The sequence below is a fragment of the Drosophila melanogaster genome, chromosome 2R (genome assembly GCF_000001215.4).
Source record: "Drosophila melanogaster chromosome 2R".
Taxonomy (NCBI): domain Eukaryota; kingdom Metazoa; phylum Arthropoda; class Insecta; order Diptera; family Drosophilidae; genus Drosophila; species Drosophila melanogaster.
Genome location: NT_033778.4, coordinates 1,253,992 through 1,326,080, shown reverse-complemented (window position 1 = coordinate 1,326,080; position 72,089 = coordinate 1,253,992). Strand labels below are relative to the sequence as shown.

The window sequence follows — 72,089 nt, the reverse complement described above, 5'->3', positions numbered from 1 at the left end:
ATTCCTTCTAACCTAGTTTCCACCATCTGTAATTTATTTTTCAGTGATCTAACTATAAATCTATAAATAAATCTATAAATCTATCTAACTATAAATATTGTGTTCCTTGGCTGGAATAGTTACTCCCCATGCATATCTCCAAAATTTGTCGATATTGTCTCGTCGTCAAAGTTATTTTCTGTCCAAGTTATCCGCATTTTGTTCCTAAATGGAACTTGCTTCTCTACATTAGCCGTTCTCCCGTTCTCTATAACCACCTGAATGTTATATTCGTTCAGTGGTTTTTCGGAAATTGAAAATCCCAACTGTAAGTCTTCCCCCGCGGAATGTATCGTCTCTCCGTTTGTTGCCACTTCCGAGGCGTTTTCCAATACGTTGAGCTTTGGTTGGATTCTGCTCAGTGCGTCCGCCATCACGTTCAAGGAGCCCTTCTTGTATACTATTTCATAGTCATATTCCAACATCTGGAGTCTCTATCTTACAAGTTTAGAGCCGGGTTCCCTAATGCTCATTGGGCAGGGTAATGGCATATGATCTGTCACTATTTTCAACTTCGTGCCGAATAAGTAGTGTCTGAAAAGCCTTATTGACCAAATAATGGCAAGCATTTCTTTCTCTATCGCAGCATAGTTTATTTCTGATGTTGACAGGGTTTTACTTGCGTATGCTATTGGTCTGTCCGTTCCCAAGTTTTCTTGTGATAGGACCGCCCCAATCGCATAATTGCTTGAATCCGTGGTCAGGATGAATGTTTTTTCGAAGTCGGGGAATTGTAAGATCGGGTCATTGCATAAGAGGGTTTTGCACACTTCAAATGCTTCTGTGTATTCCTCTTCTATTTGTACTGCCTTCTTCCCTTTAAGTTAATTCGTCAGCGGCTTTGTTATAACCCTAGGAGGGATTTTATCTGCTTCCTGGTCTTTGGGACGGTGAATTTCTTAATCGATTAAATTTTTCCCGGATTCGGTTTGATTCCTTGTGGGGTCACTACATGTCCTAAGTATTCCACCTCTGTCCTCAGAAATTCCGTCTTATCCAACTGCAGTTTAAAATTAGCTTCCATGAGTTTTTTAAAGACTTTTCCCAAATTTGTAATATGTTCCTGCAAGGACGTTAGGAACACCATGATGTCGTCCATATAAATGAGAAAACATTTGCGGGTTGCGGGAGCGTTGTTCAAGTCGAACGGCATCCGGACATACTCGAAATGACATCCCTCTGCGGAGAAAGCAGTTTTCGGAATGTCCTCCTCCTGAACCTCAATCTGATGATAACCACTTGCTAAGTCTAACTTCGAGAGGTACTTCGCTCTACCTAGGTTTTCTAATACATCGTTTATTATAGGTAGGGGTATCCATCCTTTATCACATTCTAATTCAATTTTCTATAATCAACCAGCATTCGCCATTTTATTTCTCCTGAGGCATCCTTCTTATTAGGCACCAGCCAAACCGGAGCACTCCACTGCGAATGGCTATGTCTAATAATCTTTTGGTCTAACAGTTTCTCCAGCTGTCTTCTCACCCTTGTCTTTCTTTAAACGCATATCTATAAGGCTTGGCAAAAATGAGAATGCCATCTTTTGTTCTAATTTTATGTTTGACTGCTTGTTTCCTTCCTTGTGGAAGACTCCCGGATACTTCCTAAAAATTTTGCGAAGTTCTCCGAGTTCTTCTTTGTTCAAATGGTCTGTTCTGATCTTGTCAAACAGAATGCTACTATTACCGTTCCTTTCCTCTTCTATAATGTTTAGTTCAAAATGTTTTGTGGACTTAAATTCAACGACATTTATTGGTTCCTCTAAAAATATCTCCTGATCTGACTCCGCGTAGTTAATCACCTCTATCAGGCTTTGTCCTGACACTGCCCTTTAGATACCTATTGAAATCTCCATGTCTTCTTTTAATATGGTTCTGTTTATTAGGAAATCCCCATCTCTTAGCCGCACCGGAAGAGATATAACTCTTTTCGATTCGGCTCCTATTGTATACAATTCTGATGGTCTATAGTCCTCAGATTGAATCTTCTGTTTCATGTTTGCTAACTCAAACCATCCGTTCTATCAATAACAGGCTTCAACTGCTGCAGCACATCCATTCCGATCAACCCCTCGAAGAACTGATGAAATTAAAAGAGAAGCATTCTTATTTTACCAACTCCTCCTAACTCTGCGAACATTGGTATAAATGCTTCTCTCTGAACCTCATGCGACTGTGTGATGGTTTTAATGGCTATTGTGTCTTTTAGTTTCCTTATAAATTGTGGTTGTACTAACTCTGGTCGAATAAATGAAAACGTGGATCCTGTGTCGATTAATAATTTTATTGATCTTCCCGGCGTCATCTTTACTAACAAATAGGGCAATGTCGAATGACTTTTCCTTGTTCATAAATATCCTGTGGGTTGTTCGCGGCTGACTGTGGAATGTTATGCAGCTGACCCCTGACCGAGGTTCTACTGTCGTTTTTATCTGCAGTGCCGCTTGAATTAAACGATCCTTTAGAATTGTTCGAATTGGTTGAATTCTTGGACATCCTGGACTGGCCGCTGCCTTCTGTGTTTGTTGGTGGTTCGATCGGTAGCTGTCCGCTGCCATTGCTTCTATAACCGTTGTTGTTATACCGGTTATTATAAGTGTTGTTGTTAAAATTGTTACTATTATAACTGTTCCACTGCCTATCTCGGTTCGTTTGATTCTGATTCCATCTGGAGTTCCTGTTCTGATAATTGCGATATGGTCTTTGATAGCCTGTAGCGTCTCCCTGATTGAAATTACCTGCCCTGAATGGGCTGCCCATCATCGGGTATGGAATTCCGAAATCTGGCTATTCATTCATACCCGGCATGGCAAACGGCATCGGAAACGGAGGAGGATTATTTCCTCCCCACTGGTACTGCGACCAAATTCCCGTCTCCAACACCTGGGGCTCCTCCTTCTCATGCTCCTGTTTCTGAGTTTCGTCAGTGCTCTTGTCTCGCGACTCCGACCTCTGCGTTCTCGAATCTGGGTCGACACTTTCCAAGGCAACTAACCTTTCCTCCCTACAAGCTATCTCAAAAGCCTTGGCTATATTCAGGACCCCCAGGTTCCTTATGGTTACTCCTATCGGACCCTTTAAGGCCGAAATAAAGGCATTCAGCGCCATCTTCTCATACCATTTAATTTTCCTCCTCAACAGTATGCTTGTGTTTAAGCAGTGTACTTGTTCAAGTGATTTAGTTTATAAGATATGTGTTGAATTGCCAAACATATATCTAATTTGTGTAGTGGAGTGTCTCTGTGTAAAATGGAGTTCTGTAATTAATTATTATGAGTAAAATTCTAAAATGCAAATATTACTTAACAAAATGGGGTTTAATAATTTTGTTTATTTATTTATATATATTTTTTGTAATACACTGTGTTGGGTCATGCAGCCGCCAAAACTGTGCAGTAGACTAATCTCATACTCTTTAATATTGTAAGCCGAAGTAGTCAGTGGTAGCAGTTGCGATGCCCATAGTGCAAACCGGTGTTCTCGCACGCATTTATCTGTACGGTGCTCATTCCTTGTTCCTTTTGTTATCTACCTACGTTAAGCTTGGGCGCTGCATTTCGGCTGTCTGTCCCGCCAATTACCACTTCTTCGTCTGTCGGAAGAGACTAAACTTGTGCATTCGATATAGCTCGTTGTCGGCCCTAGCTGCTGTAAACAATTCGCGAAATAAACAGTATCGTAAAATAAACAAACTTTCTTCGGCTATTTATTATTCGCAACAGCTATTGAAAAAGCTCAATAGCTAAACATTGGTGACCCCGACGTGATCGCGTTAATTTGCATGCATTAATTAGTGCACTCATCCCGTTTATAAATAAATATAAATACATTAAATCGCAATCGGTTGGACAAGTGAATGGTGATTTCGGTGATAGTGGCTGTGTTTAAGCGAGCTAGCATTACATACATATATACACACATACATTGCTACATATATCGTTACGTGCATTGACTCCGCATGCATTTTCGGCATTTCTTTTGTGCTCATCTTCCCGCTGAACCGAATTAAAGGCGATTTGTTGCCATGCCCGCTGAAGGTGAAAAAAACAGGGTGACCTTTTTAAAGCGCAAAGCCAATGCGCTGCTCAGCAGGTTGCAGATGCTACAAACGTCGCTGTCTAATGAGACGCTAAGCGGATACGACGAACCCACTCTTACGGTGAGGCTGGAGCAGATTGATGAGCTGCAAAGTGCCTTCAATGTTCTGCATACAGAGCTGGAGGAATTGGATTTCGACGAAATTGGCAGTGAAATGAGCGTACGAAAATAGCCAAACGCAATGTGCATTTCGCGACGCATTCAACGCTCGCGGAAGGTGTTGTGCCCCACCAGTGTAGTGGTCCTCAAACGCAGCCGCGGCCGAGGCCGATGCCGTTGCCGCCTGTGCAGGTGCCAACGTTTGGCGGAGGCTACGCAAACTGGGCGGATTTTTTTTACTCCGTGTTCACGAGCATAATCGACAGCCATCCGGACCTCTCCAACATTGAGAAATTTCAACATCTGCGGTCATGTTTGAGGGATTCAGCGCTGGAAACTATCCGATCATTGGAGATTTCAAACAGCAATTACGAAGCGGCTTTAGAGTTGTTTCAAAAAAGGTTTGATAATCGGCGCCTCGTTTTTCAGGCGCACATCACCGAGATTCTGGGTTTAATGGTACTACGGAATGGTTCAGTGGCATTGCTTCGGGAATTGTCGGACAAGTTTAACGCTCACATTCGTGCGTTGAAAGGTTTCGGCACCACTGAGCAAATTGCTGGCTGCATCATAGTGCAAGTGCTGCTGCAAAAGCTGGATGCGGCGAGCCAAGCTAAGTGGAAGGAGCGCTTGGAGGATCCGGTCTTTGCCAACCTTATTCCGTCGTGGGAATCGATGGCTGCATTCTGGAGTAATAATGCGGTCAGTGAACAAACTGTGTCTGCTTCCCCTTGAGGACTCTGTTGGAAGCCAAGCTTCCAACGGGGGGAGGATGTTGGGTCATGCAGCCGCCAAAACTGTGCAGTAGACTAATCTCATACTCTTTAATATTGTAAGCCGAAGTAGTCAGTGGTAGCAGTTGCGATGCCCATAGTGCAAACCGGTGTTCTCGCACGCATTTATCTGTACGGCGCTCATTCCTTGTTCCTTTTGTTATCTACCTACGTTAAGCTTGGGCGCTGCATTTCGGCTGTCTGTCCCGCCAATTACCACTTCTTCGTCTGTCGGAAGAGACTAAACTTGTGCATTCGATATAGCTCGTTGTCGGCCCTAGCCGTATACAGTATCTTAAAATAAACAAACTTTCTTCGGCTATTTATTATTCGCAACAGCTGAAGCTGGTTGTTCTGTGCCCTGCCTAACACATGAGAAGGAACAGAATTTTTCTAATTTCTAATCGACAATAGAGCCGTTCGGCTCGACCATTCCCTTTTTTCCTACACTCGAACTTGTTGGCACTTCCACTGCCGCCGACCGGCGGCATGACATCGTTCGACCGGCGAGACCCCTAGTCGCATAGAACTTTCAGCAACCGCCACCGTTCTCTGACGGTCGTTCGCTTGCTCTAGCCGTTCTCTGCGACTTTGAGCCACGATATCTACCTCCGATCGTTTGCTTGTTCGAACCCATTTTCTTGCACTTCTTAAATAAATACTTTTCTTTTTACCAACCTTCGGCCTTGCCTCTACTTCTTCTGTTCACACACGAAGGTCAGTTCTTTGATTTTCGCATTTTACTTATGTAGCATTATTCTTTTGATTTGTCTTATTTCGACTTTTTCCTCTTTGTTTTATTCCTTTGTTTTTATTATTATTTATATTTGTTCTTTATTTATTATTATAATGTTTTTTGTTTTTTGTTTTATATTCTTTGCACTTACTAATTGTTAACTCGCGGTTTATTATTTCCGCCTCCATTTTACACACTTCACTCTACTCACTGTTTTTCCTTATATCGATATTATTAGTACTATCCTCGTGTCCTGGTCGTCACGAATCCTGTTGAATCGTCCTTAGACCTGGAACTACCGACTGCGCCAGCTATCTCCCAATGTAGGTCCGGGAGTTTGAGTAGTGAAGATTTGGTGGTATTGATCCCAAGAGAAACGTCCGTTGGAGCTGAGTTTGAAATTCTGAATGAATGGTTTTTTCTTTCTCCTCATTTTTATAGTTTTGGTTTGGTACATTTATGCTTATTCTAATATGCTGATTGACCGAAAAGTAGAAGTGGAGCGGATGCGGTTCTGTGTTGTCAAGTGGCCCGTTGTTTGGATCGATTCAGCGTTTCCAATGGTAATCGATCCAAGACTCAGCGTTTCAAGTGGTCGCCGATGCAGCATTTCGAATGTTTAGTTGATACTATGTCTCAGCGTTTTAAGTGAGCCGCAACAAAGTACAACAAAGTATTTCTTGGTGCCCTCTTAGACCTCTGGTTGTCGAGGCGGCTTTGGTGGGGGACCGCCGAGGGTGAATGCTCGCTCTTCACGGCCGCTTCACAGACCGCGTCAATGTGTACAACTCTTGGAGAAATAAAATGGAACCTTGCAATGTCAGTAGCGAAATAAGTCGATATAGTGTCTTCAGTGGAATTGTCGTACAAAAACTTCCTTAGATTCTGAGGATGATTGGTAGCTCCAACGAAATCGGTTCATTTGGTGCAGAAGATGACTGTAGACATGGAACGTCAAGAAACAATTCTCTTTAAAGCTGCGAGAAATAAATGGTTTGCTTGACAGATCAGAAATTACTTCGATGATAAGTGCTTTGGTTGCCAAACAAATAAAGAAAGCTAAATACGATTTTGTTGGACCATTTCCTCAGATGCGTAAACATGTGTTAATAGGTCCACAAGAATCAACACCGCATTTCTGGAATGCTTTTTGTGGTAGTAGTCGTTCGAGCGGTAATGATCCTATTCGACGAGCTAAATCTCTGGCATTTACGGATCAGTATTCCAGGCGAATCAGGGAAACTAGTGCCTTGGCCCCTGCAGGACAATTTCGCAGATGCAAATGCCAAACATAGATCCAGGCCAAATGTGATTTACTGGGCAACAATATCGGATGCCTTTCGGATTCCGGAATGACGGCGTTGTGTAGTCGTCCTCCAAACTAATTGTCAAGAACTGAATTAAGGACTTCAAGTTACTTGTGAGTGGCTTTAATCGCTGGAGTAAACGAAAATCTTCCGGATACGATTGTTGCTGCACATTCAAAATAATGCAAAACGACGAAGTTTTGCAGGTGATAAAACATTGCCGAGGTCTTTGACTCCCTTCGTAAGTTGCGCAAGACGAAAGACTCTCTTTCCTTGTTCCGCTTTGATGGCCGAATCTAAGTCGACGATTTGCAGTGAAGTTGCCCAAGTTACAGATGAGTCAAGAAGGTATGAAGTTGAAGAGAAGCATGTCCGCTGGTTCCAGCTAATCTCAAGAGCGTGATTTTAGCGTGATTGGAATGCCATTTGGTCTGAAGCGTGTCCAAATCGTCAACGCCGGCGAGCAAGTCATGAACGTAAAATGACGACTTAATGATTGAAGAACCGAGTAAATAATTTATGCGATGCATCTCAGCGAGGTGGTAAGGGTCCGAAGCGGTACCGAAGGCCATCGTGTTCACCTGGTACGTGCAAAAAATGTCGTCTGGAAATGCTCTCCAAAGAATGTACTAGCATTTGCGGTCATTAAGGTCAATATTTCGGTCACGTCTGCGGTGACGGCGTACCGATAATTCCTAAATTTCAGCATCAGTAAATATACATCATCCTGAATCCCAACGAGTACTAAAACATTGAGGGGAATTTCATTTGTTTTCCGACAACTGATTCCGATAAACGAGGTTCGATATTTAGGAACCGGCGACGAGCGATATCGAATGGGCCCCACAATTGGCTTGGATTATCCTTGAACGGCAGTTTGATGGACTCTTTGGCCAGTGCTATCTAAATATGTAGTTTTCCTGTATTCCCAGAGTCGCTGAGTTCCCAGTCAATCAATTCCGGTGGAGCTGAGAGCCTAGCAGATTGATGATATTGCCGTGTCACTGGGCTGAAATCTGGCAGTCACAACCCATCCAAATAATACATTTTGAATGGTGCAATGAGACCCATCCTCGACAGAGGATCAAAAAATGATCCCGTTCCCAGTAACACGTCAATACAGCGCGATTGATAAAATTTATCGTCCGCTAGCGGAGTGTTATCTAGAAGATTCCACGTCTTGGTGCCGATGGTGGTGGTAGGTGATATGGGACGCAACGCAGATATCAGCAGACAATTTAAAGGATGGCATGCAAAATTTAATTTACCTGTGTAATAATCTGTTTGTGACTGACCAATGCTTCGGATAGCTTGTGTGAAGCCGAAAAGCAAAGTACACAAGAATTTTTGGTAAGTGCGAACAAGAAAATATGTGCTCTGTGAATGTTAATATTCGTCCCCAGTTGCCCTGATCTTTGCGTTTGAACAGGACCACTCGACAGAAAAAATTGGCATCGTACCGAGAGTTCAGTTTATACAATGCCAGTAGATGACTTTCTCAGGAAACTGGAAAGGCTCTTATGGCCTCCAATGCGGAGCCTGTTAGACATTTGCGGAGATTGTTACACTTATCTTTGTTCATAAAATTCAAGAATGGAGTAATAAAGTTTTTATACTCGGTCTGGTTTTCATTAAATGAAGTCAAAGCCAATCTTGGGAGTCGAGATGATGGTGGCCGGGAGACTGGTGTTGGAGAGAGGATTGTGTTGTTCAGCTCATTTCCAATAAGTCGTTGAATGGCAGTCTTTACATTGACATAGGTGTCCTCCAGATTCGCCCGTCCGGTGCCTGGAGGTCCGGGATTCAAAGTCCGATTCCATCTAGGCTTCCAAGGTTCTCAAACGACGTTAAAGTTTTATGCGTAAAATATTTCTTTTGAAATGGACAATGGCTTATTTAACGTCTTTGGCAGAATGAATGCATTAAAGTTCAGCTGTCGGTGGAGTCCGACTGAGTCTCGACCATTTATTTGATGCGTGAAATATTTCTTTTGAAATCGACAAAGGCTTATTTAAAGTCGTTGGTAGAATGACCGAGAATTAATGCGATTAGAAACGGGAGCTGCGACAACAACAACTGATGACACCATCAGTTATTGTAACAAAAGCGACGAAGCGAAAATGCGGCGAGGGCGAAAACTGTACCAAAAGTGCCGAAACTGCGACATTTGGTCGACCAAAACGAAATGATTGCAGCCTGTGATAGGCATGCGCATTGGTGTTACAAAGCTTAGCGACTTACTTCGGCGTCAGCAGCGGGTCTCTCAACAACACTCGAGATCACAGACACACGAGCAAATAGAGTGCGAAAGAAAGATGCGAATAGGCCCGTGGCCTTTATGCGAATGTGTGTCATTAGCCGTTAACAATGATTAATTTTCAAATCATTCACTGGTTGAGCAAGCAAATCGGGGATTGTCACGTCAAATTTTAGTTTTTGATATTATTTATTGTTACTAAATTGTTTATTTGTGTGACCGCATCCTATGACGTTTCGTGACATCACCACCCCCGTGGAGCAGATGCATTCACAACGTCCAGAACAGCAGACTTGGAGACGGGACGCTTGATTAATAAGGGTCGATCATGCTGGTAAGGCGCACCGCTGCTCGTCGTGGTACTCATTAGCTTCTGATTGCCCTTTCTCCACGACCCCCTTCCTCTAATCCCTACAAAGAATGGCCGTATCACAGATGTACGCCAGATTCCCCAGACGTATAGGCTCGACATGATCGTACAACTTATCCCTGTAGGCGCAGAGTGGCGCATCTCTCAGGCGTATGTCTGTTGTCGCCTGGAAGAGCGGAAACATTTGATATTCCTTTCCTATTCAGGTGGCTCCGCCACCTCCTAATCCACCGTAAGGGTAAGAGGACGAGAACCAAGTACATTCTCGGTTTCGATTAGTAAGCTCCCCAGCACGTGTTCCTTAGAGGCCAATTCCTTCTCGGTGTGCCCGAGCACCTTTTTTACGCATTGGACCATCTGCTCCCATACACTTCCTGTCAATTTGTCACTGCGATGATTCAAGAATATGTCGACAAATCGTGGGCCATCTCCAAGTGGATAGTGGTTAGACAAGTAAATTGATCGACCCATAATTTCTCCACTCGACGTCCGATCATCACTTACAACGTTCCACAGTATTCCATGCCAGTGACCTTAAATGGCCACACGTTGGTCTCAAGTCGGTCCTCTGGCAACGGACCCATTAGTGGTGGAATCGGTCGCGCTCTCTAGAGTTTGCATATATGACAGTTTGTCATAACTCTCCGTAAAAACATTCTTAAATTTGTTTTCCAGAACTTTCTTCGAATCTCGCTTATGGTCGCACTTAGATTCCGGTGCTTCATCTTTCCATGGTAGTGACCGGCAATCTGCTCCGTCAATATGTGTTTGAGTTCCCCCCCAAAAAATACCATTGTGTTCCTTAAGTTAACGTCCCCACACATCATTTAATTATTGGACAGATGCTATAATAGAGGTCCGCTATTGGATACCCATACTCAGTTAATGTAAATGCGAACGCGAAATTTCATAATTCTTCTGGGATATCGAAAGATATTGGGGAATAAAATTAGAAAAAAAAATAAAGAAATGGTTTAAAAGTGTGATCGTGACCGTTTTGGTCGTTTTGTAGGCGTGACCATTGTGTTTTTGGTATACAGATAAAATATGGCAAGACAAATAATTAATAGAAGAAAAATCTAAACATTTTTTAAAAGTGTGGGCGTGGCAATTTTGGGCGGCTTTAGGGCGTTAGAGTTGGCGTGCCAAAAAGTTTTTTTGCAAATCGATAGAAATTTACAAGACTAATATAAATATGAAAAAAATATCAACTAATTTTTCAAAAGTGTGGGCGTTATTGTGCGGTTTGTGGGCGTTGGAGTGGGGGTGGGTCAACAAACTATCTCTAGAATCCGTAGGCTGAATCTCAACCTTATAGCTTTTATAGTTCCTGAGACCTCAAAGTACGGAAAGACGGACATGGACAGCTTGACTCGGCTATTGATACTTTATATGGTGGGAAACGCTTCCTTCTGCCTGTTCAACGAATCTAGTATACCCTCTTACTCTACGAGTAACGCGTATAATAACTAACGTTTCTATCATATTTTAGAATTTTATCGGTTTTGGTCTTTTCTATCATACTTTTAGCCATTTTATAAGCTATTTCAAATCATATCTTTACTTCTTTATAGTAATTATCCGTGTTATATATAGGTTGTGTTTTGCCTTGGTAATCTCCCAAATACTAGTTCATATAGACAATATTCGTGTACTACTGTTGTTGAAGCAATATGTAAAATATTTAAATCAGTTCTACAGATATGTACGAGCGAACATACTCGTGAAATGTTCTGTGACTGCGTTCAATTGTACCTAACATCTGGTGGTGAGGTTCAACTGCAGTGCAACTGCAGGAATGTTTGTTTTTTCATATACTTGTACAAATCGTTTATTGTTGGATTTTTAGACTCGGTTCCCGGGCCGGAGTTACGTATACATTTTTCGAAAATAGATTTAGCAACTGATTTTGCACTCTTGTTCGGTATGGTACCGACCCAAATACTTAGTTAAATCGCAAATAATAGTGATAGCATATTCATTTCGATCTTCTGATCTAGAATCAATACGGATCAAAACTATTTCAAATGCTGTTGCTGGTGTTTCTGTAATAGTCATTCGCTCTTATATCTTAGCTTGTTGGCATTTCGGGCAGTAATAAAAGTGTTATTTTTATCGGGGTTTTAGAAATTCCTCGTTGGCCTTCTTCTGACGGATTATCATGATATTTAGACAGAATTGCATTAAATTGATACTCGTCATCGATCTTTGTAACCATATTTAATAGCGCTATTTTTCTGTTTTCCAGTATTTTATTGGCGTTTTCTTTAAAATTCCTAATAGTGACAAATTCGAAGATTTGTCACTCGGTGACCTTTGATTGAGTTCTTATGCATATGCCTTTCCGAACAACCGACTAAAACTAAATCAGCCATATACAGAAACACTTGCGAAGGCTGTAAGTCTGTGAATGCATGTGTCATCATTCTCTGGAATGAGTTGGCTATTTTAACCCAAATGGTAATCGCGCTTAGCGATACGAACCTGTCGAAGTTGAGAAATTTGTCGCATATATTTCCTTGAGGTTGCAGTTGATTCGGTCTTTGTCTTTTGGTTTTCTACTGTATTGGAATCTGGGATTATGTACTTGTATAACTTATCGAAAGTCGTTTTTAATTTTTTTTTAGTATATCTTGCCAGTCATTTATATAATATTATAAATGCATCTATGTAAAAGAACATTAAATATCAATGTTTCTCCTAGATATGTATTTTATTCAATTATTTGTTTTTTTCGCACGATTCGCGAGAAGAAAAGAGAACAGAACCGAGGAAATGAATATAATGTAAAATACCTCTATTAAGTATTAGTGTTAGTAGGATCTAATTATGTACCAAAAAAGTTAAAATTGATTGCTTTAAGAGCGGCAGAGAGTCAAGATTACGGATAATAGGATAAACTAATAACTCTGCAAGGGTCATGCAACTCATAGTTAGATCTACACTGATTTAAGATAAGGGGTATATAGTTTCTAGTGAACCTACTTGTAACCGAGAAGTTAAGCCGACTAATCAAGTCGGGACTCTCAACATCACCACGAATAAGCTTACAAATAAAAACTGTTCCAAGCATAGTTCTACGGTTAGCTAGGGAAAGTAAATTAATTAAAAGCAGTCTACTGGAATAAGGAGGTAATATACGGTTTGCATCCCATTTTAGACGCCGTAAGGCAAAAAGTAAGAAGTTTTTTTTTACCGATTCAATCCGGCCCGAGTGAATTACGTATTGTGGACTCCAAATAGGTGATCCGTACTCATGAATCGGACGGACTAACGAAATAAATAAGGTTTAAGTTATGTAAGGATCATCCTTAGACCACCTTTTTATAAAACCAAGCACACCCCCGGCCTTATTGACAATAGTCGAATTACGGCCAGAAAATTTTAATTTAGGGTCTAGAAGAACACTATGATAATCAACCAGTGTTATTCTGTCCAAAGGGCGGGCACCCACTTAGAGTGTAAGTACTGCGTATTGGGTTGACACGATAAATGGTCATAACTTTTCACTTGGAGCCATTCAAGTTTAATACGTTATTACGGCACCATATTTGAAAGCTGTCTATTTAACATAGTCTACGTACATATTACTAAGGGGAGGTCGTTAATAAATAAGGTAAAAAGAAGCGGACCAAGATGACTCCCTTGTTTAACACCGGATGTGACTCGGAGAATACAAGATAGAGAATTTTTAAGGAGGACTTGTAGCTTGAAATCCAATTTAGAAGATCAAAAGGGAAACCTAAAAGATCAAGTTTCCTTACTAGCAGGTAATGATTAACATAGTCAAATGCTTTACTGAAGTCAGTGTAGATGACATCTGTTTGAAGATTATTTTTGAAACCCTGTATTACGAAAGAAGTTAGCTCCAAGAGGTTAGTGGTTGTTGATCTGCGTTTCATAAAACCATGCTGACACGTTGATATGATTGATCTACAAAGGTGCTGCAAATGAGGAGTGATAACATTTTCAAAAAGTTTTGGGATAGCCGACAATTTAGAGATTCCTCTGCAATTGCTTGCATCCAGCTTGCGACCTTTTTTATGAAGAGGAATCACAAAGGACTCCTTCCATATATAAGGGAGCTGTGAAGATTCCAGAGATAAGGTAACCAGTTTTAGTAGAGGCTTGCACAAGGCTTCCGCACAGAATCTGAGCACACAGCCATCGGGAAAAGACCGGATTAACACGCTGAACATCGTGAAGCAGTGAGCATTCGTTTACAATGGGGAAAAATATTAGATTTGACTTAGATACCGCATAAGAGTATGGCTGTTCGGAATAAGGTAAAGTTGTATATGTAGTTTGAAAAAACTAGGCGAATAGATCGGCTATTGCCTGATCCGATGTTACCGTAGTGTTTTCGAAAGAACTTGTTTTTCGCATAGTGTTAACGAAATTATAAGACTGTTTCGGATCCTGTGCAAACTGGAACTTACAAGGGTTTAAATAATTATTTTTATAATTGTAATTCTTGGCTGAGCATTAAGCGCTTAAATATTTACAAAGGGTGTATTTTTAAATTTTTTATAAAGTCTGGACTTTACATTTCTAAGGTTTGTCAACTTTTTATTAAACCAATAAGGTTTAGAGATTGGCAGATAGTACATCGGAACAGAAATAAAACATATTAATGGCATCCGTCAGGAGTAAAGATCGGACCAATTAAAGCCAGCTATAAAATTGTTTAGCCTCCGACAATTTGCCTTGCGAAAACAGTGAATTTGCTTTGGTGACTTCTTTGAATTTACTTTTAATACCGTACAACCTCGTACCACCGATTGCCACCTGGAAAGTAGGATGATATGGATCTTCAGGTTGAGTAAGAGGTGCTACCCTGGACAGAAACACACTTTCAGGACTTGTTACAAGACATAGATCCAACAGTCGACCAAGAGAGTTTCGAATATAATTAACTTGCGACAACGATAAGTCCAGCAAGCCGTCAATAAAGTCATGTTGTGCTAAAGGGAGAAGGATATTCGATTGTGCTTCTGGGGACCACGTTATGTATACCTGTATATTAAAATCACCTACCAATTGGTCCCTGTCAGACAGTTTATTTGATGGACTGGATAGCGGACAGATGATTCTGATATTCTGGGAAATCAGAAGACAGCGGAATATACGAGCACGTAATATGACAGCTTTACGCATAAGAATTCAGAGTTACGGGACTCGTCAAAAAGTAACCCACCGACCCGTCTGTGGGTGTATTTCCGTCTTTAACCAAGTCTCTGTGAACACTATAAAAATTTCCCTGCAGATTGTATTTCTGAAGTGCCAACTTGTGCCGGTAGTCCGGACTCAATGTTCCCTTGTGGTGGTAAACTAATCGGGACAGGTGGAATCACTGGTTGAGAAATCAGTGATCTTAAGCAACCCCAGGGTGGGCTCCCTCCACAGCGGATTGATCGGATTGCTCAGGATTTTTTTTTAGCTGTCGATCTTAGCAACATTTGCGGATTTGCTGCGATTAACAGCTGATCAGTTGTGGAGTCCTGTTGATTATTTACCAGTGGTTGCGGGGCGTTCGCCTTAGGCAGCCTACCACCAGCGGCTTTTTCGCGCTTTGGAGATTCCTCTAATAGCTTAAGGCCATTAAACTGTGAATTTAGCACGGAAAGAAGATCATCGGCTCGACGAAAACTATCTCTAGCTACGACAAAACTGTTGATCAGTTCTTTCAAGCCACCTTTAGTTTGGCCCATAAACGATTTCATCTCGTTCGCAACCACAAGGCAAGGATCACAAGAGTAATTTAGATTTTTACCCTTTGCTAGGTCGTCACTTGTTCGGCCATTAAAACCAACGCACTTAGTATGCACCATTCTATCACATAGCCAACAAATCATTTTGGCTGCTCAGGTTTTATAACCTGGCAGCAAATTTTATAAAAGCAGACAACATTTACTGTTTCCATGTTTATCTAAAATCACAAGATCAAAATTTTCAAGCGAGCGGTTAAAAGAACCGCACGAGAGCAGCACGCTTAGATTTTAGATTTTAGATTACAATTTTAGATTTTGTGTGGGAGAGCGAAAGAGCGAGAGAGTGAGAGCGAGAGAATAGGTGCACAGTGCAGTTTATGTGCACGCAAAAAACACAAAATGATTTTAGTTTTTAAATTCTTATAAATTTTATTTGCAGAATGGTCTGCTTTCGATTAGAAATTGGTTGAAAACTGCTTTTACACATTTGAGTTTGTCCCTATGTGAGTGTGAATGAATGCTGTGTGAGGTAGCAGACAATCGGGCAGTGCAGTTGCAGAGGCAGTGCCGATGCCTCCGGTGGTGGGGACCGGCTTTTGGTGCAGTGGAGGGTTTTGCATTGCTTGCAATATTTTCCTGGAATCCAAAGAGCTGAGAATTTTGATAGCGAGCATTGTGAAAATGGTGCGAGCGTGGCGGAAGCCAAACAGACGCTCGATCAGCAGGTTTGTCTTGTTTCCAAAATGTTGTAAGTCAACATTGGAAATTTTGGGCGAGAGTGGCGGAAATCAAAGAGACGCTCGCTCGGCAGATTTGTCGTTATATGGTTTTGTTAGTTTGGTTTGTATAGAATTTATTCTTAACCTATATACAGCTGCGGTTAAAATAATAGCACTACTGCATGTGGAAAGTTGATTTCCAAAAAAAAAAATATTGAATGTTTATTTTTTTTAAAGTCAGATTGCATGAATAATAAATACCATATGTAGTGTCTCTGAGCAAGAAATTTTTACCCCCTTTCTTTCTTTTTGTTTTTGGGCACTTGCTGCAAAAGTGCGCGAAATGAGGCTGGCAGAAATCGATCCGAGTAATGAAATGGGCTGCTCAGTCACCCGACTTGAATCCAATCGGACGTGAATAAAAGGTTTCTAAAGTCAAACCCATTAATAACGAGGAACTTTGTGGTGTGGTCAAGGATTCATGGAGTAAAATTCCTCAAAAACGGTGCCAGGACTTGGTGGACGATGCGCAGCTGTCATTGCCCACAAAGGTCACGCAACCAAATAATAAGATTCTTTAAACATAGTTCTTAAGATATAATCCATTTGTTGAATTCTGTTTTTATTTTTTTTTTTACCCTTTGCTAGGTCGTCACTTGTTCGGCCATTAAAACCAACGCAATTAGTATGCACCATTCTATCACATAGCCAACAAATCATTTTGGCTGCTCAGGTTTTATAACCTGGCAGCAAATTTTATAAAAGCAGACAACATTTACTGTTTCCATGTTTATCTAAAATCACAAGATCAAAATTTTCAAGCGAGCGGTTAAAAGAACCGCACGAGAGCAGCACGCTTAGATTTTAGATTTTAGATTACAATTTTAGATTTTGTGTGGGAGAGCGAAAGAGCGAGAGAGTGAGAGCGAGAGAATAGGTGCACAGTGCAGTTTATGTGCCCGCAAAAAACACAAAATGATTTTAGTTTTTAAATTCTTATAAATTTTATTTGCAGAAAGGTCTGCTTTCGATTAGAAATTGGTTGAAAACTGCTTTTAGACATTTGAGTTTGTCCCTATGTGAGTGTGAATGAATGCTGTGTGAGGTAGCAGACAATCGGGCAGTGCAGTTGCAGAGGCAGTGCCGATGCCTCCGGTGGTGGGGACCGGCTTTTGGTGCAGTGGAGGGTTTTGCATTGCTTGCAATATTTTCCTGGAATCTAAAGAGCTGAGAATTTTGATAGCGAGCATTGTGAAAATGGTGCGAGCGTGGCGGAATCCAAACAGACGCTCGATCAGCAGGTTTGTCTTGTTTCCAAAATGTTGTAAGTCAACATTGGAAATTTTGGGCGAGAGTGGCGGAAATCAAAGAGACGCTCGCTCGGCAGATTTGTCGTTATATGGTTTTGTTAGTTTGTTTTGTATAGAATTTATTCTTAACCTATATACAGCTGCGGTTAAAATAATAGCACTACTGCATGTGGAAAGTTGATTTCCAAAAAAAAAAATATTGAATGTTTATTTTTTTTTAAGTCAGATTGCATGAATAATAAATACCATATGTAGTGTCTCTGAGCAAGAAATTCTTACCCCCTTTCTTTCTTTTTGTTTTTGGGCACTTGCTGCAAAAGTGCACGAAATGAGGCTGGCAGAAATCGATCCGAGTAATGAAATGGGCTGCTCAGTCACCCGACTTGAATCCAATCGGACGTGAATAAAAGGTTTCTAAAGTCAAACCCATTAATAACGAGGAACTTTGTGGTGTGGTCAAGGATTCATGGAGTAAAATTCCTCAAAAACGGTGCCAGGACTTGGTGGACGATGCGCAGCTGTCATTGCCCACAAAGGTCACGCAACCAAATAATAAGATTCTTTAAACATAGTTCTTAAGATATAATCCATTTGTTGAATTCTGTTTTTATTTTTTTTTTTTACCCTTTGCTAGGTCGTCACTTGTTCGGCCATTAAAACCAACGCAATTAGTATGCACCATTCTATCACATAGCCAACAAATCATTTTGGCTGCTCAGGTTTTATAACCTGGCAGCAAATTTTATAAAAGCAGACAACATTTACTGTTTCCATGTTTATCTAAAATCACAAGATCAAAATTTTCAAGCGAGCGGTTAAAAGAACCGCACGAGAGCAGCACGCTTAGATTTTAGATTTTAGATTACAATTTTAGATTTTGTGTGGGAGAGCGAAAGAGCGAGAGAGTGAAAGCGAGAGAATAGGTGCACAGTGCAGTTTATGTGCACGCAAAAAAAAAAAATGGTTTTAGTTTTTTAATTCTTATAAATTTTATTTGCAGAAAGGTCTGCTTTCGATTAGAAATTGGTTGAAAACTGCTTTTACACATTTGAGTTTGTCCCTATGTGAGTGTGAATGAATGCTGTGTGAGGTAGCAGACAATCGGGCAGTGCAGTTGCAGAGGCAGTGCCGATGCCTCCGGTGGTGGGGACCGGCTTTTGGTGCAGTGGAGGGTTTTGCATTGCTTGCAATATTTTCCTGGAATCCAAAGAGCTGAGAATTTTGATAACGAGCATTGTGAAAATGGTGCGAGCGTGGCGGAAGCCAAACAGACGCTCGATCAGCAGGTTTGTCTTGTTTCCAAAATGTTGTAAGTCAACATTGGAAATTTTGGGCGAGAGTGGCGGAAATCAAAGAGACGCTCGCTCGGCAGATTTGTCGTTATATGGTTTTGTTAGTTTGTTTTGTATAGAATTTATTCTTAACCTATATACAGCTGCGGTTAAAATAATAGCACTACTGCATGTGGAAAGTTGATTTCCAAAAAAAAAAATATTGAATGTTTATTTTTTTTAAAGTCAGATTGCATGAATAATAAATACCATATGTAGTGTCTCTGAGCAAGAAATTCTTACCCCCTTTCTTTCTTTTTGTTTTTGGGCACTTGCTGCAAAAGTGCACGAAATGAGGCTGGCAGAAATCGATCCGAGTAATGAAATGGGCTGCTCAGTCACCCGACTTGAATCCAATCGGACGTGAATAAAAGGTTTCTAAAGTCAAACCCATTAATAACGAGGAACTTTGTGGTGTGGTCAAGGATTCATGGAGTAAAATTCCTCAAAAACGGTGCCAGGACTTGGTGGACGATGCGCAGCTGTCATTGCCCACAAAGGTCACGCAACCAAATAATAAGATTCTTTAAACATAGTTTTTAAGATATAATCCATTTGTTGAATTCTGTTTTTATTTTTTTTTTTACCCTTTGCTAGGTCGTCACTTGTTCGGCCATTAAAACCAACGCAATTAGTATGCACCATTCTATCACATAGCCAACAAATCATTTTGGCTGCTCAGGTTTTATAACCTGGCAGCAAATTTTATAAAAGCAGACAACATTTACTGTTTCCATGTTTATCTAAAATCACAAGATCAAAATTTTCAAGCGAGCGGTTAAAAGAACCGCACGAGAGCAGCACGCTTAGATTTTAGATTTTAGATTACAATTTTAGATTTTGTGTGGGAGAGCGAAAGAGCGAGAGAGTGAGAGCGAGAGAATAGGTGCACAGTGCAGTTTATGTGCACGCAAAAAACACAAAATGATTTTAGTTTTTAAATTCTTATAAATTTTATTTGCAGAAAGGTCTGCTTTCGATTAGAAATTGGTTGAAAACTGCTTTTACACATTTGAGTTTGTCCCTATGTGAGTGTGAATGAATGCTGTGTGAGGTAGCAGACAATCGGGCAGTGCAGTTGCAGAGGCAGTGCCGATGCCTCCGGTGGTGGGGACCGGCTTTTGGTGCAGTGGAGGGTTTTGCATTGCTTGCAATATTTTCCTGGAATCCAAAGAGCTGAGAATTTTGATAGCGAGCATTGTGAAAATGGTGCGAGCGTGGCGGAAGCCAAACAGACGCTCGATCAGCAGGTTTGTCTTGTTTCCAAAATGTTGTAAGTCAACATTGGAAATTTTGGGCGAGAGTGGCGGAAATCAAAGAGACGCTCGCTCGGCAGATTTGTCGTTATATGGTTTTGTTAGTTTGTTTTGCATAGAATTTATTCTTAACCTATATACAGCTGCGGTTAAAATAATAGCACTACTGCATGTGGAAAGTTGATTTCCAAAAAAAAAAATATTGAATGTTTATTTTTTTTAAAGTCAGATTGCATGAATAATAAATACCATATGTAGTGTCTCTGAGCAAGAAATTCTTACCCCCTTTCTTTCTTTTTGTTTTTGGGCACTTGCTGCAAAAGTGCGCGAAATGAGGCTGGCAGAAATCGATCCGAGTAATGAAATGGGCTGCTCAGTCACCCGACTTGAACCCAATCGGACGTGAATAAAAGGTTTCTAAAGCCAAACCCATTAATAACGAGAAACTTTGGGGTGTTGTCAAGGATTCATGGAGTAAAATTCCTCAAAAACGGTGCCAGGACTTGGTGGACGATGCGCAGCTGTCATTGCCCACAAAGGTCACGCAACCAAATATTAAGATTCTTTAAAAATAGTTCTTAAGATATAATCCATTTGTTGAATTCTGTTTATATTTTTTTATTTAGTTTTAGCAAACTACGAGAAACAGTGCTATTTTTGTTACCGCCTAAATTTGAAGGTTTTTTTTTGTCTTACCAATTATTTTCAAAATATCCATTAGATCTGTTACTATTTTTGTTATTTCGATTGAAAATCATTGTAGTATTTAAGTTTAGTGAGTAAAATTATGAAAAAGTGTCAGAAAACACAGAAACGCTGGGACAAACACAAAATGTGCTTATGGTGATATTATTGTTACCGCAACTGTACGTGAGAAAACCTCAAGTGCGCTGGTTAACAAACTAGCTGCAATTATCGGAGAAAACAAGTTTCATGTTATACTTCTTACTAAGGGAACATACAAGAAACGAAATTATTCCTTTGCAAGTGTACTAAAATCAGGAATCCAAGTACCAACAGCAGTGACCTCCAGCGTCTAGCATAAAATTCACCAAATAAACACAAATAAACACACAGAACATGCAACAGCAGCCAATTGGCGTTGAAGAAGCGATTATGCTTTCGATGCAGCAAAGCATGCGCCACAGCTACATTCTGGAGGATAAAGCAGCGTATCTTGCCGTGCAGAAATTACGCTACTACCTGCTAGGCGTACATTTCAAGTTGGTGATAGATTGCGCTGTTTTTTCGCAAACAATAAGGAAAAAAGATGTGCCACGAGAAGTTGCACAGTGGATACTTGCTCTGCAGGACTTTAATTTCGAAGTCGAGCATCGCTCCGACAGCAGGATGAAGCACGTTGACAGTCTCAGCCGATATCCACAAGATGTTTTTGCCATAACTTCAGAAGTTGAAGCTAGAATAAAAGTTGCCCAGGAAAAGGATAACTACAATAAGGCTATAGCAGAAATATTAAAATTGCAGCCGTATGAAAATTTTAAGCTGAAAGGTGGAGTTGTATGCAAAACCATGAACGGCAGTGACTTGTTGGTCGTACCCAAAGCAATGGAGCATGAAGTTATAGCGGATGCACACAGTGTTGGCCATTTTGCATTGCAAAAAACAATTCACACACTACAGCTGCAGTTCTGGATACCACATATGGAACGAAAAGTAGCCCAGCTGATTAACAAGCATTAACCAGCATTATTGTCAACAAGAGGTTGGGAAAGCCAGAAGGATTTTTGAACTGCATTGAAAAGGGAGATAAACCACATCATACCCTCCACATCAATCACTTGGGGCCCATGGATTCAACGTCAAAGGGCTACAAATACAAATTTGCAATCGTAGATGGATTTTCCAAATTCGTATGGCTTTTCACCACTAGGAGCACCGGCACCGATGAAGTTGTAAAATAGTTGGAGATATGGTCTAATATTTTTGGTCAGCCGGTACGCATTATCAGTGACAGGGGCGTGGCATTTACCTCAAGCAGATTTGAAGAATATACCAAGTCAAATGGTATTGAACACGTTTGGACAACAACAGGAGTTGCTCGCGGCAACGGTCAGATAGAGCGAGTCAACAGATGCATTCTATCAATAATCAGCAAGTTATCAATTGATGACACTTCAAAGTGGTACAAGCATATATCCCAAGTGCAGAAAGCAATCAATGTCCATATTTATTGCTCCACAAAGAAGACGCCATTTCAAGTAATGTTTGGAGTAAACATGAGGAATAAGAAAAATGAAACGGCCGATACGATGTACGGAAGGCAGCTCAGGTGGAAGGCCCTACAATAACTGCAACATGTGCAAAAAATATGAAGCTATGGAAGTACGCGTCTACAAATGAAGATCTATGGTCGTCTGGGTCAGACGACAGTGATCAGGATGGCCAAATGTAACAATAGTTATCGATATGCGATGATCGATTATCATCGCAAAGGGTAGCGTCGTGACCGCAAGTAGATATAAGAAAATAGGACAAGCATAGAGAGAGTCGAAGTAGAACAAAGCGAGTTGATGGTTGTGTAGTTAAAAGATCTTAGAGCTGAAAGTTATCGTGTCCGGAGTAAGGAAAAGTTGTGTAGTCGTCGTATGTCCGGAGATCAAGAAGTTTTGGCACGTGTCATCTTTTTATTAAATTCCTAATATAATGAGCAAACTATTATAATATCAAAATATTACTAAGAAAAACAATTGTGCTAAACAATAAATATTCTACATTTCAGAGTTACGGGACTCGTCAAAAATTAACTCCTCCGACGCGAGGGTAGATCTAACCGCAATTATATATATAGTGTACAAGTTAACACAATCACCAAACAGACGAAATATAGTCGTAAGCCTCAAGTGTTTTTCCTATTTATAGATCGAGCTTTACTTATAAGAAACTGTACCTTGTTATTAGTAGATTAAGCTTTAGAGATAAGAACTCTTGCTACGTCGGTCATCGCCACGTACTTACAATTTGCCTCATTAAGTGCAGACCGCACAAGCCCTATTATAATTAATAAACCTACACTAATAAATATATTGAAAATTTATTCAACAATAATTGGCGCCCAAACGGATATAAAAACCTACGATAACTGAATAATTATAAATAAATAACAAAAGGAGGATCCGGAGACAAAACCAGCGGCATTGGCTAATCAACTCTAACCTAAAAAATAAAAATTTCCTGATTACATAAAAAATAATATTAATTACTAAGACCATCTACCTTAAAATTTTTTGTTAAGCACTATTATTATATTGTAAGTATAACGCTTATTGAACGAATTAAAAATACCAATACCTTTTTATTACATAACCTATGCAAAGAGTATTGATAATAAAAATACATGAGTGACAGTGATAACCTTTTAGACAACCTCATGTCGAGCTTAGATAAATGGTCAGCGCAGCAGGCAAGTAGGCAAAACAGTGCAGAAAAAAATAATAAGTCATCAGATAATTGGTGGTCAAAAACAAATACAACTAGCGAAATGAAATTTGAAGCTCAGTTAAAAGCGATCGTAGAGAGTGCTGTAGCCGGCGCGCTCGCAGTCCAAAAACAATCATTTGAAAAGCAATTGCAGGAGATGAATGAGCGAATCGGGAAATTAACAGTGAACACCCCAGAGGTGGAAACTTATGTAGATGCTGAAATTAGACCAGGTGTTGTCTGTAACGAGCCTCTAGATATAGTTAAATCTCTGCCAGATTTTGAGGGCAAAAGTGAAACATATGTGTCGTGGAGAAAAGCGGCTCATGTCGCTTTTAAAGTTTTTAAAAACTACGAGGGAAGTTCAACATTTTACCAAGCTCTTGGTATTATGCGAAATAAAATAAAAGGTCCAGCGGATACAGTATTGGCTTCTTTTAATACTCCGTTACATTTCAAAGCAATGATCAGCCGTCTTTCACATATTCTGACAAAAGGCCGATCTACCTAATCGAACAAGAGCTATCAACTTTGCGACAGGGAGACATGACTCTTACTGAATTCTACGATGAAGTCGAGAAAAAACTGACCCTACTTACCAACAATACAATAATGACATTTGATAGTGCCTTGGCGATGTCACTGAATGAAAAGTACAGGGCGGACGCGTTACGTGTATTTGTAACCGGAGCTAAGAAATCGTTGAGCGACATTCTTTTTGCAAAAGGTCCAAAAGATTTACCAACTGCTCTCGCTTTAGTGCAAGAGGTCGAGTCGAACCATGAGCGTTACCAATTCGCCCTTATTTATTCTAAAAATATTGGAGACAGGGGTCAGAAAACCGAACAAGGCTCAGGGACATGTTGGGTATGCGCAAGCATCAAAAAGACCAACGAGTGGCACTGCAAGGTTTACAGGGCCAAAACAGCAGAGGATCAACCACTTACCTCATGAGAAAGGTCAATGTGAGGAAGACATAGATGGTTATCAAAAGGAGGCAGAAGCGGAGGTTGATGATTATGAGGACGAACTAGTGAATTACGATCATGTTCATTTTTTAGCCACAAATCCCTGCTACAGTACATAGAAAGAGAGATAGTAGGGAGAACCATAAAACTTTTGATTGACACCGGGGCTTCGAAAAATTACATACAGTCCCTCCCTGAATTAAAAAACATAATGCCGGTACAAAATAAATTCACGGTAAAATCGCTTCATGGTTGCAACACCGTCAAACAGAAATGCTTTATTAAGCTATTTAACACATATGTTCAATTCTTTATTCTTCCAAGTCTCTCTAGTTTTGACGCAATTTTAAGAACAAAACGTTGAATATCAACAATGAAGTGGAATCTATTCAGAGATGTGAAAGCGTAAATTTCACCAACGTAGAGAATATTGTGGTTCCAAATCAGATATCTAATAAATTCCATACAATGCTTCGAAACCAATTGGCCGTCTTTGCGGAACCGGAAGAAGCACTGCCGTATAATACCAACAGTGTTGCCACAATACGTACTGAGGACGACCAACCCATTTACTCAAAACTCTATCCGTACCCCATGGGCGTATCAGATTTTGTGAATAAGGAGACAAATGCTTTGTTAAAGGACGGAATTATCAGGCCCTCGTCGTCACCTTACAACAATCCGGTTTGGGTAGTCGATAAAAAAGGTACAGATGAAAAGGGAAATACTAAGAAAAGGTTGGTTATAGATTTTAGAAAACTAAATTTAAAAACAATCGACGACAAGTACCCTATACCAAACGTAGTATCCATCTTGTCAAATTTGGGAAAGGCCAGGTTCTTTACAACCCTTGACCTTAAATCGGGGTTTCACCAAATTCTGCTCGCAGAAAAGGATAGGGAGAAAACTGCCTCTTCAGTAGGAAATGGAAAATACGAGTTTTGCCGTTTGGCTTGAAAAATGCCCCAAGTATTTTTCAACGTGCTATTGATGATGTTCAAGATTGTTATAGGAAAGTCATGTTATGTTTACGTTGATGACGTAATAATATTTTCAAACGGAATTGAGGACCACATAAACGACGTTGCTTGGGTACTAGGCAGACTGTCTGAGGCAAACATGAGGGTTTCTAAAGAGAAATCGTTTTTCTTCAAGGAAAGCGTCGAGTATCTCGTATTTATGGTGTCAAGTGGAGGTATCACAACCAGTCCTAGCAAAGTAGAGGCTATTCAGAAATATAATCAACCTACTAATATGTTTAGTGTTCGATCGTTTTTAGGGCTAGCAAGTTATTACCGCTGCTTTATTAAGGACTTCGCTTTTATTCCTAGACCACTCACTGACATTCTGAAGGGTGAAAACGGAAAAGTTTCCGCAAGCCAGTCTTAAAATATACCAATTTCTTTCGATGAAAGACAATGTTCTGCTTTTGAGAAGCTTAAAAATGTTCTTGTCTCCGAAAATGTAATGTTATTGTATCCCGATTATAGAAAAGCCTTTCACTTAACAACAGACGCTTCGGCTTTTGGCCTGGGGGCAGTCTTATCACAGGATGGCAAGCCTGTTACAATGATTTCGAGAACTTTACAGGATAGAGAACTTAATTTCGCAACAAATGAACGAGAACTTTTGGCCATCGTTTGGGCTTTAAAGTCTCTTAGGAGCTATATATGGTGTCAAAAACTTAAACATTTTTACAGATCACCAACCGTTAAAATACGCCGTGTCAGATAGGAATCCAAATGCAAAAATCAAGAGATGGAAGGCGTTTATAGATGAACATAATGCTAAAATTTTCTATAAACCTGGCAAGGAGAACTATGTTGCCGATGCACTATCCAGGCAGGCTATTCATGTCCTAGAGGACGAACCCCGGTCAGACATTGGAACAATACATAGCGAAATTTCATTGACTTTTACAATCGAAACTATCGACAAGCCGGTTAACTGTTTTAGAAACCAAACTGTAATAGATGAGGGCACCGCAGACTTTTTGTTATTTTCGGAAGCAAGACAAGGCATCTAATACAATTTCTAGACAAAGAGACCTTAATCGGAAGAATTCGTGATGTGGTTAAGCCGGATGTAGTGAATGCGACACACTGCGAATTACCTGTACTAGCTTTCATTCAAAACAGTCTTGTAAATGAGTTTCCAGCAACGACCTTCCGACACACTATGAAAATGGTTAGCGACATTTTTAATCAAACTGAGCAACGGGAAATAGTGTCTTTGGAGCACAACAGAGAGCATAGGGCAGCACAGGACAATGTAAAACAAATTCGTCAATACTACTTCCTCCCTAAAATGTCACAAATAGCCGCTACTTTTGTTGCTAACTCTTGGTTTGTCAAAAAGCCAAATACGACCGCCATCCGCAAAAGCAAATCCTCGGGAGAACACCTATTCCGTCACATGTAGGCGAGACATTGCATATTGATATATTTTCTACGGACAGGAAGTACTTTTTGACATGTATTGACAAAATTTCCAAATTCGCTATTGTGCAACCAATCGCTCTCGAACGATAACTGATTTAGAACCTGCAATTATGCAACTAATAAACTTTTATCCCCATTCAAAGACAATATTTTGTGACAATGAACCGTCCATAAATTCCGAGTCAATGAAGTCACTTTGGAAAAATCTTTTTAATGTTGACATAGCGAACGCACCTCCACTTCATGGTACCTCAAACGGACAGGTTGAAAGGTTTCACAGCACGCTTTTAGAAATAGCTCGATGCCTGAAACTTGACAGTGGAATGAATGATACAATCAACCTTATTCTTCAGGCAACAATAGAATACAATAAGACGGTGCACTCAGTCACCAATAGAAGACCGATCGACATTATTCATTCAACTCCTCCCGAATTGGCTAACGAGATAGTAGAAATGGTTAACGAAGCTCAGGAAAAACAGCTAAGAAGAGAAAATGTAACAAGACGAGACAGAACCTTTGAGGTGGGAGAAACCGTCATGGTAAAACAAAACAATCGCTTGGGAAATAAACTAACCCCACGTTATAGGGAAGAACTAATCGAAGCAGACCTCGGGACAACGGTCCTCATAAAAGGGACCGTAACTTGACCATCGCCAAGTTAGCAAAATACAAACGTGAAATCTGGACACTAGTAAAAGAGTTTGCAAAAGTTTTTTAATTAAATATTTGTCAAATCCTACTTATTTAATCTATAAACATTTTGAATTATTTCCGCTTCATCCTCTTTAGAAAAGTTTAAAGGTATGTGATGAAATGCTAGACCCGAATGATTTGAAAACTTAAAATCCACGCACCCACAAATATTTTCTAAAACTACCATAGAAAATAAATGCATTACCAAAACTGCATAATAACAGTATAGCGCACTCACTCTAATTGGATTTCAAATTCCCGATTAAAAAGAAAACACTAATGTTATCAATACCCTTTTCTGATTCTGTTCAACTAAATAGGAAAATCAATACTTGCAATCAATAAGCGTTTTACTACATACTTTAATATCAAAAATATCTGAATGAACTTTATTATAAAATTATAATTGTTATACTTAATTATTGTCAAAACTCTAGTATTAAAACTGTAACTACCTCTTAAGTAGATGAGAAGAATTAAGATATATCAACGTAGTATCTGCTAAAGACGTAAAGATGCGCCAACTATTTCTGCGCCTGGGTACTGAAACGACGAACTGAATAATATCTGCCATCAGACGCCATCCAGAGTGCGTTCAACAAATACGTTTTGATGGTCAACTAGTTCAACCAACATCAGCATCATCGTCGTCAACAAGTCGACGGTTACAATAAAGATTTTTTCCAAGTTCGCTACGATCATCTCCAGAACCTTGTTGCGAACCCATGACATGGAGAATCAACAGCATTTACGAACTTCTCAGATCATCCAGATATGCAGAGCTGCCTTCCCTTCGATGGTTTAACGCAGTACCAAGTTGGCAGTATGGGAACTTAGTGGCAATGAGTAAGCTGTAAGCACAACCAATGTTACCCGTAAGATCCGCTTTCAAATAGATTTGCCAATTGTAAAAAGTCTGTGGACAGCCTTCGTCTTAGAAGGGGAGGAGTTAACACAATCACCAAACAGACGAAATATAGTCGTAATCCTCAAGTGTTTTTCCTATTTATAGATCGAGCTTTGCCTAAAAGAAACTGTACCTTGTTATTAGTAGATTAAGCTTTAGAGATAAGAACTCTTGCTATACTTAAGTCAGTCGATTTTGGGAGATTAGAAGCTTCGGTCATCGCCACGTACTTACAATTCGCCTCATTAAGTGCACAGTGCTTTTCTGTGAATACTATTATATGGGATGAAAAGGAAAGGCTATCACAATACAATTTGGTTAGTTTGCTAGGAGATAGTAAGATTCGTGGTTAGTTTTTGAAAGAAGAGGTCTGCCCACGTGAGGGAAGTTTAATTCCGACGGGCCCCTTTTTCCCATTTTTGATCTTAGCTGCGAACTCTTTTACCACCATACTATCCGACCAAAAATCACAGGAACATATGGTCGAAAAAAACTCGTTTGGGACAAATATCTTGACAGATGATATGTCCCTAGCGTAAGAGAAGTTAGATTTTTCCACTGCCACAGACAATACATCAGATGATGTTTGATCAGGGTAGAAGCCGAGAAACGAAAATTTATTTCTTTAGTGGAACCACCGCGAGTGTTTTTGGCCCTGCAGATTGTATTTCTGAAGTGCCAACTTGTGCCGGTAGTCCGGACTCAATGTTCCCTTGTGGTGGTGAGAAACCAGTGATCTTTAGCAATCCCAGGGTGGGCTCCCAGCGGATTGATCGAATTGCTCCGCATTTTTTTAGCTGCTGATCCTAGCAACATTTGCGGATTTGCTGCGATTGACAGCTGATCAGTTGTGGAGTCCTGTTGATTATTTGCCCGTGGTTGCGTGGCGTTCGCCTTAGTCAGCCTACCACCAGTGGCTTTTTTGCGCTTCGGAGATTCCTCTAATAGATTAAGGCCATTAAACTGTGAATTTAGCGCGAAAAGAAGATCATCGGCTCGACGAAAACTATCTCTAGCTACGACAAAACTGTTGATCAGTTCTTTCAAGCCACCTTTAGTTTGGCCCATAAACGATTTCATCTCGTTCGCAACCACAAGGCAAGCATCACAACAGTAATTTAGATTTTTACCCTTTGCTAGGTCGTCACTTGTTCGGCCATTAAAACCAACGCAATTAGTATGCACCATTCTATCACATAGCCAACAAATCATTTTGGCTGCTCAGGTTTTATAACCTGGCAGCAAATTTTATAAAAGCAGACAACATTTACTGTTTCCATGTTTATCTAAAATCACAAGATCAAAATTTTCAAGCGAGCGGTTAAAAGAACCGCACGAGAGCAGCACGCTTAGATTTTAGATTTTAGATTACAATTTTAGATTTTGTGTGGGAGAGCGAAAGAGCGAGAGAGTGAGAGCGAGAGAATAGGTGCACAGTGCAGTTTATGTGCACGCAAAAAACACAAAATGATTTTAGTTTTTAAATTCTTATAAATTTTATTTGCAGAATGGTCTGCTTTCGATTAGAAATTGGTTGAAAACTGCTTTTACACATTTGAGTTTGTCCCTATGTGAGTGTGAATGAATGCTGTGTGAGGTAGCAGACAATCGGGCAGTGCAGTTGCAGAGGCAGTGCCGATGCCTCCGGTGGTGGGGACCGGCTTTTGGTGCAGTGGAGGGTTTTGCATTGCTTGCAATATTTTCCTGGAATCCAAAGAGCTGAGAATTTTGATAGCGAGCATTGTGAAAATGGTGCGAGCGTGGCGGAAGCCAAACAGACGCTCGATCAGCAGGTTTGTCTTGTTTCCAAAATGTTGTAAGTCAACATTGGAAATTCTGGGCGAGAGTGGCGGAAATCAAAGAGACGCTCGTTTGGCAGATTTTTCGTTATATGGTTTTGTTAGTTTGTTTTGTTTTGTATAGAATTTATTCTTAACTTATATACAGCTGCGGTTAAAATAATAGCACTACTGCATGTGGAAAGTTGATTTCCATTCAAAAATATTGAATGTTTATTTTTTTTAAGTCAGATTGCATGAATAATAAATACCATATGTAGTGTCTCTGAGCAAGAAATTTTTACCCCCTTAATGTAACGGTTCTTTTTGTTTTTGGGCACTTGCTGCAAAAGTGCGCGAAATGAGGCTGGCAGAAATCGATCCGAGTAATGAAATGGGCTGCTCAGTCACCCGACTTGAACCCAATCGGACGTGAATAAAAGGTTTCTAAAGCCAAACCCATTAATAACGAGGAACTTTGGGGTGTTGTCAAGGATTCATGGAGTAAAATTCCTCAAAAACGGTGCCAGGACTTGGTGGACGATGCGCAGCTGTCATTGCCCACAAAGGTCACGCAACCAAATATTAAGATTCTTTAAAAATAGTTCTTAAGATATAATCCATTTGTTGAATTCTGTTTATATTTTTTTATTTAGTTTTAGCAAACTACGAGAAACAGTGCTATTTTTGTTACCGCCTAAATTTGAAGGTTTTTTTTTTGTCTTACCAATTATTTTCAAAATATCCATTAGATCTGTTACTATTTTTGTTATTTCGATTGAAAATCATTGTAGTATTTAAGTTTAGTGAGTAAAATTATGAAAAAGTGTCAGAAAACACAGAAACGCTGGGACAAACACAAAATGTGCTTATGGTGATATTATTGTTACCGCAACTGTACGTGAGAAAACCTCAAGTGCGCTGGTTAACAAACTAGCTGCAATTATCGGAGAAAACAAGTTTCATGTTATACTTCTTACTAAGGGAACATACAAGAAACGAAATTATTCCTTTGCAAGTGTACTAAAATCAGGAATCCAAGTACCAACAGCAGTGACCTCCAGCGTCTAGCATAAAATTCACCAAATAAACACAAATAAACACACAGAACATGCAACAGCAGCCAATTGGCGTTGAAGAAGCGATTATGCTTTCGATGCAGCAAAGCATGCGCCACAGCTACATTCTGGAGGATAAAGCAGCGTATCTTGCCGTGCAGAAATTACGCTACTACCTGCTAGGCGTACATTTCAAGTTGGTGATAGATTGCGCTGTTTTTTCGCAAACAATAAGGAAAAAAGATGTGCCACGAGAAGTTGCACAGTGGATACTTGCTCTGCAGGACTTTAATTTCGAAGTCGAGCATCGCTCCGACAGCAGGATGAAGCACGTTGACAGTCTCAGCCGATATCCACAAGATGTTTTTGCCATAACTTCAGAAGTTGAAGCTAGAATAAAAGTTGCCCAGGAAAAGGATAACTACAATAAGGCTATAGCAGAAATATTAAAATTGCAGCCGTATGAAAATTTTAAGCTGAAAGGTGGAGTTGTATGCAAAACCATGAACGGCAGTGACTTGTTGGTCGTACCCAAAGCAATGGAGCATGAAGTTATAGCGGATGCACACAGTGTTGGCCATTTTGCATTGCAAAAAACAATTCACACACTACAGCTGCAGTTCTGGATACCACATATGGAACGAAAAGTAGCCCAGCTGATTAACAAGCATTAACCAGCATTATTGTCAACAAGAGGTTGGGAAAGCCAGAAGGATTTTTGAACTGCATTGAAAAGGGAGATAAACCACTTCATACCCTCCACATCAATCACTTGGGGCCCATGGATTCAACGTCAAAGGGCTACAAATACAAATTTGCAATCGTAGATGGATTTTCCAAATTCGTATGGCTTTTCACCACTAGGAGCACCGGCACCGATGAAGTTGTAAAATAGTTGGAGATATGGTCTAATATTTTTGGTCAGCCGGTACGCATTATCAGTGACAGGGGCGTGGCATTTACCTCAAGCAGATTTGAAGAATATACCAAGTCAAATGGTATTGAACACGTTTGGACAACAACAGGAGTTGCTCGCGGCAACGGTCAGATAGAGCGAGTCAACAGATGCATTCTATCAATAATCAGCAAGTTATCAATTGATGACACTTCAAAGTGGTACAAGCATATATCCCAAGTGCAGAAAGCAATCAATGTCCATATTTATTGCTCCACAAAGAAGACGCCATTTCAAGTAATGTTTGGAGTAAACATGAGGAATAAGAAAAATGAAACGGCCGATACGATGTACGGAAGGCAGCTCAGGTGGAAGGCCCTACAATAACTGCAACATGTGCAAAAAATATGAAGCTATGGAAGTACGCGTCTACAAATGAAGATCTATGGTCGTCTGGGTCAGACGACAGTGATCAGGATGGCCAAATGTAACAATAGTTATCGATATGCGATGATCGATTATCATCGCAAAGGGTAGCGTCGTGACCGCAAGTAGATATAAGAAAATAGGACAAGCATAGAGAGAGTCGAAGTAGAACAAAGCGAGTTGATGGTTGTGTAGTTAAAAGATCTTAGAGCTGAAAGTTATCGTGTCCGGAGTAAGGAAAAGTTGTGTAGTCGTCGTATGTCCGGAGATCAAGAAGTTTTGGCACGTGTCATCTTTTTATTAAATTCCTAATATAATGAGCAAACTATTATAATATCAAAATATTACTAAGAAAAACAATTGTGCTAAACAATAAATATTCTACATTTCAGAGTTACGGGACTCGTCAAAAATTAACTCCTCCGACGCGAGGGTAGATCTAACCGCAATTATATATATAGTGTACAAGTTAACACAATCACCAAACAGACGAAATATAGTCGTAAGCCTCAAGTGTTTTTCCTATTTATAGATCGAGCTTTACTTATAAGAAACTGTACCTTGTTATTAGTAGATTAAGCTTTAGAGATAAGAACTCTTGCTACGTCGGTCATCGCCACGTACTTACAATTTGCCTCATTAAGTGCAGACCGCACAAGCCCTATTATAATTAATAAACCTACACTAATAAATATATTGAAAATTTATTCAACAATAATTGGCGCCCAAACGGATATAAAAACCTACGATAACTGAATAATTATAAATAAATAACAAAAGGAGGATCCGGAGACAAAACCAGCGGCATTGGCTAATCAACTCTAACCTAAAAAATAAAAATTTCCTGATTACATAAAAAATAATATTAATTACTAAGACCATCTACCTTAAAATTTTTTGTTAAGCACTATTATTATATTGTAAGTATAACGCTTATTGAACGAATTAAAAATACCAATACCTTTTTATTACATAACCTATGCAAAGAGTATTGATAATAAAAATACATGAGTGACAGTGATAACCTTTTAGACAACCTCATGTCGAGCTTAGATAAATGGTCAGCGCAGCAGGCAAGTAGGCAAAACAGTGCAGAAAAAAATAATAAGTCATCAGATAATTGGTGGTCAAAAACAAATACAACTAGCGAAATGAAATTTGAAGCTCAGTTAAAAGCGATCGTAGAGAGTGCTGTAGCCGGCGCGCTCGCAGTCCAAAAACAATCATTTGAAAAGCAATTGCAGGAGATGAATGAGCGAATCGGGAAATTAACAGTGAACACCCCAGAGGTGGAAACTTATGTAGATGCTGAAATTAGACCAGGTGTTGTCTGTAACGAGCCTCTAGATATAGTTAAATCTCTGCCAGATTTTGAGGGCAAAAGTGAAACATATGTGTCGTGGAGAAAAGCGGCTCATGTCGCTTTTAAAGTTTTTAAAAACTACGAGGGAAGTTCAACATTTTACCAAGCTCTTGGTATTATGCGAAATAAAATAAAAGGTCCAGCGGATACAGTATTGGCTTCTTTTAATACTCCGTTACATTTCAAAGCAATGATCAGCCGTCTTTCACATATTCTGACAAAAGGCCGATCTACCTAATCGAACAAGAGCTATCAACTTTGCGACAGGGAGACATGACTCTTACTGAATTCTACGATGAAGTCGAGAAAAAACTGACCCTACTTACCAACAATACAATAATGACATTTGATAGTGCCTTGGCGATGTCACTGAATGAAAAGTACAGGGCGGACGCGTTACGTGTATTTGTAACCGGAGCTAAGAAATCGTTGAGCGACATTCTTTTTGCAAAAGGTCCAAAAGATTTACCAACTGCTCTCGCTTTAGTGCAAGAGGTCGAGTCGAACCATGAGCGTTACCAATTCGCCCTTATTTATTCTAAAAATATTGGAGACAGGGGTCAGAAAACCGAACAAGGCTCAGGGACATGTTGGGTATGCGCAAGCATCAAAAAGACCAACGAGTGGCACTGCAAGGTTTACAGGGCCAAAACAGCAGAGGATCAACCACTTACCTCATGAGAAAGGTCAATGTGAGGAAGACATAGATGGTTATCAAAAGGAGGCAGAAGCGGAGGTTGATGATTATGAGGACGAACTAGTGAATTACGATCATGTTCATTTTTTAGCCACAAATCCCTGCTACAGTACATAGAAAGAGAGATAGTAGGGAGAACCATAAAACTTTTGATTGACACCGGGGCTTCGAAAAATTACATACAGTCCCTCCCTGAATTAAAAAACATAATGCCGGTACAAAATAAATTCACGGTAAAATCGCTTCATGGTTGCAACACCGTCAAACAGAAATGCTTTATTAAGCTATTTAACACATATGTTCAATTCTTTATTCTTCCAAGTCTCTCTAGTTTTGACGCAATTTTAAGAACAAAACGTTGAATATCAACAATGAAGTGGAATCTATTCAGAGATGTGAAAGCGTAAATTTCACCAACGTAGAGAATATTGTGGTTCCAAATCAGATATCTAATAAATTCCATACAATGCTTCGAAACCAATTGGCCGTCTTTGCGGAACCGGAAGAAGCACTGCCGTATAATACCAACAGTGTTGCCACAATACGTACTGAGGACGACCAACCCATTTACTCAAAACTCTATCCGTACCCCATGGGCGTATCAGATTTTGTGAATAAGGAGACAAATGCTTTGTTAAAGGACGGAATTATCAGGCCCTCGTCGTCACCTTACAACAATCCGGTTTGGGTAGTCGATAAAAAAGGTACAGATGAAAAGGGAAATACTAAGAAAAGGTTGGTTATAGATTTTAGAAAACTAAATTTAAAAACAATCGACGACAAGTACCCTATACCAAACGTAGTATCCATCTTGTCAAATTTGGGAAAGGCCAGGTTCTTTACAACCCTTGACCTTAAATCGGGGTTTCACCAAATTCTGCTCGCAGAAAAGGATAGGGAGAAAACTGCCTCTTCAGTAGGAAATGGAAAATACGAGTTTTGCCGTTTGGCTTGAAAAATGCCCCAAGTATTTTTCAACGTGCTATTGATGATGTTCAAGATTGTTATAGGAAAGTCATGTTATGTTTACGTTGATGACGTAATAATATTTTCAAACGGAATTGAGGACCACATAAACGACGTTGCTTGGGTACTAGGCAGACTGTCTGAGGCAAACATGAGGGTTTCTAAAGAGAAATCGTTTTTCTTCAAGGAAAGCGTCGAGTATCTCGTATTTATGGTGTCAAGTGGAGGTATCACAACCAGTCCTAGCAAAGTAGAGGCTATTCAGAAATATAATCAACCTACTAATATGTTTAGTGTTCGATCGTTTTTAGGGCTAGCAAGTTATTACCGCTGCTTTATTAAGGACTTCGCTTTTATTCCTAGACCACTCACTGACATTCTGAAGGGTGAAAACGGAAAAGTTTCCGCAAGCCAGTCTTAAAATATACCAATTTCTTTCGATGAAAGACAATGTTCTGCTTTTGAGAAGCTTAAAAATGTTCTTGTCTCCGAAAATGTAATGTTATTGTATCCCGATTATAGAAAAGCCTTTCACTTAACAACAGACGCTTCGGCTTTTGGCCTGGGGGCAGTCTTATCACAGGATGGCAAGCCTGTTACAATGATTTCGAGAACTTTACAGGATAGAGAACTTAATTTCGCAACAAATGAACGAGAACTTTTGGCCATCGTTTGGGCTTTAAAGTCTCTTAGGAGCTATATATGGTGTCAAAAACTTAAACATTTTTACAGATCACCAACCGTTAAAATACGCCGTGTCAGATAGGAATCCAAATGCAAAAATCAAGAGATGGAAGGCGTTTATAGATGAACATAATGCTAAAATTTTCTATAAACCTGGCAAGGAGAACTATGTTGCCGATGCACTATCCAGGCAGGCTATTCATGTCCTAGAGGACGAACCCCGGTCAGACATTGGAACAATACATAGCGAAATTTCATTGACTTTTACAATCGAAACTATCGACAAGCCGGTTAACTGTTTTAGAAACCAAACTGTAATAGATGAGGGCACCGCAGACTTTTTGTTATTTTCGGAAGCAAGACAAGGCATCTAATACAATTTCTAGACAAAGAGACCTTAATCGGAAGAATTCGTGATGTGGTTAAGCCGGATGTAGTGAATGCGACACACTGCGAATTACCTGTACTAGCTTTCATTCAAAACAGTCTTGTAAATGAGTTTCCAGCAACGACCTTCCGACACACTATGAAAATGGTTAGCGACATTTTTAATCAAACTGAGCAACGGGAAATAGTGTCTTTGGAGCACAACAGAGAGCATAGGGCAGCACAGGACAATGTAAAACAAATTCGTCAATACTACTTCCTCCCTAAAATGTCACAAATAGCCGCTACTTTTGTTGCTAACTCTTGGTTTGTCAAAAAGCCAAATACGACCGCCATCCGCAAAAGCAAATCCTCGGGAGAACACCTATTCCGTCACATGTAGGCGAGACATTGCATATTGATATATTTTCTACGGACAGGAAGTACTTTTTGACATGTATTGACAAAATTTCCAAATTCGCTATTGTGCAACCAATCGCTCTCGAACGATAACTGATTTAGAACCTGCAATTATGCAACTAATAAACTTTTATCCCCATTCAAAGACAATATTTTGTGACAATGAACCGTCCATAAATTCCGAGTCAATGAAGTCACTTTGGAAAAATCTTTTTAATGTTGACATAGCGAACGCACCTCCACTTCATGGTACCTCAAACGGACAGGTTGAAAGGTTTCACAGCACGCTTTTAGAAATAGCTCGATGCCTGAAACTTGACAGTGGAATGAATGATACAATCAACCTTATTCTTCAGGCAACAATAGAATACAATAAGACGGTGCACTCAGTCACCAATAGAAGACCGATCGACATTATTCATTCAACTCCTCCCGAATTGGCTAACGAGATAGTAGAAATGGTTAACGAAGCTCAGGAAAAACAGCTAAGAAGAGAAAATGTAACAAGACGAGACAGAACCTTTGAGGTGGGAGAAACCGTCATGGTAAAACAAAACAATCGCTTGGGAAATAAACTAACCCCACGTTATAGGGAAGAACTAATCGAAGCAGACCTCGGGACAACGGTCCTCATAAAAGGGACCGTAACTTGACCATCGCCAAGTTAGCAAAATACAAACGTGAAATCTGGACACTAGTAAAAGAGTTTGCAAAAGTTTTTTAATTAAATATTTGTCAAATCCTACTTATTTAATCTATAAACATTTTGAATTATTTCCGCTTCATCCTCTTTAGAAAAGTTTAAAGGTATGTGATGAAATGCTAGACCCGAATGATTTGAAAACTTAAAATCCACGCACCCACAAATATTTTCTAAAACTACCATAGAAAATAAATGCATTACCAAAACTGCATAATAACAGTATAGCGCACTCACTCTAATTGGATTTCAAATTCCCGATTAAAAAGAAAACACTAATGTTATCAATACCCTTTTCTGATTCTGTTCAACTAAATAGGAAAATCAATACTTGCAATCAATAAGCGTTTTACTACATACTTTAATATCAAAAATATCTGAATGAACTTTATTATAAAATTATAATTGTTATACTTAATTATTGTCAAAACTCTAGTATTAAAACTGTAACTACCTCTTAAGTAGATGAGAAGAATTAAGATATATCAACGTAGTATCTGCTAAAGACGTAAAGATGCGCCAACTATTTCTGCGCCTGGGTACTGAAACGACGAACTGAATAATATCTGCCATCAGACGCCATCCAGAGTGCGTTCAACAAATACGTTTTGATGGTCAACTAGTTCAACCAACATCAGCATCATCGTCGTCAACAAGTCGACGGTTACAATAAAGATTTTTTCCAAGTTCGCTACGATCATCTCCAGAACCTTGTTGCGAACCCATGACATGGAGAATCAACAGCATTTACGAACTTCTCAGATCATCCAGATATGCAGAGCTGCCTTCCCTTCGATGGTTTAACGCAGTACCAAGTTGGCAGTATGGGAACTTAGTGGCATTGAGTAAGCTGTAAGCACAACCAATGTTACCCGTAAGATCCGCTTTCAAATAGATTTGCCAATTGTAAAAAGTCTGTGGACAGCCTTCGTCTTAGAAGGGGAGGAGTTAACACAATCACCAAACAGACGAAATATAGTCGTAATCCTCAAGTGTTTTTCCTATTTATAGATCGAGCTTTGCCTAAAAGAAACTGTACCTTGTTATTAGTAGATTAAGCTTTAGAGATAAGAACTCTTGCTATACTTAAGTCAGTCGATTTTGGGAGATTAGAAGCTTCGGTCATCGCCACGTACTTACAATTCGCCTTATTAAGTGCACAGTGCTTTTCTGTGAATACTATTATATGGGATGAAAAGGAAAGGCTATCACAATACAATTTGGTTAGTTTGCTAGGAGATAGTAAGATTCGTGGTTAGTTTTTGAAAGAAGAGGTCTGCCCACGTGAGGGAAGTTTAATTCCGACGGGCCCCTTTTTCCCATTTTTGATCTTAGCTGCGAACTCTTTTACCACCATACTATCCGACCAAAAATCACAGGAACATATGGTCGAAAAAAACTCGTTTGGGACAAATATCTTGACAGATGATATGTCCCTAGCGTAAGAGAAGTTAGATTTTTCCACTGCCACAGACAATACATCAGATGATGTTTGATCAGGGTAGAAGCCGAGAAACGAAAATTTATTTCTTTAGTGGAACCACCGCGAGTGTTTTTGGCCCTGCAGATTGTATTTCTGAAGTGCCAACTTGTGCCGGTAGTCCGGACTCAATGTTCCCTTGTGGTGGTGAGAAACCAGTGATCTTTAGCAATCCCAGGGTGGGCTCCCAGCGGATTGATCGAATTGCTCCGCATTTTTTTAGCTGCTGATCCTAGCAACATTTGCGGATTTGCTGCGATTGACAGCTGATCAGTTGTGGAGTCCTGTTGATTATTTGCCCGTGGTTGCGTGGCGTTCGCCTTAGTCAGCCTACCACCAGTGGCTTTTTTGCGCTTCGGAGATTCCTCTAATAGATTAAGGCCATTAAACTGTGAATTTAGCGCGAAAAGAAGATCATCGGCTCGACGAAAACTATCTCTAGCTACGACAAAACTGTTGATCAGTTCTTTCAAGCCACCTTTAGTTTGGCCCATAAACGATTTCATCTCGTTCGCAACCACAAGGCAAGCATCACAACAGTAATTTAGATTTTTACCCTTTGCTAGGTCGTCAGTTGTTCGGCCATTAAAACCAACGCAATTAGTATGCACCATTCTATGACATAGCCAACAAATCATTTTGGCTGCTCAGGTTTTATAACCTGGCAGCAAATTTTATAAAAGCAGACAACATTTACTGTTTCCATGTTTATCTAAAATCACAAGATCAAAATTTTCAAGCGAGCGGTTAAAAGAACCGCACGAGAGCAGCACGCTTAGATTTTAGATTTTAGATTACAATTTTAGATTTTGTGTGGGAGAGCGAAAGAGCGAGAGAGTGAGAGCGAGAGAATAGGTGCACAGTGCAGTTTATGTGCACGCAAAAAACACAAAATGATTTTAGTTTTTAAATTCTTATAAATTTTATTTGCAGAAAGGTCTGCTTTCGATTAGAAATTGGTTGAAAACTGCTTTTACACATTTGAGTTTGTCCCTATGTGAGTGTGAATGAATGCTGTGTGAGGTAGCAGACAATCGGGCAGTGCAGTTGCAGAGGCAGTGCCGATGCCTCCGGTGGTGGGGACCGGCTTTTGGTGCAGTGGAGGGTTTTGCATTGCTTGCAATATTTTCCTGGAATCCAAAGAGCTGAGAATTTTGATAGCGAGCATTGTGAAAATGGTGCGAGCGTGGCGGAAGCCAAACAGACGCTCGATCAGCAGGTTTGTCTTGTTTCCAAAATGTTGTAAGTCAACATTGGAAATTTTGGGCGAGAGTGGCGGAAATCAAAGAGACGCTCGCTCGGCAGATTTGTCGTTATATGGTTTTGTTAGTTTGTTTTGTATAGAATTTATTCTTAACCTATATACAGCTGCGGTTAAAATAATAGCACTACTGCATGTGGAAAGTTGATTTCCAAAAAAAAAAATATTGAATGTTTATTTTTTTTAAAGTCAGATTGCATGAATAATAAATACCATATGTAGTGTCTCTGAGCAAGAAATTCTTACCCCCTTTCTTTCTTTTTGTTTTTGGGCACTTGCTGCAAAAGTGCACGAAATGAGGCTGGCAGAAATCGATCCGAGTAATGAAATGGGCTGCTCAGTCACCCGACTTGAATCCAATCGGACGTGAATAAAAGGTTTCTAAAGTCAAACCCATTAATAACGAGGAACTTTGTGGTGTGGTCAAGGATTCATGGAGTAAAATTCCTCAAAAACGGTGCCAGGACTTGGTGGACGATGCGCAGCTGTCATTGCCCACAAAGGTCACGCAACCAAATAATAAGATTCTTTAAACATAGTTCTTAAGATATAATCCATTTGTTGAATTCTGTTTTTATTTTTTTTTTTTAGTTTTAGCAAACTACGAGAAACAGTGCTATTTTTGTTACCGCCTAAATTTGAAGGTTTTTTTTTGTCTTACCAATTATTTTCAAAATATCCATTAGATCTGTTACTAATTTTGTTATTTCGATTGAAAATCATTGTAGTATTTAAGTTTAGTGAGTAAAATTATGAAAAAGTGTCAGAAAACACAGAAACGCTGGGACAAACACAAAATGTGCTTATGGTGATATTATTGTTACCGCAACTGTGCGTGAGAAAACCTCAAGTGCGCTGGTTAACAAACTAGCTGCAATTATCGGAGAAAAAAGTTCCATGTTATACTTCTTACTAAGGGAACATACAAGAAACGAAATTATTCCTTTGCAAGTGTACTAAAATCAGGAATCCAAGTACCAACAGCAGTAACCTCCAGCGTCCAGCATAAAATTCACCAAATAAACACACAGAACATGCAACAGCAGCCAATTGGCGTTGAAGAAGCGATTATGCTTTCGATGCAGCAAAGCATGAATGACTTCATGACCTTCATGCATGAAACTATGCAAAAGCTTATTTTTTTTTAGTATAATAAATATCTTTATTTACATCTGCCCAGAGGGCAATCAAATAAATTTTTTGGTGCGTTGACAGTGAAGTAAATTCTTAAAGCTTATCTGTGGAAACTGGAGTTACCGAAGGGTTCCTTTAAGGGACTCGGAAAGGTAGGTCCAGCGGGTGGAACCTCTTCAGCCTTCGGCGTTGGGTACTGTTGTCCAGCAGGACAACTGCTGGTCTTCACAATTTCCTCAGCGACGGAAGGCATCTTGAGGTCTCTTTTTATGGTGGAATTTCGGACATAATAATGGGAGTTTAGTATGAACCGAAATATGCGGCATTCTACTCTTTGTAGCTTTTTAATATTGCTGTAAGAAGCAGAGCCCCATAATTTGACCCCATACATCCATGCCGGCTTGATTATGGCTTTATAAAGCAAGAGCTTGTGATTAATGCGAAGCGTGCTTCTTCTGCCCAGGAGCCAGGTCATCGCGCGGCATTTGTGCTGCATGAGCTTTACTTTTTCCCCTATGTGGTCCTTCCACGTGAGACCCTTGTCTAGTTAGCCCCTGTTACTTGGCCTTCGTATTGGACGGTATGTTGGTGTCGTTGATGTGGACGGGTGGATAGTTGCCTGGTCTGAGCGTAAACGTGACGTAGGTGGATTTGTCAGCGTCTATGGTGATGTTCCACCTTTTCAGCCATGGTTGAATCTTGTCCAGCTCTTGTTGCAGCCTTATGAGCTTAGTGCTTCCGGGAGTCCTTAGAAGGGAGGTTCTAAGCAGTACCTTAACCATACTGTGGTCGGAGCACAACTCGTAACACCCAATTGTAGTTACCTTCGCCGGGTCAATACCTCTACTGATGCCTAGATCTAGGAGGTCCGGTATCTTGTTGGGGTCGCTGGGCCAGTATGTCGACTCCCCAGTTGAGTGCAGATTGCTGCCCAACTCTCTAACGCACTTCAGCAGAGCGCTGACCTTGGGGTTGACGATCCTGGAGCCCCACCATGTATGCTTGGCGTTGAAGTCTCCGCCAATAAGAAATTTCGGACCCAAATTTTTCAGCTGCGAGGCGTTGACCACTTCGTAGCCAGGGATTTTTAAATGAGACCTCGTTGTAAAGTGGGTCTCGCTGACCAGCATCACATCCAACTGGTTGGTTTTCTGGCTTGTTTTTCGCCAAGCCATTAGCATTCCAGATTACTATCTGGGTGATCATGGCGTGGTTCTCTGGCAGGAGAGCATGGCCATCACTATATCTTTAAACTAAGAGAACATTGAGGCCATCATAGTCTCCATGCGCCTCATAATTCTCTCCTCCAACTCTGCCTCCTGGTCGATGAACCTTGTTGGTTGAAGATGTTGATGGGTTGCTGTTGCTTGGGGTGCCCTCCCCTGGTGACGTCAGCGTAGCTGAAGCCAGAGCGTGTTGCGTTGTTGGTGGTCACTGGTGGTGTATGGACGACGTTCGGCGGTGGTGCCATTGCCTTCGCCTTTGGCTTGGGGGCAGTCCTCTTCTTGGCCTCGATGTAGACCCGGCAGCCTTGGTAAGACGCAGTGTGCGCCTCTCCGCAATTACCGCTTGTGGCAGGAGCGTCTTTGGTCTTAGTGCACTCAGTAGAGTCATGCCCTTGACCGCACTTTACACAAGTGTACTGCAATCTGCAGTAGCGCTTAGTGTGCCCGAAAGCCTGGCATCGGTAGCACTGCACCAGGTCATTGAATTTTCTGTGCTCCTCGATGGTGACCACATGCCAGAGCCTGTTCACCTCAAACACCTTTTTGTTGGTGCTTGCAGGCTCCAAATTTACAAAAAACATAGCCATCGGGTTTTTCGTAATTCTTGATACGGCGTTCTTGATATCTCGAACAATGTGTCCGAGCCCTTTCAGTTCTTCAGTGATAAATTTAGCTGGCGTTGTTGAGTGAAGCCCTTTGATGACCACCCGGAAAGCACGATTTTCTTTTAGCTGGAATGTCCTGAAGGCCATGTTATGGTAGTCCATGTGGTCAAAAATTTTTCGGTACGTCGAGCTGTCTTTCGGCATTATTCTTACGCAACCTCCTCCGGTCGCCTTGTAAGCGAAGCTACCTGGCTCAGTAACTTCTCTAAGGTCAGCTAGCATGTCTACAATGCTGTGCACCCCAGGCACTATGATTGGAGGGGGCTTGGGTACAGCAGCCTCCACTGGCTTAGCTGGTTCTTTGGCAGCTACGTCCTCTTCGATAGGCAGTGCACCAAACCGTTATTCAGTCGAATTTCAGTAGCCAATCAGATCGCTCGGCGTAATTAGTCATCGTGAATTTGTCCGCTGGCACATCTGCACACTGCGAGAGTTCGATCACGAAAGATCCACTAGGACCGGCAAAAAACCACACGTAGGTGATTTTTGCCACTGTTGCCACGCCCCTCCTTTCACCTACAAAACGCGAAAAACGGTCACTCCCACCCATTTCAGCAATTTTAAAATTTTTTCCCACTAGCCGAGTAACGGGTATCTGATAGTCGGGGAACTCGAACTCTTGTTATTGTTGAAAAGGGGACATTGAGCTTATGAATGGGGCAGTCGAATCTCTAACACAAGAGGACGAGCAGTGATCGATGCAATGAACCTGCTAGATCTCGTATTGCTAAACGACGGGTTCAAACCGACGTTCAATAATGACAGAGGTACATCTTTCATTGATGTCACCTTTGTTAGCAGAGTTCTAGTGGCTAGCTCGAACTGGATGGTCCATGAGAACATAACGCTGAGCGACCATAACCTAATCACGTTCGGTGCCCGAACAATGAGGCCGTCACCCAAACAGCGAAGATGTGCGCTAGGTCCGGTATGGGACATCAGGAAACTGGATGAAGACATGCTGGCATACCAGATCGAGGGCATGGAGTCCATAATTGGACACGCGGAGACCATGGTGGCAGCGCTCATGGATAGGCTCAGAGCAATGTGTGATGCGGTGATGCCGAGAAAAAGGAACACGAAACGAAAGCCCCCTGTCTACTGGTGGAGTGACTCATTGCACCAGCTTCGGACGGAATGCATCAAGGCGAGGAGGCAAGCGCAGCGATCTAGAGGGCAACCGCACCACTCCCAGTGCATTGAGGTATATAAAGCGAAGCGAACTGAGCTTAAGAACGGCATATCAGCAGCAAAGGCGAATGCATTTAAGGACCTGATTGATTGCGTAGACGACGACCCCTGGGGTCTCGCCTACAAAGTCGTAAGGAAAAAACTCAATTCCGCTGGTGCAGGATCTCCTCAGGACCCAGCCGCCCTGGCCAACATCGTGTCGGAACTATTTCCAAGCCAACACACGTTATGGCAACCCGCTGTTGACCCCCCCCGCCTCTGACTTCCCGTGCATCACGTCATGCGAAGTCGTCGAAGCAGCAAAGAGGATCAGACCGAACAAAGCTCCCGGCATTGATGGTATCCCGGGCGTGATCGTCAAAGCAGCCGCCACCGCAAGACCGGAGGTCTTCAGGGATACATTCCAACAGTGTCTGCTGGACGGAGTCTTCCCCAAGCGCTGGAAAAAGATGAAGCTGGTCCTTCTGCCGAAAGGCAAAGGGCCCGCAAATGCTCCACGCAGTTACCGACCGTTGTGTCATTTGGACATTGTTGGCAAGCTCTTTGAGCGCATACTGTACGCTAATCACTGAAAGTCCTACAGGCCTTCAGGGCCAACAGTATGGCTTCCGAAAGGGTAAAAGTACGCTCGACGCTCTCAAAGCCGTAACAGACGCTGCCAGGAAAGCACTCGACGGTAACCGATGGTTAGGCGGCAGTAAGAAGTACTGTGCCATCATCACGCTAGACGTCAAGAACGCATTCAATACAGCGAGATGGCCCAATATCCTCGGCGCAATGCTCAACTTGGGCATTCCCGACTACATACGAGGCGTAATTGGCAACTACTTCAGGGACCGTGTGTTATGGTACGTAACAGAAGATGGTCCAAGAAGCCACCAAGTCTGTGCAGGTGTTCCCCAAGGGTCGGTACTAGGACCGATCTTGTGGAACATTATGTATGATGGAATACTGAGCATTAGCAAGCCCAGAGGTGTGGAGCTGCACTGCTTCGCCGACGACGTTGCGGTAACAGCGGTCGCCAAGACAATACCGGAGCTCCAGGACAAAAGTAACGTGGCAATCACGGCGGCCATAGAATGGCTCGAGAAAGTCGGACTTAAAATAGCTGCGCATAAGACCGAAGTAGTCCTGCTGAGCAGCAGAAAGTCCGTTGAGTGCATGCGTGTGGAAGTCAAAGGAGTTGAAATCGCCTCAGCAGAAACGTTGAAATACCTTGGTGTTCTAATAGACCGAAGGCTCTCGTTCAAAGCTCACGCAAGGTATGCCAGCAAAAAAGCGGCAATGACAGCAGCAGCCTTGGCGAGAATCATGCCCAACGTGGGAGGACTTAGACTGCCGGCTAGGAGACTGTTAGTGGCGGTCTCAAAGGCAACGCTGCTTTACGCTGCGCCTATCTGGAACTGCGTTTCCACCAAAAAAACCTATCTAGATAGTGCCCGCGCAGTATCACGGACAATGGCTCTCAGGCTAATCAGAGGCTTTAGAACCATATCGGACGACGCAGCGCACGCTCTGTCAGGTATTACACCCATTGACCTGGACATAAAGGGCAAATACCTTGCGAATGAGAGATACACTCAACTAGAGATCAGAGAGTGGATTCAAGGAGTATGGCAGACCAGGTGGCAAGAGTCACAACGGGGACGCTGGACTTACAAACTCATCCCGGAACTAACGGAGTGGGCTGATTGCGAGCACAAAACGGTGGACTACCACATGACCCAGTTCCTCACGGACCATGGCTGTTTTCGAGGGTACCTATTTAGGTTCCGCCACGTGGATACAGCCCAGTGCCTTTATTGCACAGACGCAGTGGAAACCGCAGAGCACATCCTACTGCACTGCTCCAGGTTCGCCGAGGAGAGGGCGCAACTCGTGGCGCTCGCTGGGTCACCTTTCAGCCCGAGAGGCTTGGTTGCTGCTATGATGGCAGACAAAATCGTTTGGGATGGGGCTCACGTGATCATCGTCACCATGATGAAGCGTGTCCGTGAGGACGAGATGGCCAATCAGAACTATAGATAAGGAGTACTCCCGTATGTTGGCGGGGCAAGAACTCTACGACTGTACGCTCAGTTGGTCGTAAAAAGGCGCTGCTCTGCACCGAAAAGGAGATGGTGTGCAACTTGGCACCACATCCGGCTCACCGATGAAATACCTTGACTGGCATTCCCAGTGAGCTTGACAAGGACAGGAGAAAGAGCGGAGGTTTTTGTTTAGTACGTAGGCATAAGCCCTCAGCTGAGGGTTATGAATCGTGCATGCCATCCAAGGACGATAGATGGTATCTTTAGAAGATTTCATTTTCCTGCCGTATATAATAATAAAAAACATGTGTGTATTATTCGGTCTATAGTGCTGGGGTATTTAAATTTCTTATTGGGTGTTGTAACGAGATTTTTAAGGGGTGTGTCGTAGGAGTGTAAGAGTTTGCTGGAAAGTCAGGAATTTTGTCCTGTGCGAAAGTGTTTATTTGCAATTCAATTATATGGTTGTAAGTTGATGTTGTTCTTAAAGCTCCTGGAGTTTTGCATGTTTTTTATGCGATTTGTTAAGTGTTTTGGGCGGTACCTTAAATGGGCAGTCTATTTTAGAGAATGATATCGAATTTGTTATTTGGATAGGGGAGGAGGTGTGGTATTTATTTGAAGAAAGCTGTCTTTTAGATTGCCTATGTGCTGCCCAGTTGTAAATATTGGAATATAGGAATATTTATTGTGCCGGTTTCTATTTTTGGTTTGCATTTTTGCTTACGACAAATAAGGGAGGCGTCTGCACCATTGATGAACATATTTATCAGAACATATGTATCAGAGATCGGCACCGGTGCCTGATTTGAGCACTACTCGCATAAAAAGCGGTGGCGGTGTTACTCACACCGCATCAAATGCGGTTGCGGTGTTACTCACACCGCATCAAATGCGGTTGCGGTGTTACTCACACCGCATCAAATGCGGTTGCGGTGTTACTCACACCGCGTAATATGCGGTTGGGGTGTTTTACCACCGCATTATCTGTGTGTGGAACACAGACAATACACAAAAATATGCGACGGAATAAGACACACTCAAAAATGTACTCTGTCTCTTTCACGCGCGGAATTTCGGCACATTCCGGAAGGGAAAGAGTTTCGTCTGGAATGTTTTAAGCGGGATCAATTTTAAACGACTAGCTATTAAGATGTTGTAAGTCCACTTCGCACAGGCTCCGAAACGGTTTTATAGTTTTGTTAGCAATAAGCGCTAAATCATTTCCTACCCTTCCTTGCCATTTTTTGAAAATACTACGGTAACATCGGATCAGGCAATGCCAAGTTTTTTCAAAAAAGTTATTCTACGCGGTATCAAAGTCGAATTTAATCTTTTTTCCCACTCCAAACGAAAGCTCACTGTTTTACGATCTTCAGCGTGTTCGCCATTATATCACCATGTCAGCATGGTTTTGTAAAACGCAGAAAAACAACCACTAACCGTTTGGACCGTCATTTTCTTCGTAATACAGGGCTTCAAAAATAATCTTCAGCATATAAGTCCTAACCGTTAAAAGGCAAAAACTTGGCTTGGTAATGTATTTCCAGAACCAGCCCCAGGAAAATCAAACAACAAGGATTTCTATGCTAAGTTTAGACGTAGTGAAATAAACACCGAAAACGGCAAACACAGTGGACGCCCAAAAGAGGTTACTACCGACGAAAACATTAAATTAATTTACAAAATTAAAATGTGTCGAATCACGCAACCGCCAGCAGATTCCTAAATGTATAATTTGTTTACATGCCAATGCGTTCTCTTCTTTCTTTCTATTTCTCTCGGACCTACACCTTTGGCTTACCGTTCTGCTGTTCGCTGTGCAATTAAGTCGCTCATTATCATTCGATTTCGTTAACTTGTACATATCGCATCGATGTAAAATCTTGTTTGCTAAAAACTTTGTTGATCGACGAATTGCGCCTATATTGATGTTAAACTTTACTATATATGAATTTTAGTATTTCTGTTGCGCTGCGCCGAACGTATATATGTCTTTTTAAAACGGCAAGGGGCAGTCACACGCCAAGACCGAAAAAAAAATATTTTTTAAAGTTCTGTGAACTTTGAATGTTATATTCTGTCGGATACGCTGCACCTATACAAACTACTCTTTGATTAATTTTGTTAGTGTTATGGTTAGCTAGAAGTCAAGCAAAATCAAGCATAACGCGCTTGCTAAGGTCGTCACTGAATCCACGTTATGGATATACATTGGAGGAAATAACCTGACACTTGGACAGACTCTGTTCAATTTGGAAATAATTTGAAGAATTGGGAGATAAAATTCATTTTCAATTTGCATTTGTCTGAATAAAGAGCGGCAGCTCATCAACTCCAACTAAGCGTCGTAAAATATATTCTTATTACTTACTCTGCCAGACCACAAGGCTGGCACATAAAAACAATAACCAAAAGATGTGGCCAAAGAATGCAGCAACTAAGATGGCTGATAAATAAAAGGAGCAATGCAATAAGCAATAATATCGCTAAGAGCCAAAAGAGCAGTATACGTGCATTGTATAGATCCAATTTGGCTGTACGGAGTGCAGATCTGGGGGGATTGTTGCCAAATCTAACTATAAACGGCTACAAGTAATGCAGAACCGAACCCTACGGCTGATAACTAACTGTCCTTGGTACGTGCCTGGCTCCACAATTCACTGTGATCTCAATCTACACACTGTGGAAGAACAGATGTGTAGAAGTTATGTGTTTCTCTCCTGTGTCCAGAATTATGCAAGTTAGGTATTTCTCTCCTGTGTCCAGAGTTATGTATTTCTCTCCTGTGTCCAGGGGTCTTCCTTCTCAAGATTAGGTATAATTGCTGGAGTTAGGAAGATTACGTTGGAGGGCTTGACTTCGCCCCCTTAGTTATCTTGCTAGCCTTGTGGCTTAGCAATCCAATGTAAATAAGTACAAGATTTTACGGCTATGCGCCGGAGTCGTGCTGTGTTTTATTGAGCAGCCTTTCTAAAACTGAACTACAGACAATATTCTTGCTTAGTCTACCCTACGCGACAATGCATCGCGCCACCGAGACATGAGCGACAATGGGAAAGCGTCGGACTTCTACCGCCGAACGGTCTCAGCATAGAGCGCTGAACTTCATTATGGCGCGTCATAAGGGAATGTGAACTTGATGGTTTGTTAACTAGACCCCCCCCCCCTCCCTCAGGTTTTTGACCATCCTCGGTCAAGCTGTATTTGCTCGTCTTCTCCTTAACGCCATGTAAAGTAAGAAGGAGCCCATCAGGCCAACGTTCAAGATGACACCAGCTGCGAACCAGATCCTAGGCGAGCCTGTAGGTGTAACTTCTTCTTTAAAACTTTGGATGGAGCGCAAGTTTTCACTGTTCAGTCTGTGCAACAGAGGGAGTGGAGTAGTGGAGATCTGACGATTCTTGGTTGCTTGCTTAGTGCCTTTCGGATGTTTACAAATTCGGTACCATTGATGATTGCCGTTTGCTCGAAGGTCACCAGGTACGTTCCCTTGATCAGAATCTCTGGCCCACCATCTGTGCTGACATGGGCTGTTGCTTCATTGATTATCACAACGTCTAACGGTGTTATTGCTTGCAAGTGGATGGGTTGTGTGTGGCATTGTGCAGAGTTTCCCGCATGGAGTGAACGCGCGCATGATTCGCGCCGGGTCCGTTCGCAGAACGTGTGGTGTGTGGTCTCAATGCATCCTGTGACCGCGAAGGTGTCATCTTTACATTCCGCCAGTGTGTCGTCGTCGAGGCGTACGAGAATGTGTTGATGGGAGACTGGGTAGACAGCGACCTTCTTGCATCTGGACTTAACCCTTGGGTAGGCTATAAGTATGTGGATGATGTTTGCGGACTGGAGGACTCTAATTTTAGATGCTTCTATTAAGCTCACTATAGGAGTGTCTTGTTCGACAAGCGATTTCAGATCGGCATGATCAAGGATTGTGGGGCTTACTATATTTGACTTGGCCAGCGTAATGGTAAGAATCAAATTTTTGATTTCTGTGAAAAGCATCCTATTTCTTGCCAGTAGTGCTTCAAATAGATGTGGGGTGTCAACCAAGTCGTTCTTTCGGGCATTTATTATCTTATTGATTGTGTCGGTTAGTCTATTGATTTGTTTCTGGGTCTCTGAGTTGATGATTATCTGCCTAGAGTTAGATTCCACTAGCTGAGCCTCCGTTATCTTGATCTTTAGAAAATCGGGAATGTATTTGGCATGCGAAAAGTCGGTGATCCGAGCATTCGCTACTACCAGGGGCATTAACATCATGAGGGCGAACCTGGAAATTAAAGATAAGGTGCGACTCCGGTGCTCGGGTTTTCCTTAACGTAACTTATTAATTAACTGTAGGGAGCGCTTACTTGAGGTTGTCCTTATGGACCACCCTCCCCTTAATGAGAACAGACGTTCCTAGGTCTGCTTGCACCTTTTGTTCCGTGCATAATGGGGTCAGCTTGTTTCCTAACCTCTTGTTATTTTTTACAAAGACCTGTTCGCCTACCTCAAATATGCAATATATTCAGACATCTGGCAATTTCTGCCAGTGTGCTGTGGAACCATTCAACTTGTCCATTGGACGAGATGTGGAGTGGGGGCGCATTCACTATGTCAATGTCGAAGCTGTTCTTGAGAATTGAGGTAATAGTTGAGGTGATAGTTTCTGAGTTGAATGCGGGTTCGATGTCGCAATATACCGTTTTGATATTGGGAAAGAGGTTAACAATATGCAGCAGGGGTGCTGTGATGTCCACTATTGTCCTGGACACCACTGGTTGCACTATTGCAAATTTTGAAAATTTGTCAACGCAAAACAGGAATAGCTTCCTGTCGGTTGAGAAAATGTCAATATGCACCATTTCACCAGTATAACTGGGGATAGTTGTTTCCCCGAGCTCTTGCTTCTTCGGGTGCCTGTAATACTTTGCTTGGGTGCAGACCCTGCAATTAGCTACCACTTCCTTTGCTAAACTGCCCATTTTAGGAAAATAATAGTCACGAAGTCGACGTCAGGGTTAACGACTTCTTTTAGGGCTTGCAATAAATGACTCTTGTCAGTGAAGCTGATCAAGTGGCGAGTTTTGCTTCGGAACAGGACTAAGTTTCGCTTGAGCGGAAACCGTGCTGCTTCCAGAATGATCTCGTTCCTGAAGCAATTCAAGGGTTTGTCAGTGGTTTCAGGTCAGGGGCAGCTCGCTGTGGATGGTCGCGGCGTCTGATCGGGTTTCGTTTTGTAAGGCATTCAGATTCTGCCTGGATAGGGCATCTGCCACGAAATTTTCTTTGCCAGGTTTGTAAAAAACCTTGGCATTATGCTGGTATATATAATATTTCCACCTTTTAATTTTGGCATTCGTATTTGTATCGGCAACAGCGAATGTGCGGGGTTGGTGGTCGGTAAAAATATTGATTTCCCTCGAGCCATACAGGAAGTTCTGCAGCTTACCTAATCCCCTTTCGTTTGTTGCATAGTTTGGCTCGGGCGGTTTAAGGGTACGAGAAATCATGGTGATTGGCCTGCTCTCTTGAGACAGGACTGCACCGATGCCACTTGCGGACGCATCTGTGGTGAGGTCAAAGGGCTTCTTGAAATCGGAGTATTTGAGTATAACATCCTCGGATGCTAGAATATTACGCAGCCTTTGAAATTCGTTCGTTAAACTGAACACGAATCTTTTTAGACATGTGTCTACTCACCGAACCATTTTCTCCTTTCAGGACATCTGTAATTGGCCGGGCTATGGCGGCAAAGTCTGTGATGAAGACTCTGTGGTAGCTGGCTAAGCCAAGGAAAGATCTAACTTTATAGACGCTGTCTGGTTCAGGGTATTCCTGAATGGCCTTCACCTTTTCCGGATCGGATTTTGTTCCGTCCTTGCTTACTATATAGCCGAGGTATTCTACACTTTCCTTAAAGAACCTAGTCTTTTCCTGGCTTACTCTCATATCGGCATCGATTAGGCATTTTAGCACAGTATCGATGTGGCGGACGTGGTCGAATTCGTTTTCTGAGAAGATTATTACATCATCTACATAGACGTAACATATCTTCCCAATCTGTTCTCTTCATACGTCGTCTAAGGCTCTTTGAAAAATGCTGCTTGCATTTCTTAAGCCGAACGGCAAACGGCAAAATTCGTATTTGCCCCCATTTACGGAGAACGACGTCTTTTCACGGTCATGCTCCGCAAGGTATATTTGGTGATACCCTGACGTAAGATCAAGGAATTTTGCCTTTGAATGCTAGGCACGGGATAACGGTCCGGGATGGATCGCTCATTGAGCTTCCTGAAATCTATGACCAACCTCTTTTTCGGGTTACCGAAGGCGTCGGTGCCCTTTTTGTCAACAACCCACGTCGGGCTGTTGTAGGATGACCGTGATGGCCTGATAATGCCATCCTTTAGCAGTTGTTTGATTTCGTTGTTCACGAAGTCAGAAACACCCATGGGGTTTGGGTAAGCTCTCGAGTACACCGGTTCGTTGTCTACCGTACGAATTGTGGCGGTGAGCGCAGTCTTGAAGGGAAGAGCTTCTTGTGAGGTAGAGAAGGCCTTTTTACTTCTCAAGATTGTGTCCTTGAACTCGTTTTTAACGAAGGCAGGCACCACAATGTCATTCACGTCTGTGAAGTTTACACTAGGGCAGCTGAAATAGTGAAGCTTTTTTACAAACGCCATGATACTCCAGAGAGTCCTCAGATAGGTTCAACTTGACTCCAGCCTGTGTTAACAGGTCTAGGCCTATAATAGCGTCGAACGAGTTGAGCGAATTCAACAGAAAGAATGGGGAGGTGTGCTTGAATGCCTTCATAAAGCACTTTTGCTTGATTTCGGTGGAGCCATGTATTGAGCTCACCGAGAACGGACTGGCGACCGGCATTACATTTTTTAGCTCTTTTACGGGCTTAATGTAATTCTTTGCCGCGCCGGTGTCAATTAACATCGGCAACGGCAACCGGAAGCGTTCCCTAAAAAATTCAGTGAGTCGTCGCTTGGGTCGTACTCATTGTCACTGTCGATATCCTTGACTGCAGCATTTGCTGCATTCTCATATTCCTGCTTGGGGTCTTTTGCGCTAGGCTTGGGGTTTTCTTGCACGACATTATTGATGCGCTGGCGTCTTGGACCTGTCGAACGATCCGAGGAATTTCTCCTATTAAAAGTTTTTTCTTTTGGTCGCCTGACAAAGTGTGGGTTTCTGTCCTGGCGTTGTTCATCTCGGTTGCCTTTCCCTTGTCTACCCTGGAAGCGGCTTTTGCCGTTTCCAGACGTTTGCGCTCGTTCCTCTATAGCCTTGGCGTAGGAACTCGCAAACATGCTCCTTTCAATGCTTGCTTCCGTTTCTCTGGCCAGAGCGAGGGCAGATGGCAAGTCCTTGGGTTGAGCCGGGAAGACCACAACTCTAAGGGACTTTTTGAGACCCGAAGTGAAGGCATGCAGGGCATCGGCTTTTACCTCAGCGTTGAGCAAGTCAGCGCCCTCTTGCTCGTGTGTCATCACAATTTTGTTGATGACAAGAGTCATCATCATCTAAGCTATATTTTAATTTTTTTTTTTCAATTTAATTTATTTATTTATTAAGGCATACGGGGAAATCTTGGAGCCCCTTTGTGTCCTTCTTTTCTATTATTTCTGCCCATTTGGGCGCGCCGGCTAACCATAGTTAGCTTTTTCTAGTTTACAATAATAATACAGAATAATAAAAACCACTCGCAGCCGGTGATGAGTCTTGCTACCTTATTTTGAATAGCCTGGATTCTAATAAAAAGTATGAAATATTTATTTTATCCCCCGTACCACAGCCGAACGCAGCGAAGAACCTTGGAGTGCTTCTGGATCGCAAGCATGTGACGGACATCAGCCTGGCTATTCAAAATAAGGTAGCAAGACTCATCACCGTCTGCGAGTGGTTTGTGCGAAACACCACCCTGCACAGAGACCTGAAACTAGCAACGGTATTTGACGAGATAAACCAGCACTCGAGCAGGTACCATGACAGGCTGGAGCGCCACAGAAATCGGCTGGCCAGCGCTCTTAACAGATTTCACCCACCAAGGAGGCTCAATAGAAGGCAACCGAGGGATCTCATTTCCCGATCTCCTTTGACAAGGGTCAGCAGAAGCTGACGCTTATCAAAAAACCTATTTGTTATATGTGTTTGTTATGTACTGTATTATTATTGTAAACTAGAAAAAGCTAACTATAGTTAGCCGGCGCGCCCAAATGGGCAGAAATAATAGAAAAATAGGACACAAAGGGGCTCCAAGATTTACACGTATGCCTTAATAAATAAATTAATTAGAAATAAAAAAATTGTTTTTTAGAGACACTTGATGGGTTGTCGAGTGAATAGCTTGTCAAACTTACATGTTCTGTAGCTTAACTCTCCTGTCGACTATTAGTGGTCCTTGATGACGTTGGGCGACAGGTTTGTGTTTCTCTCCTGTGTCCAGAGTTATGTATTTTTCTCCTGAGTCCAGGGGTCTTCCTTCTCAAGATTATGTATAATTGCTGGAGTTAGGAAGATTACGTTGGAGGGCTTGACTTCGCCTCCTTAGCTATCTTGCTAGCCTTGTGGCTTAGCAATCCAATGTAAATAAGTACAAAGTGATTTTAAGGCTATGCGCCGGAGTCGTGCTGTGTTTTTTTTAACAGCATTTCCAGAACTGAACTACATAAAATATTCTTGCTTAGTCTACCCTACGCGACAATGCATCGCGCCACCAAGACATGAGCGGCAAGCCGACTCAGCATTCCTTGCGGCACAGCGCGACACTCCAAATGGGAAGCGTCGGACTTCTACCGCCGAACGGTCTCAGCATAGAGCGCTGAACTTCATTATGGCGTCAGCATTACTTTGCGAGGCTACTTAGTTGCTAAGGGAATGTGAACTTGATGGTTTATTAACTTAGACATTCCAGCAGATACAACGATCGACTTGTTAGACACCGCAGTATACTTGCAAGGAGATTGCTTCTAGCTAGGCCGTTAAAGCGACTTAAAAGACTGGGATTCAGCAAGACGATTCGTTTATCGTCCAGCCCTCCCACAACCTGCTAGTAATCCTCGTGAGAGGTTTGGTTTATTAAGATTTGTTTTTATATGTGTTGCCCACGAGTTTGATGCAATGCGTTCGAAGTTTCGTTGAACCTTCAGAGTGAACAGACGTGTTTTTATCGAGCTCCGTATAAAATCACTTCATTTAGTTAAGTAAATAGTTAATAACATAAAATATATAAGCAAATGGAAAGCGAAAGAGACGCTATTGGCAATGTTATACACGTCTTATACACCCTGTACACGGCCGATATTCCGGTAACAAATACCTGCACTGTGGCAACATACGCGGATGATACAGCTATATTAGCTACCACCTCATCTAAAGAGGAAGCATCACAACTCCTGCAAGCAGAGCTACGCCTTATTGAAAGCTGGTTCCTTCTTTGGGAAATTTAAGTCAACGCCTTGAAATCTGCGCAAATAACTTTTGCATTAAGAAGAGGTGACTGCCCAGAAGTGTCATTTAATGAATTTCATAAAGTACCTTGGCTTGCACCTCGATCGCAGACTAACGTGGAAAAACCACATAAAAGCAAAGCGCAAGCAACTAAATTTAAAAGGTTTGATGATGACCTGGTTGCTTGGCCGAAAATCTCCAACTACTGTGGAATATAAAGTCAGTTTTACTTTGTCATTAAAAGTCACAGCTCTGAGGTACTGTCAGCAACTCAAATATTGAGATTCTACAACGCTACCAATCAAAAATGTTAAGACAAATTGTTAGTGCTCCATTTTATATTTCAAATGCAAGTATCCATAAAGACTTAGGAATCCATTATGTTAAAGAAGAAATATCAAAACATAGTAAAAAATATATAGACATAAAATAACTAAGCCTTAAGTTTGGTAAATAATAATAACAACGCTAGAAGACTTAGAAGATTTCACGTGCTAGATCTCCCTGACAGGTTTTAAGTATTAAAACATGTTATGCATAGAGTATGTAGTAGGGATTAATGGATAACTAATGCCTCTTTTAATTTAAGATTAATTATAAAATTTACTTATTGTCATACTTTTTTAAGATAGATTGTAAAAAAAAGAGAGAAAAAAAAATAGTATGCTTGTATTATTTTTATAAAATATATTTTTTTAAATCTATTTTCTTTTTTTTGGAAAATTGATGTTTTAAATTACAAGAGTTATAATTGCAGATCGCAGCTTTATTATATTTATAAGTTGAAATATTGATGAACTTAATATTAATGCTGTAAAAGCATTTAATATATAAATTAGGTTTTAATTATTGTATATATATTATATATATATTTTGTATTGTATATACATATATATATCATTTATACATATATAGCGACCGATCTGAGAAACTGTAAAAGCTAGAAGGTTGAGGTTGAGATTCAGCATACAGACCGCCAGCAAAACGCCCACACTTTGAAAAATTTGTTGATAAATTTTCACATTTTTGTTAGTTTGTAAATTTCTATCGATTTGCCAAAAAACTTTTTGACACGTACACTGAACGACCACAAGCCGCCCAGAACTGCCAAGCCCATACATTTGAAATATGTTTTTGGATAATTTATCATCTACTTATTAGTCTTGTTAGTTTTCTATCGATTTGCCAAACAACTTTTTACCACGCACACTCTTACGGCCTAAAACCGCATCATAATTTTATTAGTAGTGTAAACCTAAAACCCCTCAAAACTGCCAAACCCACACTTTGAAATAATTTTTAAATTTTTACTTATATTATTCCTCAATATCTATGGATATCCCAGAAAAATTATGAAATTTCGCGTTCGCATTCCCACCAGCCAAAGACACTAGAATAACAACATGCGTAACGCCATACGATTTTTTGGGACACGATTTTTTCGCCGTGGCTCTAGAGGTGGCTCCAGGCTCTCTCGAATTTTTGTTAGAGAGCGAGAGAGCGAAGAGCGGTACAGCGAACAGCTCTTTTCTACGCATACAGTGATAGCAGACAACTTTATGTGTGCACACGTATGCTCATGCATTGTAAATTTGACAAAATATGCCCTTCACCTTAGAAGTTCTTAGACTTTAAATCTGTATTATTTTTGATCAATTGGCACCATGCGAAAAATTCTTGTTTGCATTGCCTTAACGTTATTATTATTTGAAAATAGATTAGAAATAGCCAAATCTATGTACATACCATCACAAAATAAATTTCAAAAATGACTTTATATTAGAATATTTGTCATTAGAGTATTCAGCTTGCGGCGTGTGAAAAATTAATAAGGCAATGATTGTTGAGTGCTTGTGGCCGCACTTCGTGCCTCAAGATATGACCAAAACAATGACACTAGAATAATTCTAGTGTCTATGATGTGACTTTTGCAATAAACAGTTTTCATATTTTTATTTATTTTACAAATTTTTATTTTCTACTTCGTATTATTTTTATGAATTATTTATTTCTCAATGTAATGTCTTCTTTTTGGAAAATTTATATTTTAAATTACAGTAGTTATAATAATTTATATTTTACTTCCTTTAATTATTTAGTATATTTATTAAGTCATTTGACTTAATATGATTTATGTATGTTAATGATCCATTTTTATTATTTAAAGTGCACATTAGATTCAGTTGTTTTTCAGTATGTTTTTTTTTATTATATTCCAATTCAATAATTTTAAAAAGCTCGCCATTTCGGGTGGGAAGAAACGCGCGCCAATTTTTCTGTTTTTCCTTTTAATTTCTCTTAGCCCGTTTGCTTAAAGTTGGCTATACGCAGAGCTCCTCAATTTTTTGATATTTTCGCTATATAATCGAATTTATATTGAACTAAAGTTGTTTTGTTGCAAAAGTAAAGTACGGAAATACAAGCGCAAATAATAGTGATGATAACTATTTGCGATAAATAGTGAATAGTGAATATTGTTTACGTATTTTCGTAATTTGACGCGCTAACACAACGTGCTGCTGCTTTTCGACAAAGGTTTGAGTTGAAATTTATAAATTGTAAGTGAAAAAAAAAAAAACATTTTAATGGCCCAGTTGAATCACATTTGAAGAAAAAAAGAAGATACATAAGTGGGAGCAAGTGCAGCTTATCCCACTGTCGGAAATCTAGGCGCGATTTCCCCGCTCTTAAATTGTTTAGATTTCCTGAAAGGGATCCAACAATGCTAATAAGATGGGCGGAAAAATGCCAATTTACAGAAGATTTTGTGGCGAGCACTTCATCACTGTTTTTTTCGCTTATAAAAAATTGTCAGATGAGAGATAAATTAGAATTGAACATAAATATAAATGTGTAAACGGTAGCTAATTCGAGCGGCTATTTTAACAAACGAATTTAAAAAGCTTTAAAATTATAATAATCAGGGCGCGAATTTTTAAAAATTATTTTATTTTATCATATTGCTACGAAATTGGCAAAAAAAATTACCCTAATATGTACAATGTAAATTCATTTCTTCGATCAGAATTGATTTCCGCCCGAAAATCGTCTTCTAGCACAACACGCACACATATACGCGTTCTCGTCTCTTGTTTTTACTCACCCAAGCAAGCAAATTCTATTTTTAGATTTCTTACGTTCTCAGCGTGAGCGAGCGGAAAGAGAGCAATTTTGGCCGTCACAAAAAAAGTGGCTGCATAGTGCCAAACCAATGTATGGCCGTTACGCATCTTGTTATTCTAGTGTCTTTGCACCAGCTGAGTTACAGTTGGGGAACTTGATTATAGAATTCTCTCTTGTTTTGTAAATGATTTCGGTCAGTGTAAGGCAGTAACTTTGAAGTATAGCGCAACATATTACAGCTTGTATGTATAATAATCGAACTTATTTATCTCGGAAAAACGCTTCGAGTGGACGAAAGTCCGGGAAAACTAAAAGTCCGATGGCCATAATTTTGTTCCTTAAAAAAGTATTTCCTTATATGTAGAGCAACAGAAACATTTTATTTTAATATAATATAGAACAATCTAACTTATTTTGTTCATTTTAGTTTAGCATCCAAAGTATCCACCTCTAGGCACATATAATAATGTGCTATTATAGTTTTTATGACAGTTTGATTAAGCCAGCGAACATTAGTTCTGTGAAGAAATAAAAGCAGTTTCGTATTACTGTTATGCATGTTATATTACTCGTACGCTTGGTTAATTTGTTATCAATATTATTATATTGATATTATATATAATATAAATATATTTATTTTATATCAGTTGTTAGCACCTCTTTAAGTTTTGCGGTAAAAACAATTACTGCATTGCTTCGGTGTTGGCTTGCCAAATAACGGAATCATTTTCAGCCTTTTGCTCTTCTAGTTGTACGGATCTAACTGTTATTGAAAGGTTTCTGTTGTTTTTGTAGTCGCTGTTGGGCGATTTAATATTTAGCCAATTCCTTGTTCCATCTTGGGCATACAATAAATCAAGTTGTGGACAGGTGCTTATGAATGAAAGCGTAGGTACTGATTGATGGCGCGGATGCTTATATTCAATTTTATTCAGTCTTGCCCTGGCGCAGCTTGTCTTCTCAAGATTCATCAATTCAACATTCACGTTACTCGTTTTACGTAAAAGTGAGGATACTTGGACATTAATAAAAGGTGTGGACTCTAATGCATTTGAAACGGATACCTGACTGCTAATTGTCATGGTGAAATCTGAGGCAGTTTCCACATCCCGATGCCATAACGTACCGGGAACTTGGCTCGCAATAAAAAAAGCTCCGGCTAATGTTATAATACTTGCCGCATAGCTTAGAGATAGTACAGACAGGCTGTTAACGAGGAATTTCGTCCATTCAAGGCTAGGCAGCAACTGCACGAGCTCACTGTAAGTGAGCCAACCTCTACGCAGTCCCTGCTGTTCAGCCAAAGAACGTTCAACGTTTCTTAACTTATCAAAGAATAGCTCATTGGATATGTATATATTCCAACCCTAGAAAAAACGTATTTTATTTTTGTATTTTAGACATTGTAAAGTTTACCATAGCGGAAAGAAATTCGAGCTCGACTGCCTTGAGCCTATCTTCCGTCATACAAGCGTCACTGGCCCAGTCTTCCAGATAGAACCGTTCGTCGTGGCCCGCGTAGAATTTTGTGGAAATCATCTGTAAAGATAATTACCATTTATTCAACTTATAATTACCATATTAAAAACAGACAATCACATATGTATTAAAGCGGACTCAAGCAATGGTAGCCACGTCAAAACTTCTTGCTGACTGAGTGCATGTACAGACACAGTGAGTGCCGCTGTGAAATTTTACAATTTATTTCTGATCAAAATCATCGTCATTTTTCATTCAGCCGACAGTGAAACTAACGGAAATTTGTTTCAGCAGCTACAGTTTCGACATTTATAGCCATGTACTTTTTTACGGTGCGTTCATATTGTTGTTTGCATTAGTTTGCAAGTTATAGAGGAGTGCGTACTTACTAGTGACACAACAAACAGCTGCTGTGGTGTGATTCTGCAGCTATAGCCCGAGTCGATGACGTTTAAGCGATCGAGGTATATCAATGCCATAATTAAAGAGCAAGGCGTGGCATGTACTTGTGCAGCAGATACGCAACTTAGGCGATGCAAAGAATGCCCGCGATGAGTCTCCGAAAACAAATCTGCCGCGTACTCCGCAAAGGGTAAGGAGACCGACATTTCTGTGTCTGGTGTTCCAACGCCATAGTAGAGGCTTTTTCGAATGCGTTTTATAAAGTCTTCGTACTTCATAACCTGGAAATTTAAAAAATTTGCTAATACATATATTCGTGAAAACTTTTTAAATACCTCTCTCGGCGAAGCACATAACTTAAATCGCCCCATTTCTAAATAAATAACTGAAATATGCGAAAATAAAACTATTTAGTCCTATAAAAAAAACCGATACCGATCTAATAAATTTTTAATTACTTTTAAAAAAATCGTCAAGCTGCCGGCATTACCATGCAGAGGTTTTTAGAAACGATGAGAAGAGAAACACTCTTTTTTAGTTCATACAATTTTTGTATGGTAATGCACACCATTAGGCGTTACCAAGCGCAGTAAAAACTAAAAAGGGATATGCCAAATAGAAATAATTGACTATTAAATGTTTAATTCAAACCCCAAGTTTTCGATTTTTTGTTTTGTAAGCTGTCTATAAATATAAAATACTAAGAGTACACGGTGTATAAATATAAAATACTAGCTAACACTTATATCGATAGAATTAATTGTCTTGTCTTAAGAACAAGCGATAGTGTTATCGAGGTCGAGAAGCTTAAGTCAAGAGCTGGAAAGAGAAACAACGTGAATAAAAAGCCTTATATAAATTAACAAACAATTTTAATTATTGAGATTTATTATGCGACTATGCGCGTTCTGATGAGTTTTTAAACTAAAGACAGAGAACTTAAGCTTAATATGAAGTAGCCCGTCTTCTGAAGCAGCGCTCACGGCAGAATACTGACATTGCGCTTCACACGCTCCGGGCATGTTGGAATGCAGGAGTCATATTTCGCGACTTAGTTGCAGTCGCGCTGACGTTACTGCGCCCGCGTCCGGTCTTATCGTGGAGTTAGCGTGTTAACTCCTCCCCGCGTTAGGTTAAAGTCGTCCGTGGCTTTTCGGGAAGATATCGTCATCTCGATGCTGGAGTCGGGGTGTCGTCTTTTGACTCGACAGTAACGGATGTTTTGGATGATCCCATAAACAATTAGGACCACGGCGATGGTGACGCCGCTGCACTATGGGGCATTTGGCCTGTTTTTTTACAAAAATTAATACCTCCTAAACTATTGGAGATATTTGGATAAATTTTTTTTTATGCGTTACACATGCCCCCAGGAATATTTTGGAAAAGTGGGCGGGCCCCAACTCCGCCCCAAAATTTTTTTTTTTTTTTTTAATAATATATTCTTAAAGTTTATTTTTAATTTCAATATTGTACAATTCATAACCGTCTTCCTCTTCACAATCAGCAGAGTCTGAAGAATTTTTATCAGGTTCAAATTCGCAAGCTAACATTTGAATGACTTCTGGTGGAAGAGATAGTCGCTTATGTTTTCGCCTCTTTAAATTTATTGATGATATTATGGGATCCGAAGTATCCATTGCTTTGTAAAAGAAATCTGCGAAGCTACTAATGGTTTCTGCCTTGGCTGGGTTTAACAAAAGAGTTTTAAGTATGGTTGCAAGATCCCGCAGGCCGCGCTTCCGTGCAGCTTGAACCAAAAGATGTTCGTTGTGATTCTGCGCCCTTACGAGTTCATCTGCTTGCTGTCTTCGGCCACTCAAACTTTTTAAATAATATGACGTTTTCGGGAGTCCAGCTAATTTCCTTTCCTTTTTATTTTTCTCCTTTACCTTCAGGACTAGGTGTTCTTCTAACCAATTTGAAAAACTTTCAAAAATTCATTTATTTTTCGATTGCATTTTCTCCAATTTCGCAAAAGATTGACTGAAATCATTCGTTATTAATATTATTCGTTAATCGTTAATTAAAGTCAGAAAAATGCCCACTGATAAAAGTGCAAATAGAATTTTCCTTTTGACGAACACCCTTTTGCTTGCGCCACACTTCCAGCAGGGCAGCATTGGAAATCGAGATATTGCTCCCTAAAAAATTAAATTTCTCAAAAAACCGCAAAAAACGCACATAGAGACTACCTGATATGAGTTGGGAATTGAACACACTACAACATGGATATAAACACTTACTAAACAAATTTGAACAAATTGTTGTAGCTCTATTCAAAGTTGAAAATTTTTTCAAACAACTACATGTTGACACCACTTGCTAAATGTACAAATTGTTAGAAATAGGCGCACACAATAAATAATATATTAATAAAAACACATAATAAGAACCTAAAGATTGATTATCCATTTCAAATTATACTCTCCTTCTTCTTTTTATTAAATTTTAACACTTTAAAAGTTAAGCTAAATTTTGCGCGCAAAGCAGACACGTGGTATAAGTTATTGCCCTATAAGTTATTGTCCCACATCTTATATTTCAACATCTTTTCTGGGTAAACACAAGTGCCCAAAATGCTGACCAAAGGTCTGCATTCTTTCCGCTGTCAACGACCAGCTAAAAGTGCGATCATCTGCACTTCTCCGCCGCGTAGCCGCTGACGACCACTGATTCGCTGCCGACGCCTGCTGCGACGCTGCCGACGCCCACACTTGATTGCTAGGGACTTAGGGAAATATTTTGTATCTTAGCTTTAGTTTCAAATGAACAATTTCAATAAACGGTCGCTTGCGATCTACAAAATAAAAATCAATAAACTGTAATTATTTACTGGCGCCCGAACAGGGGCCAGCGAATAACGCGTACGACAGACAAAATTCTAAGTCGCGAAGCAAAATAAAATTTTGCAAAAAAAAATTCGTTGGTTAAATTAGTGCCGAAGAAACTCCCGTGAGTTAATAAAAAATTCGCGGCATTTATAAAAAAAAAAAAACTTTTGTTTTCCGGAAGAGGAAAATATTCAACGGCAGAAAAGGATGACCTTCACCCAGCCAGGAGGAGTGACCACAGCAATTGTGAGACAAGAAAGAAATATTTTTTTATAAAATTTATTTTAAGATTTAAAAATTTAATACACTTGTACATTAACATTTCATCGACCCCAGATCGGTTTCGACAGTACATTTAATTTTTTAATTTACTTACGGTTTTGAAAAATATAATTCAAGCTCGAAGAGTTCGAATGATTTAAATTGCCAGATCATAACACTCGTGCCTTTTTGTTTTGTTTAAGATCGTTTTGTGTAAGTGTTGTCCGAGTTAAAAGCCAACATGGCAAACCCCAATAATCTAATAAGACCACCGGTTCTCAGTTCTAATAAGAGACCGGTACCCGTAGAAAGACCCGACCTGCCTGAAGCGCGAGTTAACATACCCCCTCTCTCAGTCTACCCAGTACTGCAACTGAGAGCCGAGCGAAAGTTCAACGAAGATCGCCAATACGAACTCTGACGAAGATATTTGGGAGATACATACATAATACATATTTGTAATAAAGAATTCATTATCATTCTCATTACACACCTCAAACTACTCAGTCGTTTTTTTTTTTGGAAGCTTTCCTCCCTCGGACACGGGATTGTAACTGGCGCAGCCGGTCAACGGACAAGGGACTAACAATGCCCACTACGCTTATCGTTCTAATTCTAAAGAGGTATTGAACATGTGACGGCAGTGGTTGTGGGAATTTTATTAGTGAGTGGTGAAATAGAAAGGAATTGGATAAAGCGTATTGAAACATAATAACGTGCAAGTGCAAGTAAAACAAAGGAAACAAACGAAATCAAGTTCAAATTGCTTCACAGGCGACCGTATATGTGTACATCAAACGCTGATAAGGCACCGGGATCGCTTGTGCGGGACAATTTACAACAATTATACCAACAAGTTACTGTGTGTGATGACCGTATATGTGTACATCAATCGCTGATAAGGCACCGGGATCATCCATACACCCTAACTCATAAAAATGGTAAATTAATCAACAACGGGATCTAATTCACAGTGGGTTATAAAAATAAATGTGAGTTGTGTGATTAACGACCGAATATGTGTACAACAATCGCTGTTAAGGCACCGGTATCGTTTTCACTTATCCATTTACATGAAAAAAAAAATAATAATAATAACAATCATAATAATACTAATAAATAAAAAAAAAGGCAAAAAAAATAAAAAAAAAGGAAGAAAAAAAATTTGCACAGTGATACAGTTTCCTTCGGCAAAATCAAGTAAGCATGTATGTGTTTGTGTTGCGCCGCTTGTATAACCCTAGCGACGTCGACGCATCACTGTACATTGGCTGCCGCCAAAAGCTGATGTCGCGCCAGAGTGGCGGCGCGACGCTTGACGCCGTGCTCGCTTGTATACTGTTAAGTTCTGTTCAATTCAGTCAGAACCACTTAAAAACAAAAAAAAAAAATTAATTCAAGAAAAATATTATACATATGTAATTAAAAAAAAAAAAAAAAAAGGGAACACAGCCCACAAACAACATAGCGCCTACTGTTGTCACATGTTCACTAACCTCTAAAATACACCCTATTGAACACATACATATTTAATTCATGCATTACAGTTAAATTCAAAATATCGTCGGAGTTCGTGGCATATACCAACAACACGCCGCCTAATCACCTTGCTCCAATCCGGCCATTTCCCATTACGGCCTTCTCTTCGGACTGGGGGGGGGGGGGGGAGGAGTTAACATATCCCCTCTCTCGGTCTACCCAGCACTGCAACTGAGAGCCGAGCGAAAGTTCAACGAAGATCGCCAATACGAACTCTGACGAAGATATTTGGGAGATACATACATTATACATATTTGTAATAAAGAATTCATTATCATTCTCATTTCACACCTCAAACTACTCAGTCGTTTTTTTTTTTGGAAGCTTTCCTCCCTCGGCCACGGGATTGTAACTCGCGTAGATATGAATGTTGAACAGTTGACAGGGTTAATTGGCCAAACGGTGCCCAAATCTTACCTGGACTGATAAAACAAATGAACAATGACACACTTGACTTTACTGACGTGAGAGACCAGGTTGTCGAGCCTGAATACAGAAACAATTTAGGGGACTTTGACAGGGTACCTGATATCGTAAAATCGATCAGGGAATTCTCTGGGGACCCAGCAGAATTCGGCTCTTGGAAAAAGAGCGTTGATAGAATCATGGAAACTTATACCCCATTTGTGGGTACTCCAAAATATAATGGTATACTTCATACCATAAGAAATAAAATTGTCCGAAGTGCCGACGTGGCACTCGAGTCCTACAGCATTCCGCTGGATTGGAATGCCATGTCAAGATGTCTCACTCTGCATTACGCAGACAAACGAGACATAACTACACTAGAATACCAAATGTCAATTTTGGTCCAAGGTCGCCAACAGTCGGTGGAAGACTTCCACCAAGACGTTTATAAAAATCTCTCGCTTATTTTAAATAAGCTTAGCTGCATGCAAATGACCAGAGAATCCGAGCATTTCATTACAAAAATGTACAGAGATAAAGCACTGGACACTTTTATTAGAGGCCTTCGAGGAGACTTACCTCGCCTCTTGGCTATAAGGGAGCCAGCCGATATCCCTTTAGCTTTGCATTATTGCTTAAAACTTGAAAACCAAACATACAGATCAAACCATGCGACAAATAAAGGTCGAGCTTCAGGGTAAACGAAAAACCCATACCGGCACCCCGCAATTTTCAGCCATCGAACGCCTTTGGCCATCGACAGCCTCCACCGGTCCCTCCACGAAACTTCATGAGGGGACCACCACAACACTTAGGTCAGCCATTCGCTGCGCCAAGACAACACATGCTCAATTTCGGTAATGCACCGTTCGCCGCACCCCGACAAAATTATCAACAATGGCAACAATATAATGCCCCACCCCGTCCTTTCGCGGCCAAACCGCAACCAAGACCAGAACCAATGGACGTGGACCGCAGTATACAGACGAGAAATGTCAATTATATGAACCGACCACATTTTGACGCCGGCAAACGACCGAGTGGACAGACTACAGACATAAACAAAAGACAACGAAATTATAATATCCAAACTAGGGGCATAGGACATCCAAGTGTCAAAATAGCTGGGCCCAGTTCAAGCATGACAGACTATCAACGGTCGATGCAAGAATATGAAACCCAGAACGACATAAATGGCACCATGGACGAATATTGCAACGAACTGACGGACTACTTAAATGACGATGAGCAACAACAACAGATGCATTTTTTAGATTAGAAGACTCCTCACTGCCATACTTCGAATGTAGAGTGAGGAGTGGAAAGGTTCTAAAGGTGTTGATCGACACGGGCTCCAACAAAAATTATATTCATCCAAAACTGGTGTCGAATGCAATACCAAATAACAAGCCTTTCATAGCTGCCACTCCGGGTGGCGATATAAAAATAACACACTACAAGAGAGCAGACCTTTTTGACTGGGAAATAAAGTTTTTCCTATTAACATCTCTTACGACATTCGACGCAATTCTCGGCAAAGACACCCTGAAAGAAATGGGAGCACAGATAGATTTAGGAAATTTGACCATGACACTAGGAAATGGGAAGAGGATTGCTATTAAGGAACGAAGGTTCGAGGCTGTTAATACAATCAGCCCCAGAATAGATCACTTGGGACAAAAACAAAAAGAAAAACTGAATCGGGTAATTAATAATTATCCAGGTCTCTTCGCAGATCCAAACCAAAAACTGACCTTCACAACAAATCTAAAGGCAGCAATTCGAACCACATCGGATATACCTGTATTCGAAGTTTTATCAGTACCCGATGTCCCTAAAAGATGAAGTCAATAAACAAATAGCGGAGCTTTTGCGCGACGGAATAATTCGACCATCAAGGTCACCCTACAATTCACCAGTGTGGATTGTGCCAAAAAAAACTCGACTCCTCTGGTAAAAAGAAATACAGAGTCGTGATTGATTACCGAAAACTCAATATGGTAACAGTAGCAGATAGGTACCCAATCCCCGATATTAATGAGGTTTTAGCCCAACTTGGTGACAACAAAGTTTTCTCGGTGCTCGATCTTAAAAGTGGGTTTCACCAGATCCCACTAAAAGACTCCGATATCGAAAAGACCGCCTCCTCCATAAATCAGGGAAAATACGAGTTCTCTCGACTTCCATTCGGTCTGAAAAATGCACCATCAATATTCTAACGCGCACTCGACGATATCCTTCATGAGCATATTGGCAAAATATGTTTCATCTATATCGACGATATCATTATCTTTAGCAAAGATGATGAAACCCATTACAAAAACCTGGACATAATTTTCAAGACCTTGCAAGAAGCCAACATGAAATGTCAGTTGGACAAATGCGAGTTTATGAAGAGGAAGGTAGAATTCTTGGGATTCGTCGTGTCGGGCAACGGCATAGAAACCAATCCAATCAAAGTACAGGCAATTTCAGACTTCCCAATTCCAAAAACACTCAAAGAACTGAGATCATTCTTGGGATTATCCGGATATTACAGGAGATTTATTCCCAACTACGCTAAGTTGGCAAAACCACTTAGCTCGCTTTTAAGAGGGGAGGATGGACGAATTTCCAAGGCATTATCGTCAAAAAAAATCCGTCTCCTTTAATAACGAAGCAACGGATGCCTTCAAGAAATTGAAGAGCAGTTTGATTTCCCCAGACGTGATACTCCACTACCCAGATTTTAAAAAAGAATTTCACCTAACAACGGACGCTTCCAATTTCGCAGTGGGTGCTGTTCTGTCACAAGAAAACAGACCCATTTCATTCTTATCGAGAACACTCTCGAAGGCAGAGGAAAACTACGCCACAAATGAGAAAGAAATGCTAGCCATTATCTGGGCTCTAAAAAAGCTCAAAATTTACCTTTACGGTAAAGCAAAGATGAAAATCTTTACCGACCATCAGCCTCTGACCCATTCCCTCAGCAGCTGGAATTGAAATGCGAGAATCAAAAGATGGAAGTCATACCTCGAGGAATACGACTATGAAATTCTCTACAAACCAGGCAAAGAAAACGCTGTGGCCGACGCTCTGTCCAGAGGACCAACAGCCGCGCAAATAAACTCGGTAACCTCAACAATGCACAGCTCTGACAGTTCGAGCCATGGGTTGATACCTAGCGTTGAAGCCCCAATAAATGCATTTAAAAATCAAATTTTCTTCAGGAAATCAGAGTCGGAGAATTACTCAGTTAGCATCCCATTCCCGACATTCCATAGGCATTTAGTGGACCGTAAATTGTTCACACCTGATAGCCTCTTGTCAGATTTGAAGAAATATCTTAACCCATCCGTGATAAACGGAATTTTCACATCCAAGGATGTAATGGGGAAAATACAAATCCTCTACCCCATCCACTTTAAGGGTTTTAAGATTAGATTCACTCAGACTGAGGTCAAAGACCTTGTTACCGAAGCCGAACAGGAGGAAGAAATACTTAGGACACACAACAGAGCACACAGAAACGCTTTGGAAAATAAAGCTCAGCTGTCTGAAAGAGTGTATTTTCCTAAAATTTTTTTTTTTTTTTTTTTTTATTTTACTTTGCTTTTATTTATTGAATCTTCTTGTATAAGAACTAACAATAAGTTTAAAAATCTTAACTATAACAAGTATTTTTTGAACAGTTGTATTATTTTTCCAACTGTTCTATGTTTAAACGGCCCTAATAATTTATTCGCTGGGTTGGTAGGTCCTTTCGCCGGAGACGGGAACGGCTGCTGAGCTGGATTAGACCTCGCGCTAGGTGGTTGGGGTGCGTGTGAAGCTTGCTATGGTATTTTTCCTTAAGTTCCGTGATTGCGTTGGTAACTGATGGGATATTTAAGTCTCTTTGGATGTTTTCACTCCGAACGTACCACGGTGCCCCAGTGATGGTTCTCAGAATCTTTGATTGTGCTCGCTGAATGATGTCAATATTGCTGTTGCTGGCATTGCCCCATAACTGTGAGCCATAGGTCCAGATTGGTTTCAATATAGAATTGTAGAGCAAGACCTTGTGATCTAGGCTGAGCGGAGAACCAGAGTTGATGAGCCAGTGTAAGTTGTTGGCTTTGAGTTTAAGTTGGGTTTTTTTGGCTTCAATGTGCCTGCGCCATGTGAGTCTTCTGTCTAGGTGTACTCCTAGGTACGTTACCTCGTCTGCTTTCGGGAGTGGTATGCTGTTCAACAAGAGCGGAGGACAGTCTTGTCTGTTTAGCGTAAACGTCACGTGCTTGCATTTTTGCTCGTTTACTTTTATTCGCCAGTCAGAGAGCCACTTCTCAATGTCGATGAGGTACAGTGCCAACTGTGCTGTAGCTTGGATAGGGGACCTTGAACGGCTAAGGATAGCTGTATCGTCGGCAAATGTGGATACCGTTAAGCGACTATTTGTAGGGATGTCGGCTGTATAGATGAGGTATAAGGTTGGCCCAAGAACGCTGCCTTGGGGGACTCCAGCCTCAATTGTATGAACAGTGGAAGTGGCAGTGTTGCACCGCACTGCAAACTTTCTGTCATAGAGGTAAGACTTTAGAAGTTTGTGTGTGCTTTCGGGTAGGGATGTTTTAATTTTAAACATTAGGCCGTCGAGCCAGACTTTGTCGAATGCTTGGGATACGTCTAAAAATACTGCTGTACAGTATTCGCGATATTCAAATGCAGTTCTTATTTCCGTTGTAATACGATTCACCTGTTCAATGGTTCCGTGGCTTTCGCGAAATCCAAATTGGTGGGCTGGGATTATATTGTGGTATATCAGATGTTGATTAAGTCGGATCAGCAGGCATTTTTCGAATAGTTTCGAAATGCATGAGAGTAGACTTATTGGTCTGTAAGATGAAGCGACTGTGTGGTTCTTACCAGGCTTTGGAATCATTATGATCTTCATCATCTTCCATCGTTGTGGAAAGTAACCAAGTTTGGTGATGGCATTAAAGAGCTTGGTTATGTAGCGAACTGCAGAATGTGGCAGCTGGATGATCATTTCCGGTGTTATAAGGTCGTAGCCGGGGGATTTTTTCGGGCTGAGATTGTCTTTGATTGTCTTTCCTAAAATGAGGAAAAAAGTTTCAGCTATCGTGAGTCAGTGTTTGGTGTGTAAGACCTCTAAATATGACAGACAGACAATCAGAGAAACTCCCTTGCCAGAATACCCCGGACAAATTATTCATGTCGACATCTACTCGACAGAACGATATCTGGTGCTCACAGCAATCGACAAATTCTCCAAGCTGGCTCTGGGAAGAGTCATTAAATCGAAAGCTATAGAGGACATTAGAAAACCCTTAAGAGATATCGTATTCTATTATGGAGTGCCCAAACTAATAGTAATGGACACCGAAAAGTCCCTCAACTCAGCTTCTATCAAATTCATGTTGGCAGACCAGCTGGGCATTGAGCTCTATAAAGCACCTCCGTACAAGAGTACGGTAAACGGACAGATAGAAAGATTTCACTCCACACTCTTTGAAATAATGAGATGTTTGAAAGGAGATGGAACACATAGAAGCTTCGAAGAACTTCTCGATAGAGCTATCTATGAATACAACTTCACTGTCCATTCGGTCACAAAGAAACGACCCCTAGAGGTGTTCTTCGGTAGGGTAACTACCGCGTCACCGGAACAGTATGAACAAGCTAGACTGGACAATGTAGACCGTCTTAGAAAGAAACAGGAAACTGACATTAAAAATTACAACCGGACAAGAAAGCCCATAAAGTTAGGGTTAATACAAAATTAGGATCTAAGCTATCAAACAGATTTA

General features: G+C 40.7%; 1 protein-coding gene across 5 annotated transcripts, besides 3 other annotated features; it reads right to left on the bottom strand.

The window, feature by feature from the left end:
* Positions 1 to 18,848: 18,848 nt before the first annotated feature.
* Positions 18,849 to 20,874: a mobile genetic element.
* Positions 20,875 to 30,397: 9,523 nt separating this feature from the next.
* Positions 30,398 to 31,133: a mobile genetic element.
* Positions 31,134 to 57,630: 26,497 nt separating this feature from the next.
* Positions 57,631 to 59,499: a mobile genetic element.
* On the bottom strand, positions 58,334 to 61,941 carry CG40191 (uncharacterized protein). Of its 5 annotated transcripts, none has more exons than NM_001110883.3 (5): positions 61,588 to 61,688; positions 61,240 to 61,533; positions 60,788 to 60,910; positions 60,029 to 60,738; positions 59,732 to 59,889 (listed from the first exon to the last, which is right to left on the bottom strand). In NM_001110883.3, the coding sequence occupies exons 1-4, from the start codon at positions 61,621 to 61,623 to the stop codon at positions 60,055 to 60,057; spliced, it is 1,137 nt and encodes a 378-aa protein (NP_001104353.1). In that variant the 5' UTR covers positions 61,624 to 61,688; the 3' UTR covers positions 59,732 to 59,889; positions 60,029 to 60,054. The 5 variants fall into 5 exon arrangements, with proteins under 5 accessions (NP_001015175.1, NP_001104353.1, NP_001015174.1 ...); NM_001015176.3 differs by lacking the exon at positions 59,732 to 59,889 and adding an exon at positions 61,711 to 61,941 and having other exon boundaries at positions 59,919 to 60,738; positions 61,588 to 61,637; NM_001015175.5 differs by having other exon boundaries at positions 58,334 to 60,738.
* Positions 61,942 to 72,089: the final 10,148 nt, after the last annotated feature.

Excerpts from the sequence above, each read along its gene's own strand:
- CG40191 (NM_001015174.4), bottom strand. The coding sequence starts at position 61,623 with ATGGGGCGATTTAAGTTATGTGCTTCGCCGAGAGAGGTATTTAAAAAG. Across the intron at positions 60,911-61,239 it reads AGCTGTTTGTTGTGTCACTA|ATGATTTCCACAAAATTCTA; the intron begins GTAAGTACGCAC and ends TTATCTTTACAG. Across the intron at positions 60,739-60,787 it reads TCGAATTTCTTTCCGCTATG|GGTTGGAATATATACATATC; the intron begins GTAAACTTTACA and ends CGTTTTTTCTAG.